Source organism: Oncorhynchus clarkii, chromosome 12, assembly GCF_045791955.1.
Source record: "Oncorhynchus clarkii lewisi isolate Uvic-CL-2024 chromosome 12, UVic_Ocla_1.0, whole genome shotgun sequence".
NCBI classification, from domain to species: Eukaryota; Metazoa; Chordata; class Actinopteri; order Salmoniformes; family Salmonidae; genus Oncorhynchus; species Oncorhynchus clarkii.
Window position 1 is genome coordinate 51,985,910 of NC_092158.1, and position 72,089 is coordinate 52,057,998.

The 72,089-nt window shown below is 41.9% G+C and overlaps 2 protein-coding genes across 2 annotated transcripts; one reads left to right on the plus strand and one right to left on the minus strand.

Annotated features, from left to right (window-relative positions):
- The first annotated feature begins 5,275 nt into the window (after positions 1 to 5,275).
- Positions 5,276 to 9,977, plus strand: LOC139420791 (interferon regulatory factor 1-like). Its single transcript, XM_071171064.1, has 8 exons — positions 5,276 to 5,509; positions 6,883 to 6,974; positions 7,219 to 7,318; positions 7,491 to 7,702; positions 8,137 to 8,371; positions 8,492 to 8,526; positions 8,685 to 8,814; positions 9,292 to 9,977. The coding sequence occupies exons 2-8, from the start codon at positions 6,888 to 6,890 to the stop codon at positions 9,429 to 9,431; spliced, it is 939 nt and encodes a 312-aa protein (XP_071027165.1). The 5' UTR covers positions 5,276 to 5,509; positions 6,883 to 6,887; the 3' UTR covers positions 9,432 to 9,977.
- A 23,916-nt stretch (positions 9,978 to 33,893) lies between these two features.
- Positions 33,894 to 57,532, minus strand: LOC139422069 (solute carrier family 22 member 4-like). Its single transcript, XM_071173215.1, has 10 exons — positions 57,140 to 57,532; positions 47,700 to 47,803; positions 47,443 to 47,597; positions 47,187 to 47,358; positions 46,886 to 47,012; positions 37,751 to 37,851; positions 37,422 to 37,636; positions 37,153 to 37,335; positions 36,879 to 37,014; positions 33,894 to 36,788 (listed from the first exon to the last, which is right to left on the minus strand). The coding sequence occupies exons 1-10, from the start codon at positions 57,530 to 57,532 to the stop codon at positions 36,719 to 36,721; spliced, it is 1,656 nt and encodes a 551-aa protein (XP_071029316.1). The 3' UTR covers positions 33,894 to 36,718.
- Positions 57,533 to 72,089: the final 14,557 nt, after the last annotated feature.

Genomic DNA, 72,089 nt, shown 5'->3' on the forward strand with positions numbered 1-72,089 from the left:
CAGAATCAACCTCTGCGGGACACCTTTCATAATATCCAGGAAACCTGATTTAACACAGTCAGCAGATACACATCGAGTTATATCTGTCAAGTAATTTTTAAATCAGTTACAGCCCGGTCTAAGCCAATTGAGGAAAGCCTCTGAATTAGAGGTGCGTGATCAACAGTATTGAAAGTCAAGGACAGGATAATGAAAGGGTATGCCTTTTATCTATACAGTTAATCACATCATTTATAACTAGGGATGCAGCAGACATAGTGCCTGGTCTACAATCTGACTGATGTACATTTAGAATAGATTTCAAAGATAAGAAAGATCTTAGCTGAGAATTGATTAAGGATTGTAATATTTTAGCCAGACGAGAAAGTTTATAAATAGGATGATAATTATTTAGGTCAGAAGAGTCACCACCTTTGTGAAGGGAGAGTACATGGGCAGATTTCCAAACCTTAGGGATAGTACCAGATATAATCGTCAGGTTAAAAATATGGGTTAATGATTCAGCAATCAGGGGGGCAGAGAGCTGCAGCAAAAATGGATCAAGCATATCAGTCCCAGTGGATTTTTTTTTTACATCAATCTTAAGCAAGGCATCTTGTACAATACAGACGTCAATTATTGAAATTAAATGTAAATAGAAGTTGAGTCAGCTCGAGGCTGGCAGAGGAAATATCAGTCGATTGACTGACCAGGGTCAATTAAACCACAGTTTCTCTCAAATAAAAAGCCTCCCGGGATAAAATGATGATTAAAATGATCACTTATTGCATTATTTTAAGTTATGATGCCAGAGTCAGACAGAACTTGCTAAGGCAGAGAAGAAGAGGAATTTGCACACTTCAGTGCATTTTCTGTTTTTCAAAATTTAGAAGGATCACCAGCAGAGTCAGAGATATACAGTGGGGAGAACAAGTATTTGATACACTGCTGATTTTGCAGGTTTTCCTACTTACAAAGCATGTAGAGGTCTGTCATTTTTATCATAGGTACACTTCAACTGTGAGAGACGGAATCTAAAGCAAAAATCCTGAAAATCACATTGTATGATTTTTAAGTAATTAATTTGCATTTGATTGCATAACATAAGTATTTGATCACCTACCAACCAGCAAGAATTCCGGCTCTCACAGACCTGTCAGTTTTAAGGTAAGCAAACCCTCGGCCCAGATGTTTGTCCGCCGCTGTCGTCATACCTGGAAGAGAGCCTGGGTTGGCTCTTCTCAAGACCACCTGCTTGATTCTGACCCGACCACACACCTCTGTCTTAAAATCAATGCATATACTCTTAAATTGATTTGAGGCCAATGATAGCCAATCCAGATTCAAATCCCCTAAAATGACCAACTCCGAGGACAGAAAATGTGTTAAACACTTGGAAATAGCACCAATAACATCCATCATGGCAGCAGGGGGTAGGTAAATCCCAGCAATAAATAAATGTGTATTCTGGTTTATGGACACATTTACAACCAAGAGCTAACATTTATTGGGTACTCAAAAATGCAAAGATGTGGATGCCGTCAAAAGTTTGGAAACACCTACTCATTCAAGGGATTTTCTTAATTTTTATATTTTCTACATTGTAGAATAATAGTGAAGACATCAAAACTATGAAATAACACATAAGGAATCATGTAGTAACCAAACAAGTGTTAAACAAACCGATATATACTTGAGATTCTTCAAAGTAGCCATTCTTTGGCTTGATGACAGATTTGCACACTCATGGCATTCTCTCAACCAGCTTCATGAGGTAGTCACTTTTGAATGCATTTCAATTAACAGCTGTGACTTGTTAAAAGTTATTTTGTGGAATGTCTTTCCTTCTTAAATGTGTTTGAACCAATCAGTTGTGTTTTAACAAGGTAGGGGTTGTAATGTATACAGAAAATAGCCCTATTTACCACAGCATTCTGCAGTGATACGCCATCCCATCTGGTTTGAGCTAAGTGGGACTATCATTTGTTTTTCAACAGGACAATGACCCAAAACACACCTCCAGGCTGTGTAAGGGCTATTTGACCAAGGAGAGTGATGGAGTGCTGCATCAGATGACCTGGCCTCCACAATCACCCCACTTCAACCCAATTGAGATTTTTTGGGATGCTATGACCGCAGAGTGAAGAAAAAGCAGCCAGCAAATGCTCAGCATATGTGGGAGCTCCTTCAAGACTGCTGGAAAAGCATTCCAGATGAAGCTGGTTGAGAGAATGCCAAGAGTGTGCAAAGCTGTCATCAAGGCAAAAGGTGGCTACTTTGAAGAATAAAAAATGTGTTGATTTGTTTAACACTTTTGTGTTATTTCATAGTTTTCATGTCTTCACTAATATTATACAATGTAGAAAAGAGTAAAAATAAAGAAAACCCTTGAATGAGGAGGTGTGTCAAAACGTTTGACTGGTACTGCATACGGCCACTACACCCCCTTTCTGTAATCTGTCACATCTAAATACATTATAATAATTTACTTCAACGTCTTTATCAGATACATAACATTTTAACCATGTTTCTGAAAGAACCAGAATGTCAGGACACGAGTCCTGTACCCAAACATCAATTGTGTCCATTTTGAAATGCTTCTACACCTGCATTGCTTGCTGTTTGGGGTTTTAGGCTCGGCTTCTGTACAGCACTTTGAGATATCAGCTGATGTACGAAGGGCTATATAAATAAATTTGATTATTATTATATATATTTTTTGAAACAATAGTTTGCGCATTTAGGTGCATTAGCCTAAGCCCCCAGCTCAGTTCCCATAAGAGCTAACAGGCATAGGGTTATCTGCAGCTATTTGTTGAGTGAACTGGGACTTTGCCAAGGTCCCTGGTCAACCACATGAGAGCAGAGCAGACTGAACACTTTACAGACCTCCCTCAAGTCGCTGGATGCAGTGGCTAGAGCGGGAACTGGGAGAGCAGTGTTGGCAGATTTCAGTCCACCCTGATGAAGCACCTGCCAAATGAGTGGATCTGCTGCAGGGGATCAGAGTGGCTGCCAATGCTCCATTCTGGGTGTGCCCAGGAGACCTTGGTGTAGCTCTTGTTGCATGGTTGGGTCTGCCATAGTGTGCAGGAGTGTCCCAGGCATGTCCTGGTGATGGGAGTAGGGAGGCTAACCAAAACTAACCAGCAACATCGTTTAAGGTGGGGACTACCTCTTTGCACAGGTATACATTGTTTTAAAGACAGTTCAGGCTGAAGATGGGATGGTGGGCCAGGTGTAGATTTGGGCACATCACACAGTCTGAGACAGGCTGGCATTTATCCTCTGGATGGTGTCAGGGTGGAAATCTCTGGAGCAGGGTAGATATTACTTCTTTTTTTTTGTTCTCCACTGAAGACAGACAGACAGGCAGGACAGACAGGGACAATACAGTATATGTACTCACTCTAGTAGTATGACCTCTGTAGGAAGAGCTTTAGATGCCCATTTGAGGGAATTTCTCCTTGCAAACAGACTATTTATTATTCTCAGTTCCTTCATCTCCAAAGCATGGCATGGAGGCTACTTTTTCCTCATCAGTTTAAGATTCAGACATTTATTATATTATACATCTGATCTGTTCAGACATGTCATGTGAGTTTTTGGTTTATAAAGACCCAGGGGCGTCAGTGTAGATTTCTGATACATATTCTGTGACTGATTTAAAAGTCAGTCACTTTAAAAAAAAAAAAAACATTTTGAAGCATTTTTAAGTAATCAAAATAAGCACACAAAGAACAAAAAAAGCTTCATAATTCATAAAGGTCATGTTAACTGACTGATGTTATTTCATAGAACAAAAAATCTAAAATATAAGTCTGTGTTGACCTCAGACCATACATTCGGTGTTTATTACCAAACCCTACTCTTTCTCCATTAATTTCCCCCATTGGAATGGCTGAAGGAACCAGAGGTGTTCAATTAAAGACGTGAAGAAGTTTGCTGTCTATATTTCCTCTTCAGACAGATTTGTGGTGAGTTGCAATTTGAGAAGTAGTGAAATGAAAGCACTATACAAATGCAAGGGATGTCTTACAAAGCATCCAGGTTGGGATTTAGCAACCATGTAAAACGTATTGAAGTACTAGGCTACCCATTGCATGTGAGAAGCCTCCTGGATAAGATATACCAAATAGTTAATTATACACACATTGGGTTGGTGGTAATCCAAATTATTTGTATAAAGGACAAATAATATTGACCACCATTAAAAGAGAGATATCCTTTTTTTCTATTGGGAAAACCCTGGGCTTTTTGAACGGAGCAAAAACTCCGCAGCAGGAAAATACCCTGCTTTTCCTCATTGGACTGAGACACACCCACACACTGTATTACACAACTCCCCCGCGCGCTCCGAGCTCAAACACAACAGTCATTTTATGGAAAAGACGGGTGACGTGTTCCTGCTTGACGAAGGGTTTCCTGGCGGATTAACCTCTGCACTGTAAATCAGAACACTGTTAAATACGCGTTTCTGTATTTATGCAATATGAGACAATTGAGATTAAAGCAGATCACTCCAAGTCCTTATAATAAAGTGCATGGCAGTTTCATGCTGTTAACATTCGAACATTGGCGATTCTTGAATAGTAATACATAACATGATTGCTTAACTTTGTAGCAGTTGGCAATTGGTATAAGTGCTTTCTTTTGTAAACAAGCAGCTCGTGTCAGCAATGATTTACATGAAGTCTGACTGGAGTCTGTGGCACCCTGTACCAACTGAACAAGTCAACACTTCCCCTGTCGGTGCTTTTAATACCTACACCATTTCCCGGAAAAGCGCGCCTTCTCAGTTCGATTGCGATTTATTTAAAAGGGCTTGCCTATGCCTGGGCTTTTGATGCTTGGCGGGACATAATTGCACCAATAATAGAATAGAAATACAACCCAGTGGTTGTATTTGGCATAGTTATGCAATTAAATAATGGAATCGTTTTCTCTAATATAATTAAATTAAATTATAGGAATACGTGTGGGAGGATTACTTAACTGATAAGATAGCCTGTTTACTATGCATCATCTCTATATATTCTATAAACACAAGTTAAATTAATAAACTATCAATAGTCATGCAGAATTTAAAATTTTCACTAAAAAACAATAAGAAATAAAAAGCCTAGATATTGTAAATTATACTTCGTTATACTGCTACGATCAACATGCATAGCTACTTTATTGGGTCTGTTCACGCCTTATCATGACTATCATAGCTTCGCTCACAACGGCATGATTTCTCGGAAATCAGGTTGCCTGTAGTTTGAGCGCGCCGTCCTTGTTGTGACATTCGGCGCAGATGCGGACTGCTGCCAAAACTGTATGCATGCTACTAAGTGGGGAAGTCCCAGCATCTCTGTATAAAAACCATTGTTCCTTCAGCAGAGTGTACACACTGTCAATGAAGACCAGAGTGGATATTACAAGGAATAACAGAGGAACAACTTCTCGCTCCATCTTTGCAAAAGAGAATACCTGCTTTTAGGCTATATTTCTAATCAATCGGATTAAGCGAAATCATATTGCAGCTGTAAGTGATTTTCTTTTCTTATTGCATCCACTACTAGGCCACATATAAACTGTGCTCATAGCTCTCTTTGTACATATTTATAGACAATATAGTTTGTATTTATAGTAGGCCTGTAGGCATTTAAAAAAAAATAGGGACTCGCATTTGTTTTTACGTGTGTGCAGCAGCGTGCATCTTGTCACTGGGCATAGTCCACATATTTTGACAGATAATATTACACTGACACGAACGCGCCTTGAAGCAAAGGGTTGTGGCGGTACGGTCAACCTGTTGGTGAATTAACCTAGCCGAAGTAATGCAAGTAGCTAATACAAAATTGCAGTAGTATATTATGACTTTTCAAGAGTTCTAGTTAAAATATAAATAATTGCACGTTTTAGTAGGTCTAGGTGTAACACTGTTTGTAACGTATCTAGGCACTGTAATGCATTGGTTTAAATCCGTTCGCTTGCTCAGTGCACGATCAGAGTGTGCATGTTATTTGTTGAATATGTCCATCGTGTTCTTTTTAAGCACTTCTAAAGAACCTGCTCCATTTAACCTGGGATTCACTAGATATAACCAAACTCTTTATCTGCTTGAATAAGACAACGAAAAATACTTTTAAAGACGTTCAATGTAGTCCTATTAAATGCACATGACAGAAATACTAGTACTGCTTTCTTTCACTGATTTGGATAGTCCAGTAATTTGACAGTCGTTGACAATGGTCATGGCTACATCACACTTCCTGGTCATGACGAGACTAGGCATCCGATAGTGGGCGCTAGAGCTGCATATCGTCTAGAATTGATGTGCATTCCCGATACTACACTCGTGCTTCTCCTGGACCGGCTCGCACTTAAAGCATCCTCCATTCAGACTGTAAAGGCACAATTACCCTCCTTAACTATCTTTAATGGCGAACCCCCGAAAAATATGTGTACTGTCTTAATAAAACACAAATTGCCACCACCATTTTTCGTAATTTCGGGCAATTTAGGATGTTGTACACCGTTCGCTGAACGCGTTGTTCAACGTCCTAAATTGTTCGAAAGCACGAAATGTTAATGGAAAATTGTGTTTTATTAAGACAGTACACATATTTTCTGGCAGCTCGCCATTAATGATAGCTACGGAAATAAATTATGCCTTTGCAGCCTGAATGGAGGATGCTTTATGTATGAGCTGGTCCAAGTGGGATAGGAGTGTTTACTGGGAATGCACATTAATCTCAGACTATAGTCTGCCAAGGCTAGGTCATGAGCTTCACTGGACTAAACATCTGCACTAACTGAGAAGGGCAGTGGGAGGGCCTGAGTAACATGCGTGCACATCTACCTCACATTCCATGTGGCTAAAACTGAGCTAATCTATTCTCCTTCCTCTCCCAGGAACCATGCCTGTGTCTAGGATGAGAATGAGACCTTGGTTGGAGGAAAAGATTGAGTCCAACACCATCAGTGGATTGGTGTGGGTGGACAAGGTAAGACTCATCAGACTCATCTAATGCATTTGTATGTACAAAGGAAACAAATACTCCCTGAAACATTGCAGTGGCGGACACTCATTGTAAGAAGAGAACTTAGTCCAGACATTGACAGCTCCAAGCATATTAAGCACTATTACCCATGAGAAGGACTACTCAAAACCAAGCATGTAGAGGAGAAGCTGAGGTGAGAGATAGGAGGCTCTCATTTGAAACCCATTGCTTTGTGGTTTTTGTCCAGGACAATAAGATTTTCTCCATCCCATGGAAGCATGCTGCACGTCATGGATGGGACTTGAACAAGGACGCATGTCTGTTCAAGCAATGGGCCATGCACACAGGTGAGCAAATAACACATACCTAGACTACCTACTATAGCCCCTCTCATAATAACATTTAATTTTACCGAAGATGCATCATATGCTCTGCGCAATATGCACTTCAGCACCGTAAGGTTTTTCAATATACTTACTGCATCGTAATAACAATGATGTCACTTGTCTGTGGATGCAGGGAAATTCATACAAGGCGAGACTAAACCGGACCCTAAGACATGGAAGGCTAATTTCCGCTGTGCAATGAACTCCCTTCCTGACATAGAGGAAGTGAAAGACAAAAGCATCAACAGAGGGAGTGGAGCGGTGCGTGTCTACAAGATGAAGAACGTCCACTCCAAGCCAAATAACAAGAGGTCAAAAGCAAACACTGTAAAGAAAAATAACAAGGTAAGGTTATATTCCTTTTTTAACTGCAACCCGCTTTAGAATCCCTTCAACCCACTTTAGAATCCCTACAACCCACTTTAGAATCCCTTCAACCCACTTTAGAATCCCTTCAACCCGCTTTAGAATCCCTTCAACCCGCTTTAGAATCCCTTCAACCCACTTTAGAATCCCTACAACCCACTTTAGAATCCCTACAACCCACTTTAAAATCCCTTCAACCCACTTTAGAATCCCTTCAACCCGCTTTAGAATCCCTTCAACCCACTTCAGAACCCCTTCAACCCACTTTAGAATCCCTATCATCATTGTAGTAATGTATTCCCTCTGCTATATAAAGACCTGTGCATGTCTATTTCGGCTGGCTGTATCCAAGCCAGTGTCAACAGAGATGAACATTATAATCTTACTTCATGTTTTGCTATTGTCTCTTCTAGGGGTCACAGATCAAGACAGAGGGAATGTCGTACAGCGAAACCATTTGCCCCGAGGACCTCAATACCAACACACACCCGCAGGAGGACAGTATGACACAGGAAAGCATAGTAGACAGCACAGACAACCTAGATGATTTCACATTTGCCCCAGAGTGTTCCACCAGTGTGGAAATAGGCCCAGACAGCACCAACAACTTCTACACATCTTTCCAAGTGTCACCAGACCACCCCACAGGTAAGATTAACCTTGCTAGATATTTGGGTTTGACTAAACTCTTTGTGTTTGAGTGTGGGCTGCGAATGTAATTGAGGTTTGCACAATGCTCATGCCAATTGCCCTTCTTCAACTTTACAGACTATGAAGACAGTCACCAAGAAACCCTTATTGAGGTAAGTTTGTCTCTACCACTACAAGTTCAGTGTGCTTTTTTAATTATCAGGAATAATCCATGTTTGCCAGATATTCTGTATTGAATACTAGAAATTCTAACACAGTTAAACCTAGCAAAAATTCAACCAGGCTCATCACCTGTGTTTTGCCCATTTAGATGACACAGCTTTGGGAGCAAGGCAGTGTAAACGACAAGGGGTTCCTGAGCAATGAAGTAGACACCTCAGAGTCCTTCGACACTGCAGAGTCTTACCACAGTCCAGAGAGCCAATGGAGTGATAACTCAGGTAAATAAATTATGCTAGATGGAATCAGGCTGTTAATTATACTGTAGTATTCAACGGCAGGATTTCGTCCTGTCTCCATGCATTGTCTTTGTAAAACATTTGTTAGTCAAAATGAAAGACTACAAACAAGGAAAATGAATAGGAAAACTCTGGATTCTGTAGGCCATTGTAAACATATTTGTTAAACAAATCTGTCACATGTAAAACACTGAGACGATTGAGGACAGTGCTTCAATCAATAATATTTCCTTCTCATGTGCATAAGGTGTGAAACATGATAATGCATATATGGTAAATAGATGGCAGACATAGAAGTGAATGATTTGACCAGAGCCTAAGCTTCAGTTTTTACCATTGCATCCAAAATCATCTAACAAGGCCGCTGTCAATATTGCAAAACATAAGACGAAGTCTGTGCCATCTTTCAGCTGTGATTCTCTTGCATTACTGACCTCCTTTGTTTTGTTCGTCTGACAGGGGCGGAAATAGAGCTGCGGCTGTACACAGAACTCATCTCAGGACTACCGATCATTGACGACATCCACCCTTACACCGACTACTGGTCACTGAACAACAACACATCCAGTTATCCCCAACAGATCACATGCCCACTCTGAGGCCCGCTCTCTCAGACCCTGAACAGAACCAAAAGACTTCATTCCCGACTTTTTCTTGAAGTCATGACCTCAAGCTACACCATCTTTGGCATTTGACGAATGCTGCTCTGTGACAGTTGGAGGATCTCTAAAACCTTTGGTAGCATTTTTGAAAGGAAGTATGTCTGGTACTCTCTACTGTGTTTCCACTCTTTGTTAAAATCGTGCTCATAGCTGTATTGTACTCAGTATGAATAGCTCATTTACAAGATCCACAGTTGATATGATGGCAGCTAGCCCGTTGCCAAAACATCACATCAACTCTCCGCTTGGATGAGCAACATCAGGTTTTTCTGTTTCACTGTGACAAAATGTTCCGTTATGTACACACTATATGGTATACAGCACTATATTCCCGGACGATAATCATTCATAACGAACTATTTTGAGAAAATGTCTGTTCATTTGGTGAAAGGTGTTAAAGATGTCATTTTGTGTATATTTGTATATATATATTTTATATCATTGTTTTTTTTGTTTGTACAAATTAAATGAAATGCCAACCTATTGTGAGTTGTGTGTATACTGTATAGTTAATATATTGTATACTATACTTAATATCTAAAAATATTTCTATCTGACATGACATACTTTTAGAGAGGTTTTGATGAGGGGAGAACAGCCTATATAACCGGATGAGTTAGCTATCTAAGACATGGGGAGCTGACGGTGTCCAATGCATCACTGCACAACAGGCAACAGCCTGTGATGCAAGTCTATAGTAACATTGTAAATTACAATGTAATAATTGTAGAATAACACTTTATTGGAAACAGATTGGTTTTGAAGGGAGTCTTATTGCCATTCTTCAAAGTGGCAAGGCTTTTAACAGAGCATAAACGTTTTTTTTTTTAATGGTGAAGGGGATTTAACACAGCATTGTGTGTAAATCACATGATTATTCCCAGCTGTTGTAAACTACACTACTATATAAATTAGAGAGGAATTACTTTCTCAGACTCAAGCATATAAAACACTGTTGAATACCGATGCACATTTTTTCATGTCAGGTTTGTAAACGTTTCTCGGAAACGGGTCAAACTACTTTTGCAACTGCTTTCCACAGAAGCTATAAGGGCACAGGGCGAGACCCAGAGGCAGACACGGGAGGCAGATGGTTAGAGTCTCTGATATTTATTATAATCCAAGGGGCAGGCAAGAGAATGGTCGTGGACAGGCAAAAGATCATAACAAGGTCAGAGTCCAGTAGGTACAGAGTGGCAGGCAGGTTCGAGGTCAGGGCAGGCAGTATGTCAGGCAGGTGGGTTCAGAGTCAAGGCAGATAAACAGGTGGGTGGAGACAATCCATGTTTTATAATTGTTCTCATTTCTTATTTCGGTAGTTTGACAAATCATCGCAGTGTACTTAATACAAGGTATACATTTTATTGTCCATTGTATTATACAGTCGTGGCCAAAAGTTTTGTGAATGACACAAATATTAATATCCACAAAGTTTGCTGCTTCAGTGTCTTTAGATATTTTTGTCAGATGTTACTATGGAATACTGAAGTATAATTATAAGCATATAATTATAAGCATTTCATAAGTGTTTATTGACAATTACATGAAGTTGATGCAAGGAGTCAATATTTGCAGTGTTGACCCTTCTTTTTCAAGACCGTTGCAATCTGCCTTAGCATGCTGTCAATTAACTTCTGGGCCACATCCTGACTGATGGCTGGCCATTCTTGCATAATCAATGCTTGGAGTTGGTCAGAATTTGTGGGGTTTTGTTTGTCCACCCGCCTCTTATGGATTGACCACAATTTCTCAATGGGATTAAGGTTTGGGGAGTTTCCTGGTCATGGACCCAAAATATCAATGTTTTTTTCTTCCCCGAGCCTCTTAGTTATCACTTTTGCCTTATGGCAAGGTGCTCCATCATGCTGGCAAGGTGCTCCATCATGCTGGAAAAGGAATTGTTCATCACCAAACTGTTCCTGGATGGTTGGGAGAAATTTCTCTCGGAGGTTGGTACCATTCTTTATTCATGGCTGTGGTATTAAGTAAAATTGTGAGTGAGCCCACTCCCTTGGCTGAGAAGCAACCGCTCTCCTTGAAGTTCTTGATGATCCGATAAATGGCTGATTTAGGTGCAATCTTATTGGCAGCAATATCCTTGCCTGTGAAGCCCTTTTTGTGGAAAGCAATGATGACGGCACGCACGTGTTTCCTTGCAAGTAACCATGTTGACAGAGGAAGAACAATGATTCCAAGCACCATCCTCCTTTTGAAGCTTCCAGTCTGTTATTCGAACTCAATCAGCATGACAAAGTGATCTCCAGCCTTGTCCTCGTCAACACTCACACCTGTGTTAACGAGAGAATCAGCTGGTACTTTTGTGGCAGTGCTGAAATGCAGTGGAAATGTTTTTGGGGGATTCAGTTCATTTGCATGGCAAAAAGGGACTTTGCAATTAATTGCAATTCATCTGATCACTCTTCATAACATTCTGAAGTATATGCAAATTGCCATCATACAAACTGACGCAGCAGACTTTGTGAAAATTAATATTTGTGTCATTCTCAAAACTTTTGGCCACGACTGTATTGAACCATCTTGTTCTACATTCTAAAACTGGAGCTGAAAGAACTGTGCTGAATTTGAGCTAGTCTAGAAATACAGAATCATAATAATATTTAGATATAGAGTATAGTTGTTTAAACATTTCATTTTTTATTCAAATACTTGTGCAATAATGCTAATGGAGTTTGAGATATTTTCCTCATATCTAGTGACCTGTCCAGAATACTTGACAAGGATGGAATTGGTACAGAGAAATCACCACACTTTCTCCAGGCAACTGTTAGCACGGCAACAGGAGCCTTATCCATACATCAAATCAAATCAACTGTTATTTCTCACATGCTTCCTGGACAACAGATGTAGACTAACAGTGCAATGCTTACTTACCGGTCCTTTTCCAACAATGCAGAGCTAAAGATAAGGTCCCAAATAATCAAAATAAATGAAATAGTGACACAAGAATAAAACAAGGAGTAGAAAATAACATGGTTATATACAGGGAGTACCAGTACAGTAATTATATACAGTGCATTCGGAAAGTATTCAGATCCCTTGACTTAATCTACAATTTGTTACGTTAAAGCCTTATTCTAAAATGTTAAATTGTTTTTTCCCCTCATCAATCTACACACAATACCCCATGATGTAAAATAAAAAATATTTTTTTAGAATTATTTGCTAATGTATATAAAAAATAAAAAACTTAAATATTACATTTACATAAGTATTCAGACCCTTTACTCAGTACTTGTTGAAGCACATTTGGCAGCATTTACAGCCTTGAGTCTTCTTGGGTATGAGGCAACAAGCTTGGCAAACCTGTATTTGGGGAGTTTCTCTAATTCTTCTCTGCAAATCCTCTCAAGCTCTGTCAGGTTGGATTAGGAGCGTTGCCGCAGATCTATCTTCAAGTCTCTCTAGAGATGTTCGATCGGGTTCAATTCCGGGTGTCTGGCTGGGCCACAAGGATATTCAAAGACTTTTCCCGAAGCCACTCCTGCGTTGTCTTGGCTGTGTGCTTAGGGTCATTGTCCTGTTGGAAGGTGAACCTTCACCTCAGTCTGGCATCCTGAGCACTCTGGAGCAGGTTTTCATTAAGGGTATCTCTGTACTTTGCTCCATTCATCTTTGCCTCAAACCTGACTAGTCTCCCAGTCCCTGCAGCTGAAAAACATACCAAAGCATGGTGCTAGGTTTCCTCCAGACATGATGCTTGGCATTCATGCCAAAGAGTTCAATCTTGGTTTCATTAGACCAGAGAATCTTGTTTTCTCACAGGCTGTCATCTGTATTTTACTGAGAAGTGGCTTCAGCCTGGCCACTCTACCATAAAGGCCTGATTGGTGGAGTGCTGCAGAGATGGTTGTCCTTCTGGAATGTTCTCCCATCTCCACAGAGGAACTCTGGAGCTCTGTCAGAGTGATCCCTGACCATCCCTGACCAAGGCCCTTCTCCCCCGATTGCTCAGTTTGGCCGGGCGGCCAGCTCTAGGAAGTGTCTTGGTGGTTCCAAACTGCTTCCATTTAAGAATGATGAAGGCAACTGTGTTCTTGGGGACCTTCAAGGCTGCAGAAATGTTTTGGTACCCTTCCCCAAATCTGTGCCTTGACGCCATCCTGTCGCAGAGCTCTATGGACAAATTCTTCGACCTCATGCATTAGTTTTTGCTCTGACATGCACTTGTCAACTGTGGGACCTTATATAGACAGGTGTGTGCCTTTCCAAATAATACCCAACCAATTGAATTTATCACAGGTGGAGTCCAATCAAGTTCTAGAAACATCAATGGATGGATGATCAATGGAAACAGGATGCAGCTGAGCTCAATTTCGAGTCTCATAGCAAAGGGTATTTCTAAAAACCTGTTTTCACTTTGTCATTATGGGGTATTGTGTGTACAATAATGAGGAACATGTTTAATTGAATCCATTTTAGAATAAGGCTGCAACATAACAAAATGTGGAAAAAGGTCAAGGGATCTGAATACTTTCTGAATGCACGGTATGTTAAAGCAGCTTTACATAGACAGGATCACAGTATTGTTTTCAATCATTAAATTAGCAATTTCAAAAATTGGTTTCTCCATTGAATCCTATGGGAAATATTGATATCAAATTCTAGGCATTTTTGTTAAAACGGCTGTCCAAACATGCAGTGGAGTTGGTGTCGAAACTATACTTTTACAGTTTTTTTCACAGTCCATACGGTTTCCCTTCATAACGTCATAATTTGACCTGACTTATACTTATAAATGGGGCCCTGAGTTTTTCCTGGTCATTTGAGTTTATTATATGGCTTCAAGCTCCATGCATGTTCAGCTGCTTCTCAATAAGTTGGGTCTTAGTTTCTAAATGTTCATGTGGCTTAGCTGATTCATGTCGGAAAAATCACAACTCCACCACTGTCTTTGAGAGGGAGATGCATTCCTATGGTTCAGTTTTCCCTTGAGGACAAGTCTCCCACACAGTTTGTTTCAGCTTGTAGACTTTTTTTCTGCATGGAAAGATATAAAAATAAGGAACCCCTCAGCATTAGTAAATTGGTATGGAAACCAGTGTATGCAGTTTAGGATGGGCATCTCCAATATAGCCATGGCAAAGCAAGGAGGAAGTATGTATCCCTTTGATTTTACAAGACAACATTGCATTTTGGATTGTTAGACATTATACAACGGCTGGGTCGAATCTTGAATGCTGATTGGTTAAAACCGCATTCCAGCTGGTGTCTAATTGACAAGTTGCCACTGGCTAAATCTATGACATTATAATGCCTATTTACAGTGCCTTGCGAAAGTATTCGGCCCCCTTGAACTTTGCAACCTTTTGCCACATTTCAGGCTTCAAACATAAAGATATAAAACTGTATTTTTTTGTGAAGAATCAACAACAAGTGGGACACAATCATGAAGTGGAACGACATTTATTGGATATTTCAAACTTTTTTAACAAATCAAAAACTGAAAAATTGTGCGTGCAAAATTATTCAGCCCCTTTACTTACAGTGCAGCAAACTCTCTCCAGAAGTTCAGTGAGGATCTCTGAAGGATCCAATGTTGACCTAAATGACTAATGATGATAAATACAATCCACCTGTGTGTAATCAAGTCTCTGTATAAATGCACCTGCACTGTGATAGTCTCAGAGGTCCGTTAAAAGCGCAGAGAGCATCATGAAGAACAAGGAACACACCAGGCAGGTCCGAGATACTGTTGTGAAGAAGTTTAAAGCCGGATTTGGATACAAAAAGATTTCCCAAGCTTTAAAAATCCCAAGGAGCACTGTGCAAGCGATAATATTGAAATGGAAGGAGTATCAGACCACTGCAAATCTACCAAGACCTGGCCGTCCCTCTAAACTTTCAGCTCATACAAGGAGAAGACTGATCAGAGATGCAGCCAAGAGGCCCATGATCACTCTGGATGAACTGAAGAGATCTACAGCTGAGGTGGGAGACTGTCCGTTGGACAACAATCAGTCGTATATTGCACAAATCTGGCCTTTATGGAAGAGTGGCAAGAAGAAAGCCATTTCTTAAAGATATCCATAAAAAGTGTAGTTTAAAGTTTGCCACAAGCCACCTGGGAGACACACCAAACATGTGGAAGAAGGTGCTCTGGTCAGATGAAACCAAAATTGAACTTTTTGGCAACAATGCAAAACGTTATGTTTGGCGTAAAAGCAACACAGCTGAACACACCATCCCCACTGTCAAACATGGTGGTGGCAGCATCATGGTTTGGGCCTGCTTTTCTTCAGCAGGGACAGGGAAGATGGTTAAAATTGATGGAAAGATGGATGGAGCCAAATACAGGACCATTCTGGATGAAAACCTGATGGAGTCTGCAAAAGACCTGAGACTGGGACGGAGATTTGTCTTCCAACAAGACAATGATCCAAAACATAAAGCAAAATCTACAATGGAATGGTTCAAAAATAACATATCCAGGTGTTAGAATGGCCAAGTCAAAGTCCAGACCTGAATCCAATCGAGAATCTGTGGAAAGAACTGAAAACTGCTGTTCACAAATGCTCTCCATCCAACCTCACTGAGCTCGAGCTGTTTTGCAAGGAGGAATGGGAAAAAATGTCAGTCTCTCGATGTGCAAAACTGATAGAGACATACCCCAAGCGACTTACAGCTGTAATCGCAGCAAAAGGTGGCGCTACAAAGTATTAACTTAAGAGGGCTGAATCATTTTGCACGCCCAATTTCTCAGTTTTTGATTTGTTAAAAAAGTTTGAAATATCCAATAAATGTCGTTCCACTTCATGATTGTGTCCCACTTGTTGTTGATTCTTCACAAAAAAAATACAGTTTTATATCTTTATGTTTGAAGCCTGAAATGTGGCAAAAGGTCGCAAAGTTCAAGGGGTCCGAATACTTTCGCAAGGCACTGTACTCTGTTCTATTTGACTGCGCAATCCACTGTCTCATCAGCCCAGCCAAGCAATTTATAAACTTGATCTCGACTATAAAAAGCATCTGGACATTATCTGACATTTCTTTTAGACTAACATTTAGCTGCCAACAGCAGAGATTTGTATAAACCTTGTTGTCTGTCTCTCCGACTCTCGAAGCCTATGTTTGGAGGATATGTTGGCACGGTTTGCCAGCCCTCAACTTCGTTTAGGGCTTAACAACACCCGTGCCAATATTGTATATTGATAGGTTTGGTTTCTGAGCTTGAACTATTATGAATCATTTGTTTTTAAAGAGACATGAGGGGTGCCATAAGGAAGCTGGGGAGGGGCTGAGTGCAGGGAAAACGGTCACGTGTGGCAGTACTGATAAGGGCCGGCAGGTAGCCTCGTGTTTAGGGCATTGGGCCAGTAATCAAAAGGTAGATAGATCAAATCACCGAGCTGACAAGGTCGTTCTGCCCATAAACAAGGCAGTTAACCCACTGTTCCCTGGCTGCCATTGTAAATAAGAATGTGTTATTAACTGACTGGCCTCGTTAAATAAAGGTTCAATTAAGAAAAAGGGGAGGAACCGTTTAAGTCCCGTATCACTCAGCCCCCTGCCTAGCAATTAAAATGCAATGTTTAGTGATAAGGAGGAGACTCCATCCAAAGTGGGGAATGTATACTACCACAGGTGAAACTTTGTCTGATGCAGCTGTATAGGCCCTCTGGGAAGAATAAACTTGGCGTAAGCTTTCATAGAGTCCGTTGAGTTAGTACTCTGAAAATGAAAATGTGAACAATATGCTCCAAACACCGGCTTCTATGGCATTATCACTTAATTATCATCTGTATACATAACCTTTACACGGCTTCATTTTTTTATTTCAAGCATGTGTATTACAATAGACTTCATCCATGATCCATCCTGCCCATGCAAAGAACTAGTAAGCTCTGTCACAGTAGCTCATACGTAACCACAAACACACAAAGAGAGGGAGGGAGGAAAGGAGGGAGTGTACCAAAACCATGTGACAGATGAAAAACAGAGGTGCTTTCCAATCCACACACACACTGTAGTGTACATATAATGTCTAACTGATACACAGGCTGTCCCATAAGAACAGAATTTCCATGACAAAAAAAAGAGCCCTCTAACCTATGTGACTGTATTTCTCATTAACCAAAGGGGCTATTCGTCATGTCTATTATGAGATCATTTTACTGTTATCATTAAGATGCTATCCAGCAAAGTGGTAGTCTGGTAGTCGGTTTCACCTGCAGTATCAGGTACAGATAAACAGTATCTTAGTTGACAATTACAGTACCCGACCTGAAGACGTATTGTCAGGAATAAAAGTATACACCTTCATATTTTGTTGAAGACATACACTTTACCACTTTAAAGTGATGATTTATTGCTTCTGAACAAGCAGAAGTTGAACATGAGTTGTTTTGACGGTTGTGAAATGAGACGGGCAACACAACCTCACCACAACACAGCAGCATGGGTAACTTCCCTTATCACGTGGAGAGAAAAGTCTGTTTGGTATTTCCAAAAACTTTCAGCCCTAATGACCCAGCATGGCTGTACATACTGACTCTCCACCCAGGGGTGAGTTTACGCTGCAACTCTGGTCTTCTGCACACATTACCCAGAGAGAATATAAATGATCTATGACTGTAAGAGCATAATGTGTTGACGTAAATGTTTTAGTAGGTCTAGTACTGTAATATTGACTCCTACTGTCACATCTCAAGCACACAAAGCATGTGACAGAAAGGGTGAGAGCTGAAATATTAACCATCCATGCCACTCATTAACAAACAAAACATATAGTCCTTATTGGGGGGGGGGGGGGGGGGGGGGGGGGGGGGGTCAAAGATATCAGGGTGAAGACTCTCAATGACACAGGTAAAACAAACATAGCGAGCGACAGAAAGGGTGAGAAGTGTGTTCGTGTGTGTGTGTACGTGTGTATGTGCAGGTTCTGAATTGAATGAGCAAATATCTAATCTCAGAACGGGAACAAAACTGAGGGTGAGGTTGTTATTTGAACAATATCAACAATGGGATTTTGAATTGTATTTCAAAGTGATGAATTATCATTTGTTCTCGCTCAATCAAAGCCAAGGGTTACCAAGGAAACAACAACTCAGATGTTTGATGATCATCAGAGATGATCAGAGATAACCAGATGGTACGTTTTTCTGCTCACCTGGGAAAAGAGCGAGGAGGAGGAAGGGGGATATGGCAATGTCCAATGCCTTTCATTTAAATTAAGTCAATTTTACTGGAAAGGCAGACTCGACAAACACACATTGGCTTTATCACCTGTCTTTGCACCAGATAGTGTGAAAAAGCCAACAGGATTGATAATAACCACAGGCTTTTCCGAATGACAGGATGTCAATGGGCAGAGATAAAGAAGAGTAGAGAGCATTAGGACGAATTTAGGGCAGTGATTCTGAATACCAATGCTCAGCAATGGGGAATGCATTTATGAGTCACAGTCAAGACTCAGCTGATATGCATGCCTTTTGAACATATGTAGATGTGTTCCTATTAAACTCAGTTCTGTGTATGCAAACTCTGCTATTATAGGTGAATTATTACACTATGGCCTATAATCAAATTGGATGGACATGTAGCAACGGAAGTGCCATAATCATTGTGGCATGGTGGTGATATTACTGTCGATGAGATGTTGCATGATCTTGTTGAACATAACACCATCACCACCACTTTAAACCCATCTCTTTAAATCCCTTCCTTTACCACTAAATCCCTCCTCAAACGCACCTGCTCAAACGCACCTGCTCAAACGAATAGTCAAACTAATGACATGTGATGTGTCAAGGCAAAATGATTGAAATGAATGCAAGGAATCACAACAAGGGCCAAACAAAACAACATAATAGAGCCCGGCTGGGGTAGGTTGATTTTCAGGTTTAGTTTCTGTGTTTACTGTGTCTTTAGACTTGACTTTGATGCTTTTGTTTGGCTTCTCTGGAAACCCTTCTCCGGGCAGGCACACACACCTACCCACTGGCAGCTACTCCTCCCAATGATGACTCAGGGTACTAATGCACTACAACACAACAATGCACCCACGACACACAAGTATGAATACTGACTAACAGAATGATCTGACTGATCTGATGTGGCACGGTTGTATGTGCGTCCCAACTGGCACCCTATTTAGGGCACTACTTTTGACCAGGGCCCTATGGCTGAGGAGGAAGAGATCCCTGAGTGACTCAGGCTCTAAGCCTCCCTATGTCTGTCTGCTGATTTACTAGAAATACCAGAGCTTCTCCGAAACACACAGAGACCAGGAATGCCTGGCATGACATCTACCATGTAGTGGAAGGGTGTGGGTTGATAAAAAAACAAACAACAGATAAATCAAGGTACATTGCATCTGTTGGAATATTGTTATTTAGCTAGATAGCTCATGGTTAGCTATACTACACTACACTAAATGACCAAAAGGGGACACCCCTTCAAATTTGTGGATTCGGCTATTTCAGCCACACCCGTTGCTGACAGGTGTATAAAATCGAGCACATAGTCATGCAATCTCCATAGACAAACATTGGCAGTAGAATGGCCTGTACTGAAGAGCTCAGTGACTTTCCACATGGCACCGTCATAGGATGCCACCTTTCCAAGAAGTCAGTTCGTCAAATTTCTGCCCTGCTAGAGCTGCCCCGGTGAACTTTAAGTGCTGTTATTGTGACGTGGAAACGTCTAGGAGAAACAACGGCTCTGGCGCGAAATGGTAGGCCACACAAGCTCACAGAATGGGACCACAGAGTGCTAAAGTGCCTGTCCTCGGTTGCAACACTCACTACCAAGTTCCAAACTGCCTCTGGAAGCAACGTCAGCACAATAACTGTTTGTCGGGAGCTTAATGAAATTAGTTTCCGTGGCTGAGCAGCCGCACACAAGGTTAAGATCACCATGCGCAATGCCAAGTGTCGGCTTGTGTGGTGTAAAGCTCGCCAGCATTGGACTCCTGAGCAATGGAAACACTTTCTCTGGAGTGATGAATCACGCTTCACCATTTGGCAGTCCGATGGACAAATCTGGTTTTGGTGGATGCCAGGAGAACGCTACCTGCCCGATGGCATAGTGCCAACTGTAATGTTTGGTGGAGGAGGAATAATGGCCTGGACTGTTTTTCATGGTTCGGGCTAGGCGCCTTAATTCCAGTGAAGGGGTTTGATTCTGTGCTTCCAACTTTGTGGCAACAGGCCCTTTCCTGTTTTAGCATGACAATGCCCCCATGCACAAAGTGAGGTCCATACAGAAATGGTTTGTCGAGATCGGTGGGAAAGAACTTGACTTGACAGAGTCCTGACCTCAACCCATCAAATACCTTTGGGATGAATTGTAATGCCGACTGTGAGCCTGGCCTAATTGCCCAACACCAGTGCCCGACCTCACTACTGTCCTTGCAGCTGAATTGAAACAAGTCTGCGCACTAATGTTCCAACATCTAGTGGAACGCCTTCCCAGAAAATGTTTTACACAAATTTGGTTATATCCATGTTAGTCAGCATTTCTCATTTGACAAGATAATCCATCCACCTAACAGGTGTTGCATATCAAAAAGTTGATTAAATAGCATAGTTACACAGGTGCACCTTGTGCCGGGGACAATAAAAGGCCATTCCGGTTTCAACTGTACCGGGCAGATGGGAGACAGTGTGTATGAATTTGTGTGGGCGAGCGGTATGGTGATGTCAATGTTGTGAACAGAGTGCCCCATGGTGGCGGTGGAGTTATGGTATATGGGCAGGCATAAGCTATGGACAACGAACACAATAGTATTTTATCGATGGCAATTTGAATGCAAAGAGATAGGGTGACGAGATCATGAGGCCCATTGTCGTGCCATTCATCCACCACCATCCCTCATGTTTCAGCATGATAATGCACAGCCCCATGTCGCAAGGGATCTGTACACAATTCCTGGAAGCAGAAACGTCCCAGTTCTTACATGGCCTACATACTCACCAGACATGTCACCCATTGAGCATGTTTGTGTGGCTCTGGATTGCCATGTACGACAGCGTTATCCAGTTCCCGCCAATATCCAGGGACTTCTCACAGAAGAGGAGTGGGACAACATTCCACAGGCCATGAGGTCGAAGAATTGTCTGTAGCTCTCCGAGACAGGATTGTGTTGAGGCACAAATCTGGGGAAGGGTATCAAAAAATGCCTGCAGCATTGAAGGTCCCCAAGAACACAGTGGCCTCCATCATTCTTAAATGGAAAAGGTTTGGAACCACCAAGACTCTTCCTAGAGCTGGCCGCCTGTCCAAACTGAGCAATCGGGGGAGAAGGGCCTTGGTCAGGCAGTTGACCAAGTACCCGATGGTCACTCTGACAGAGCTCCAGAGATGTGGAGATAGGCGAACATTCCAGAAGGACAACCATCTCTGCAGCACTCCACCAATCAGGCCTTTATGGTAGAGTGGCCAGACGGAAGCCACTCCTCAGTAAAAGGCACATGACAGCCCACTTGGAGGATGCCAAAGGCACCTTAAAGACTGATAAACGAGATTCTCTGGTCTGATTAAACCAAGATTGAACTCTTTGGCCTGAATGCCAAGAGTCATGTCTGGAGGAAACCTGGTGCCATCCCTTTGGTAAAGCATGATGGTGGGAGCATCATGCTGTGGGGATGTTTTTCTGCAGCACGGACTGGGAGACTAGTCAGGATCGTAAAAAAAATAAACGGAGCAAAGTACAGAGAGATCCTTGATGAAAACCTGCCAGAGCGCTCAGGACCTCAGACTGGGTTGAAGATTCACCTTCCAACAGGACAATGACCCTAAGCACACAGTCAAGACAACACAGGAGTGGCTTCGGGACAAGTCTTTGAATGTCCTTAAGTGGCCCAGCCAGAGTCCGGACTTTAACCAGATCGAACATCTCTGGAGAGACCGGAAAATAGCTGTGCAGCGACGCTCTCCATCCAACCTGACAGAGCTTGAGAGGATCTGCAGAGAATAATGGCAGAAACTCCCCACTTACAGGTGTGCCAAGCTCGTAGTGTCATACACGAGAAGACTCAAGGCTGTAATCACTGCCAAAGGTGCTTAAACAAAGTACTGCGTAAAGGGTCTGAATACTTACGTAAATGTGATATTTCAGTTTTTTATTTGACACATTTGCTAAAATGTATAAAAACCTGTTTTTGCTTTGTCATGATGGGTTATTGAGTATAGATTGATGAGGGGAAAAAACAATCGTGTTCGTGAGGGTCTCCCCTTTCCATAGAGTGGTCATAATAGTTTTTAGGCTGTTCGAACGCTGTAGACGTTTTCGTGAGAAGACCCATTTTTAGGATGTCTCATGGTCTGACACACACCTCTGCCGCTCGGCCATCTTCCACCACAGAGAAGGAAGGGCGACATAGGCGGATGCGATGGATTGAGATGCAGCCTATGCAAAATACGTAATATCTTTTTTTTTTAATTAGGTTTCTTAGATGGGCGCACATGTGCTTCAAGAGACTTTTAAGAATGAAAAAAAATGGATGAATAAGATAATTGGCTACAGAAGTGCCATTTTTTTTTACCAATCTTTATAGCTTTTTTTTTTGGTCTAACATGCTTAAGTGTTGAAACATCAGAATCACGTGCAGAAACCAGAATGAAGAGTTACAGTAGGAGCAGTGAAAGACAAAACCACAAATAAACTATTTTTGTATAAGCAAGATATCATACAAGGTATTCAAATTACAACCTTGAACTTTTCTTCACTCTCCCTCTGACTTGATAAATCGAAGGTTGAACTGAGAGGTAATAAAATACAATCGTCATACAGGATGCTGCTATAAAACAATCTCAGTGGACAAGCTCAGACATCTAAAGTTGTTGTTGTCTGTAGCAGGCTGTGACTGCTGCTCTGAGCTGCAGGTCCGATTTCTTGTAAATCACGTGACTTTTCCTAGGGCTGCAGTGTGGGCCTCTGCCCAGGGAGTGTCGTGACTGAGAAGAGGAATGTCACCACTGAGAAGAAGAGAGAAGCATTTACAGGAAACTATGGGCCCTGTCATGGGTCCACATCCATTACCTGTGCACACATGTTGAAATTGTCCAGGGCCTGGACAAATTGAGATGCCAAAAGTATCTTAAGGCTAAGTTCATCGTTAGAACCAACCACACCAATTGATATAATAAACCAAAGTCAGATAATTACTGCAATGACTGCGATTTACACTATACACAACATTGACAAATACCAGGTTACATAAGAACTAGGCTACATACCGGTGGCTGACTTGACACACGTACCAGAGAAATGCCCTTATCTCTGCATCAGCAGCATTAAAACTGATTTTTTTGAAAGATTTGATCCTTAATGTGAATCTTAATGGGCATTTAAGCACTGTAGTTTGTTTTCTGTAGGTTAATTGTTTGAGGTGAATACTTGTTGACATCAGGATTACACCAGTACTAGGCATCGCATTATTTGGAATTCTGGCTCATAATCAGTGGTGTAAAGTAGTTAAGTAAAAATACTTTAAAGTACTATATAAGTAGTTTTTGGGGGTATTTGTACTTTACTTTTTACAATTGAGATTTTTGACATTTTTTACTTCACTAGAATTCGTAAAGAAAATGATGTACTTTTTAGTCAACATATTTTCCATAAGGAATTTTTAATTATTCGTACTTTTACTTTTGATAGTTAAGTATATTTTAGCAACTACATTTACTTTTGATTGTTAAGTATATTTAAAACACAATACTTGTAGACTTCTACTCAAGTCTTTTTTTTTTACTCCAGTTTTACTTCACTTTTATTTGAGTCATTTTCTATTAATGTATCTTTACTTTTACTCAAGTATGACAATTTGATACTTTTTCCACCACTGCTCACAAGTCTGCGTGCATTGCGTTTTCTGACCAAGTTGGTCACAATTTCCTTGATCACTATCACTGTCATACAATTGAGAGAGAAAACATCTTGCTTGGCAGCATTCCACATCCAAAACACTATAAAAAACACATCTGTTCTGGCTCTGTCATGAAAATAGCATGAGAGATCATCACCCTAACTTTGATACATTCAATAGGCCTTTATTTGGGATTCAGCATGTTTAATACTAGAGAATGACCTGCATGCACAAAGGCCTACCAGTGCATTGAAGACAAGCGTGTCACTTCTAACTACCTTTAGGCTTAGTGACAAAACTCTTCACAATCATGCAAATACCTCACACATTGTTTCACATTGACAGTACTGTCATAGTAAAAACCATATGACACCTGGTTAAAAGATTAGTTTTTACCTTTATTGTTATAAACTGTGAGAGTAACGAGAGTTTCCTCGTCCCTGCATGAACCCGTTTTAGGGCAATCAATGTTTTTGCAGTATACTCTTGGCGACATCTTGTGGTCTTTTATCAAACTTTTGAAGTGTGAAGTGATGCATTTTTTTGTGCCAATAAAGCTCGTGTTGTGGTATCAATCACAAGTCACAAGGAAAGAAAGAGAAGAAGTGATGTAATCAATTCTTTTGAAATGTATAAAATGGCACCCGACACATTTCACTTAAACCCTACCAGTGACAATTTGCCTAGGGCTCGAATATACACAAACTCTGACACCAAAGAGACATTAAAGAACAGAAATACAAATGTTATTTTAAGATATTCGCATTTATCTGCAAATTGTACACACACAGGCACAGAGGCACGGACACACGTACGTAAGCACAGACACCCCCCCACACACACATCTATACATTCTAAAACAGAGGTCCATCAAAATTCATCAGTTATAAACAGCCGGACTGAATCTATGCTGCTTACGTGGTACAGCAATTCAAGGTATGGGTGGACGAGTTTCAAAAAAAGCATAGAAGCCTACGAGTCAAGGGCATTTAATTTTTCTTTACAGTCCCTCACTTCCACTTTCTCACATAGCATTGGGGGTAACAGATTATATGAAACCATGGAGCAAGTCAGTAAATGCTTTATTACCAATACACACATTTGAGTGTATTTAGTATTACATTCTTACACGAACAACAGAAATACACAACTATGTGTTGACCAATCTTCTGTGAAAACATTGCTTTGGCAATCCCCAAGGCCTAAGTAATAGTTGTATCATATCCTTGGACATCTTCATGCAAACTCACCTTCAATGCAGTGAGAAGATCATATTCCATAGTAAAACGGATTTCAATGAATACATCCATTAATATACAGAAAATATCCTTAACATAAATAAAGATTGAGGGACACAAGGATAGCAGGCTTGCGCTGTGTTTTCATGGCAGTCAGTTTTACTTTCACTTTTTGTTGTGATCGGTTGGGGGGAGGGCCCTGGCATGGAAACGCTTTGCTTCTATAAAACCAGCTGTATATTTGATCCGCACAGGAAATGTAGATGTAAGGATTTTAGTGATGATATTGCAAATTCAGTGCCTTCGGAAAGTAGTCAGACCCCTTGACTTTTTTACAGCCTTATTCTAAAATGGATTAAATCGTTTTTTTTGCCCTCCATCATCAATCTACACACAATACAATTTTAGAATAAGGCTGTAACCTTACAAAATGTGGATCACATGATGAAAAAGCAAAAACAGGTTTTTAGAAATTTTATCAAATGTATAAAAAAACCTGAAACATCACATTTACATAGGTATTCAGACCATACACTCTGTACTTTGTTTAAGCACATTTGGCAGTGATTACAGCCTCAAGTCTTTTTGGGTATGACACTACATGCTTGGCACATCTATATTTGGTGAGTTTCTGACATTCTTCTCTGCAGATCCTCTCAAGTTCAGTCAGGTTAGATTAGGAGCGTCGCTGCACAGCTGTTGAATCCAGGTTCAAGTCCCAGCTCTGGCTGGGCCACTCAAGGACATGCAGAGACTTGTCCCGGAGCCACTCCTGTGTTGTCTTGGCTGTGTGCTTAGGGTCGTTGTCGTGTTGGAAGGTGAACCTTCACCCCAGTCTGAGGTCCTGAGAGCTCTGGAGCAGGTTTTCATCAACGATCTCTCTGTACTCATTTCCTCTTTGCCTCGATCCTGACTAGTCTCCTAGTCCCTGCTGCGGAAAAACATCCCTACAGCATAATGCTGCCACCACCATGCTTCACCATAGGTATGGTGCCAGGTTTCCTCCAGATGTGACACTTGGCATTCAGGCCAAAGAGTTCAATCTTGGTTTAATCAGACCAGACAATCTTGTTTCTATTGGTCTGAGAGCCTTTAGGTGCCTTTTGGCAAACTCCAAGTGGACTGTCATGTGTCTTTTACTGATGAGCGGCTTCCGTCTGGCCACTCTAACATAAAGGCCTGATTGGTGGAGTGCTGCAGAGATGGTTGTCCTTCTGGAAAGTTCTCCCATCTTCACAGAGGAACTCTAAAGCTCTGTCAGAGTGACCATCGGGTTCTTGGTTACCTCTCTGACCAAGGCCCTTCTCCCCCGATTGCTCAGTTTGGCTGGGCGGCCAGCTCTAGGAAGGGTCTTGGTCGTTCCAAACTTCCTCCATTTAAGAATGATAGAGGCCACTGTGTTCTTGGGGACCTTCAATGATTCAGACATTTTTTGGTACCCTTCCCCAGATCTGTGCCTCGAACCACAATCCCATCTTGGACAATTCCTTCGACCTCATGGCTTGGTTTTCGCTCTGACATTCACCGTCAACTGTGGGAACTTAGATAGACAGGTGTGTGACTTTTCAAATCATGTCCAATCAATTGAATTTGCCACAGACGGACTCCAATCAAGTTGTAGGAACATCTCAAGGATGATGGGACGGTAGCCTAGTGGCGGCAGGTAGCCTAGTGGTCAGAGCGTTGGGCCAGTAACCGAAAGGTGAAAAGGTAAAAATCTGTTGTTCTGCCCCTGAACAAGGCAGTAAATCCCCTGTTCCCCGGTAGGCCGTCATCGTAAATACAAAATTTGTTCTTAACTGACTTGCCAAGTTAAGTAAAGGTTAAATACAAATAAATGGATGATCAATGGAAGTCTCATAGCAAAGGGTCTGAATACTTATGTAAATAAGGTATTTCTGTTTTTCATTTTTAATGCATTTGCAAAAGTTTATAAAACCTATTTTCACTTTGTCACTATGGGGTATTGTGTGTGGATTGCTAAGGAGTTGTATTTATTTAATCCGTTTTAGAATAAGGCTGTAATGTCACAAAATGTTGAAAAAGTCAAGGGGTCTGAATACTTTCCAAAGGCACTGTATATGCACTGAGTGTACAAAACATTAGGAACACCTGCTCTTTCCATGACATAGACTGACCAGGTGAATCCAGGTGAAAGCTATGATCTCTTATTGATGTCACCTGTTAAATCCACTTCAATCAGTGTAGTTGAAGGGGAGAAGACAGGTTCCACCGCCCTCTCTCCCTCTCCCTCTTTCCACCGCCCTCTCTCCCTCTTTCCACCTCCCTCTCTCTCCCTCTTTCCACCTCACTCTCTCTCCCTCTTTCCACCTCACTCTCTCTCCCTCTTTCCACCTCCCTCTCTCTCCCTCTTTCCAAGAATGATTTTTAAGCCTTGAGACAACTGAGACTTGGATTGTGTATGTGTGACAATCAAATTAAATTTTATTTGTCACATGCGCCAAATTCCACAGTGAAATGCTTACTTATGAGCCCCAAACTGACAGTGCAGTTTTAAAAAATATGGATAAGAATAAGAGATAAAAGTATCAAGTAATTAAAGAGCAGCAGTAAAAAATAACAGTATCTACAGTGCGGTGCCTGTACAGAGTCAATGTGCTGGGGCCCCAGTTAGTTGAGGTAGTATGTACATGTAGGTAGAGTTAATTAAAGTGAGTCTTATGGCTTGGAGGTAAAAGCTGTTTAGAAGCCTCTTGGACCTAGACTTGGCGCTCCTGTACCGTTTGCCATGTGTTAGCAGGGAGTATAGTCTATGACTAGGGAGGCTGGAGTCTATGACAGTTTTTAGGGCCTTCCTCTGACACCGCCTGGTATAGAGGTCCTGGATGGCAGGAAGCTTGGCCCCAGTGATGTACTGAGCTGTTCGCACTAGCCTCTGTAGTGCCGAGCAGTTGCCATATCAGGCAGTGATGCAACCATGCTCTCGATGGTGCAGCTGTAGAACCTTTTGAGGATCTGAGTACCCATGCCAAATCTTTTCAGTCTCCTGATGGGGAATATGTTTTGTCGTGTCGCATCATGACTGTCATGGTGCGCTTGGACCGTGTTAGTTTGTTGGTGATGTGGATGCCAAGGAACTTGAAGCTCTCAACCTGCTCCACTGCAGCCCCATCGATGAGAATGGGGGCATGCTCGGTCCTCTTTTTCCTGTAGTCCACAATCATCTTCTTTGTCTTGATCACGTTGAGGGAGAGGTTGTTGTCCTGGCACCACATGGCCAGGTCTCTGACCTCCTCCCTATAGGCTGTCTCATTGTTGTCGGTGATCAGGCCTACCACTGTTGTGTCATCGGCAAATTTAATGAGGGTGTTGGAGTCGTGCCTGGCCGTGCAGTCATGAGTGAACAGGGGGGGGCTGGGCACAGGGGGGGGGGGGGGGGGGCTGGGCACGCACCCCTGAGTGGCCCCTGTGTTGAGGATCAGCGTGGCGGATGTGTTGTTACCTACCCTTTTACTGATGGGGTGGCCGGTCAGGAAGCCCAGGATCCAGTTGCAGAGGAAGGTGTTTAGTCCCAGGGTCCTTAGCTCATTGATGAGCCTTGAGGGCACTATGGTGTTGAATGCTGAGTTGTAGTCAATGAATAGCATTCTCACATAGGTGTTCCTTTTGTCCAGGTGGGAAAGGGCAGTGTGGAGTGCATCTGTGGATCTGTTGGGGCGACATGCAAATTGGAGTGGGTCTAGGGCTTCTGGGATGATGGTGTAGATGTGAGACATGACCAGCCTTTCAAAGTACTTCATGGCTACAGACGTGAGTGCTACAGGTCGGTAGTCATTTAGGCAGGTTACCTTAGTGTTCTTGGGCACAGGCACTATGATGGTCTGCTTAAAACATGTTGGTATCACAGATGGTCAGCGCATGCTCTCAGTACACGTCCGGGTAATCCATCTGGCACTACGGCCTTGTGAATGTTGACCTGTCTAAAGATCTTACTCACATCGGCTGCAGAGAGAGTGTTCATACAGTCTTCCGGTATAGCTGGTGCTCTCATGCCTGTTTTAGTGTTATTTGCCTCGAAGCGAGCATAGAAGTAGTTTAGCTCGTCCGGTAGGCTCGTGTCACTGGGTGGCGCTCGGCTGTTCTTCTCTTTGTTGTCTGTAATGTTTTGCAGGCCCTGCTACATCCGACGAGCGTCAGAGCCGGTGTAGTACGATTCGATATTAGTCCTGTATTGACGCTTTGCCTGTTTGATGGTTCGTCGGAGGGCATAGCTGGATTTGTTATAAGCTTCTGGGTTAGAGTCCTAGCCTTTAGCTCAGTGCGGATGCTGCCTGTAATCCATGGCTTCTGGTTGGGGTATGTACGTACGGTCAATGTGGGAATTACGTAATCGAAGCCAATTACAGATGTGGTGTACTCCTCAATGCCATTGGAGGAATCCTGGAACATATTCCAGTCTGTGCTTGCAAAACAGTCCTGTATCTGATCACTTTTTTATTAATCTAGTCACTGGTGCTTCCTGCTTTAATTTTTTGCTTGTAAGCCGGAATCAGGAGGATGAAATGATGGTCAGATTTGCTAAATGGAGGGCAAGGCAGAGCTTTGTATGCATCTCTGTGTGTGGAGTATAGGTGGTCCAGAGTTATTTTCCCTTTGGTTGCACATTTAACATGCTGATAGAAATTTGGCAAAGCTGATTTAAGTTTCTCATTCAATGCTATCTTAGTGCCAGCCTCTGAATGCAGTGGTATGTAAACAGCTACAAAGAATATAGATGAAAACTCTCTCGGTAGGTAACGGGGTCTGCAGCTTATCATGAGGAACTCTACCTCAGACGAGCAATAGCTTTAGACTTCCTTAGATATCGTGCACCAGCTGTTGTTTACAAAAATACATAGACCGCCGCCCCTTGTCTTACCAGACGCCGCTGTTCTATCCTGCCGGTACATCGTAAGATGTTACAGTTTTTAATGTCCTGTTGGTAGTTTAATCTTCCCAATAATTTGTCCTTTTTATTGTCCAAAGATTGCATGTTTGCTAGCAGAATTGAGGGGAGTGGGGTTTTATTCAATTGCCCTCCGGCCTCTCTTTCTCCGCCTCCTCTTCACACAGATCACTGGGGTCGGGGCCTGTTCCCGAGGGAGCCGTATATCCTCCGCCTTGGGCTCGTCAGAGTCATGAAAGAAGAAAAAGGATTCTACAAGCCCGTGGTGAGTAATCGCAGTCCTGTATTCTAGAAGTTCTTTTAGGTCGTAAGAGGCGGTAGCGGCAATATTATGTACAAAAATAGTAAAGAAATAAGTTACAAACAATGCATATAAACAAACAAAAAAACACAATCGGTTGGGGGGTGCTCCGGTGCCATTTTACAGTGCCCATTCAGAGGGAGAATGGGGTTTGGTAGTTGTTGCCAGCCACACCAATTTGAGTGTGTCAAGAACTGCAACACTGCTGGGTTGCCTGTGTGTGTCAAGAATGGTCTACCACCTAAAGGACATCCAGTCAACCACAACAGTCATAAGCAATGGAGTCAACATGGGCCAGCATCTCTGTGGAACGCTTTCGACACCTTGTAGTCCATACCCCGACAAATTGAGGCTGCTTTGAGGGCAAAAGGGGGTGCAACTCAATAGTAGGAAGATTTTCCTAGTGTTTTGTACACTCAGTGTATATGAACAATGAACAAATATACACTCAGTGTATATGACATATGAGATATAAATAAAAACATGTTCATTAAAAACCTTTATTATGTACAGTGTCTTGTGGGAAGTAACAATGTGAGTCAGTTAAAGTCTTTGTTATTTTTCTACAATGCGATTGTTACTTGTATTTGCAGTTACTTACAGTAACTATTTACAGTTCTTCTTACTTCCGAACCCATTGCAAAATGAGAGACGTATAAGTGTAGCACATTATACAACATACAGTGGGGAGAACAAGTATTTGATACACTGCCGATTTTTCAGGTTTTCCTAATTTTTTTATCATATGTACACTTCAACTGTGAGAGAAGGAATCTGTAACAAAAATCCAGAAAATCACATTGTATGATTTTTAAGTAATTCATTTGCATGACATAAGTATTTGATCACCTACCAACCAGTAAGAATTCCGGCTCTCACAGACCTGTTAGTTTTTATTTAAGAAGCCCTCCTGTTCTCCACTCATTACCTGTATTAACTGCACCTGTTTGAACTCGTTACCTGTATAAAAGACATATGTCCACTCACTCAATTAAACAGACTCCAACCTCTCCACAATGGTCAAGACCAGAGAGCTGTGTAAGGACATCAGGGATAAAATTGTAGACCTGCACAAGGCTGGGATGGGCTACAGGACAATAGGCAAGCAGCTTGGTGAGAAGGCAACAACTGTTGGCGCAATTATTAGAAAATGGAAGAAGTTCAAGATGACGGTCAATCACCCTCGGTCTGGGGCTCCATGCAAGATCTCACCTCGTGGGGCATCAATGATCATGAGGAAGGTGAGGGATCAGCCCAGAACTACACGGCAGGACCTGGTCAATGACCTGAAGAGAGCTGGGACCACAGTCTCAAAGAAAACTATTAGTAACACACTACGCCGTCATGGATTAAAATCCTGCAACGCACGCAAGGTCCCCCTGCTCAAGCCAGTGCATGTCCAGGCCCGTCTGAAGTTTGCCAATGACCATCTGGATGATCCAGAGGAGGAATGGGAGAAGGTCATGTGGTCTGATGAGACAAAAATAGAGCTTTTTGGTCTAAACTCCACTCGCCGTGTTTGGAGGAAGAAGAAGGATGAGTACAACCCTAAGAACACCATCCCAACCGTGAAGCATGGAGGTGGAAACATCATTCTTTGGGGATGATTTTCTGCAAAGGGGACAGGACGACTGCACCGTATTGAGGGGAGGATGGATGGGGCCATGTATCGTGAGATCTTGGCCAACAACCTCCTTCCCTCAGTAAGAGCATTGAAGATGGGTCGTGGCTGGGTCTTCCAGCATGACAACGACCCAAAACACACAGCCAGGGCAACTAAGGAGTGGCTCCGTAAGAAGAATTTCAATGTCCTGGAGTGGCCTAGCCAGTCTCCAGACCTGAACCCAATAGAAAATCTTTGGAGGGAGCTGAATGTCTGTATTGCCCAGCGACAGCCCCGAAACCTGAAGGATCTGGAGAAAGTCTGTATGGAGGAGTGGGCCAAAATCCCTCTGCAGTGTGTACAAACCTGGTCAAGAACTACAGGAAACGTATGATCTCTGTAATTGCAAACAAAGGTTTCTGTACCAAATATTAAGTTCTGCTTTTCGGATGTATCAAATACTTATGTCATGCAATAAAATGCAAATGAATTACTTAAAAATCATACAATGTGATTTTCTGGATTTTTGTTTTAGATTCCGTCTCTCACAGTTGAAGTGTACCTATGATAAAAAATTACAGACCTCTACATGCTTTGTGAGTGGGAAAACCTGCAAAATCGGCAGTGTATCAAATACTTGTTCTCCCCACTGTATACTTGCAGCCTAAAACTCGTACTACTGTTATTATAATTCTAATACTATTCCTAATGATAATTGCTGTAATTATGTTACTAATAAACATTGTTGTTTTCATTATTGTTGCTATTATCATTATGCCATCATAAGAACAAGCTATGAAACGTTACCATATGCTATTAACTATTATAACACCTATGAAATACATGAATTACCCTCTAAGCTTCTGCATCTGTGGTATTGTCTCAGGGAGAACCTTTCCAAAACTCTCTGGTAGAACGAAACAACGTAGGCTGGATAACACAGCCAGACTCCCAATCAAAACATATGGCAGTTACTTGTAATAATTACCTGGTAAAAGAGGGCAAGATTATGTACATCCACTTTATTAACAGTCCAATGTTGATTGTGTATCCCCTAGACTAGAGATGACAATTTAACATTACCTGCTGGGATAATCTGAAGAGATTAACAGAACCGCCAAGAAACAGAGTGGATGACTGGCAGAATCTTCGATAGCAACATTTCAGCAGTAACATAGCGATTATGTAGGCTGGCACTTCTACAGCTGCAGACAGGAAGAAGTCGATATAGGAATTCCCATGCAGGTTATTGGTATTGAATAGCAGTGCATAGTAGGCCATGATGATGATATCTAGAAAAAGCCCAAACAAAATACTGAGCATTAGTCATCTCAATAGGTTCTAATTGATGTCTAAGTAACCTGCAACAATCTTTATGCATAGAATTCAATACAATCTGCTCTACGGAAAACAAATATGATTATAAAAGTGCATATTTCAATTCAAATAAGACTGATTGTCATTTAACTTAAACACATGACGTAACCTCAACACCAACAATAAGGCACAGGAGAAGTGTTCAATTTGAAACTAAATGTATTTGTCACAACAGGTGTGGACCTACAGTGAAATACTTTGACGGGCCCTCCCCAACAATGCAGAGAGAAAGAAAATAGAGCAATAGAAAAGTAAAACACAAAAAGGAGTAACAATATATGCCATCTACCAGACGATTTTATCCAATAGAAACACAATGAGTAAGGTTAACTTGGCTATATATACTGAACAAATATCTAAATGCAACATGCAACAATTTCAAAGATTTTACTGAGTTCATGTATGGAAATCAGTCAATTGAAATAAATTAATGAGGCCCTAATCTATGGATTTTACATGACTGTGAATACAGATATGCACCTCTTGGTCACAGATAACTTTTAAAAAGGTAGGTGTGTGTATCAGAAAACCAGTCAGTATGTGGTGTGACCACCATATGCCTAATGCAGCTCGACACATCTCCTTCACATAGAGTTGATCAAGCTGTTGATTGTGGCATGTGTAATGTTGTCCCACTCCTCTTCAATGGCTGTGCGAAATTCCTGGATATTGGCAGGAACTGGAACACGCTATTGTACACATCGATAAGAGCAACCCAAACACGCTCAATGGGTGACATGTCTGGTGAGTATGCAGGCCAGAAAAGGACTGGGACACTTTCAGCTTCCAGGAATTGTGTACAGAGCCTTGAAACATGTGGCCGTGCATTATCATGCTGAAACTTGAGGTGATGGCGGCGGATGAATGGCACGACAATGGGACTCAGGATCTTGTCATGGTATCTCTGTGCCATCGATAAAATACAAGTATAGTGTTCATTGTCCGTACAGTAGCTTAAGCCTGCACATACCATAACCCTACCATGGAGCACTCTGTTCACAACGTTTACATCAGCAAACCGCTCGCCCAGGCGACACCATACACTTGGTCTGTGGTTGTGAGGCTGGTTGGACGTACTGCCAAATTCTCTAAAACAACATTGGAGGAGGCTAATGGTAGAGAATACAATATAAAAGTATTTAGCAACAGCTCTGGTGGACGTTCCTGCAGTCAGCATGACAATTGTATGCTCCCTCAAAACTTGAGACATCTGTGGCATTGTGTTGTGTGACAAAACGGCACATTTTTAGAGTGGCCTGTTGTTGTCCCCAGCACAAGGTGCACCTGTGTAATTATCATGCTGTTTAATCAGCATGTTGATATGACAAAAGAGAACTGCTCACTATCCAGGATGTAAACAGATTTGTGTATACAATTTGATAGAAATAAGCTTTTTTTATTTTACAGTATACAGTGCATTCGGAAAGTATTCAGACTTTTTTCACATTTCGTTACATTACAGCCTTACTATAAAATTGATTAAATGCATTTTGTTTCAAGTCCATCTACACACAATATCCCATAATGGGAAATTTTTGCTAATTTATATAAAATAAAATAAACTGAAATACCTTATTACATACATATTTAGACCCTTTGCTATGAGACTTTAAATTGAGCTCAGGTGCATCCTGCTTCTATTGATCATCCTTGAGATGTTTCTGTAACTTGATTGGAGTCCACCTGTGGTAAATTTAATTGATTGGACATGATTTGGAAAGGCACATACCTGTCTATATAAGGTCCCTCAGTTGACAGTGCATGTCAGAGCAAAAACCAAGGAACTGGAACTGTCCATATAGCTTGGAACCACCAAGACTTCCTAGAGCTGGCCGCCTGGCAAAACTTAGAAACCAGGAAAGAAGGGCCTTGGTCAAGGAGGTGACCAAGAACCTGATGGCCACTCTGACAGAGCTTCAGTTCCTCTGTGGAGATGGGAGAAACTTCCAGAAGGACAATCATCTCTACAGCATTCCACCAATCAGGTTTTAATGGTAGAGTGGCCAGAGGGAAGCCACTCCTCAGTAAAAGGCACATGACAGCCCACTTGGAGTTTGCCAAAAGGCACCTAAAGAACTCTCAGACCAAACAAGATTCTCTGGTCTGATGAAACCAAGATTGAGCTCTTTGGCCTGAATGCCAAAAGTCACGTCTGGAGGATACCTGGCACCATTCCTATGGTGAAGCATAGTGGTGGCACCATCATGTTGTGGGGATGTTTTTCAGCGGCAGGGACTGGAAGACTAGTCAGGATTAAAGGGAAAGATGAACAGAGTAAATTACAGACAGATTCTTGATGATAACCTTTGCCAGGGCGCTCAGGACCTCAGACTGGGGCGAAGGTTCACCTTCCAACAGGACAATGACCCTAAGCACAGGGCCAAGATAACGCAGGAGTGGCTTCTGGACAAGTCTCGGAATGACCTTGAGTGGCCCAGCCAGAGCTCGGATTTGAACCCGATCGAACATCTCTGGAGAGACCTGAAAATAGCCGTGCAGCGACGCTCAACCTGACAGATCTTGAGAAGATCTGCAGAGAAGAATGGGAGAAACTCCCCAAATACAGGTGTGCCAAGATTGTAGTATCCTACCCAAGAAGACTCCCGGCTGTAATCGCTGCCAAAGGTACTTCAACATAGTACTGTGTAAAGGTTCTGAATACTTATGTAGATATCATATTTCAGTATATGTTGATATCTTTTTCCACAAAAAAACAACTGTTTTTGCTTTGTCATTATGGGGTGTTGTGTGTAGATTGATGAGAGAAAAAAAACAATTTAATCAATTTTAGAACAAGGCTGTAATGTAGCAAAATGTGGAAAAGTCAAGGGTCTGAATACTTTCCGAATGCACAGTACAATTTCATAAAAGTAAAAGATAGCTAATAATTACAAACCAGAATACCGTTTTGTAGTTTTTAACACACCACAAGACAAAACAATTGTATAGTAGAAGATTCGCAAATCACAATTTAGACTCCTTCCCGAAACTCAGATTTGCTGTCAATGTTTTTGGTATCTTGGTCTGTGTTGCATCGACACCTGTAGAACAGACCAAAACACGTATTTGAAACAATTCTTAATTCATATACATACGGATGGACATAAAGAAGGACGGACAGTTTAACTCACCCTTTGATTTGTTGCATCTGTGAGATGGTTTCTGGCAACACCCTCCCATATGTCTCAGGTAAAATGAAGCAGCACAGACCCCCAAATATTGCCAGGCTACCAATAAATATGTATGGGAGGTACTTGTAGTAATTTCCTGCAAATAACAAAATCAAGACGTTTTCAGTACCAAGGGAGGGGTCTGAATATCAGCAAAGCAAATTCACAGTGCGAGACATTGTCAATCTTGTTCATCTCCACTGAACAAAGAAAGGGACCGTGAGTCAGGTTTTACCGAGGTAGATGATGAAGGGGGAGAGGATGGTGACTATGCGTGCTGCCATGGAGCACGTCCCCATAGCCATGTTCCTAACCACGGTGGGGAAGAGCTCCGACGTGACGGCGTACACCACACAGAATGCTGCGGTGATGGCAAACTTCCCCACCATCTCCAGAAAGACGGCCACTTCTGGGAGATCTGAAACATAGAGAGACAGCCAGGTGTAAACTGGGTGATAAATATATGTAAATGAGACTCCCCATGAGACTGTCAATTAATTTTACCTGTTGGGACAATGTTAATGAAGAGAATAACAGTGCCACCTAGGAAGAGAGTGGAGGACTGGCATAAGTGTCTGGAACAGTATCTGAGAAGCACCAGGACGATGAAATAGGCGGGCACTTCTACAACTCCAGACAGGAAGCAGTTGATATAGGGATTTCCATTGAGGTTGTTTGTGTTCAAAATCAGGGCAAAGTAACCACAGGAGATTATCATCCTGCAGAGAAGGGAAATCAAAGATACAGAGCCTATTGAGCAGGATAAACAGGCACAAACAAAGTCGTATTCAGAGCCATTGATATTGTTTAGGACTTCAGCTGCTAGGACTTACCACAGAAGGGAACACAGAACTGTGATTGAGAGCATGTTGCTGCTCCTCATGACATCCAGAATGTTGTGTTTCATGTCCTTCATGGCCAGAGCATCTTCTACCTGGTGATATGTGGGTAAGTCATCATCAGGATACATCATTTTTAAAAGCAAAATGCATAATGGTTGACATTTGTTGAGTAAATTCATACCCAGCCATCCCCTGTGTCTCAAGATGTCTTGAGTCATCTTAAAACACATTTCTAAGACTTGTCTTGAGACATGGACTGTGTCTCATTACACACCATGATATTTTGTGCCATGTCATCACGAAGACATGCAATGCAAAGCGCTTGACAACATTTTAACACACACACACACACACACACACACACACACAGTTGAAGTCAGAAGTTTACTTACACTTTAGCCAAATACATTAAAACTCAGTTTTTCACAATTCCTGACATTTAATCCTAGTAAAAATTATTTGTTTCAGTAGAGAGAATGATTTATTTATGATTTTACTTTTCACATTCCCAGTGGGTCAGAAGTTTACATGCACTCAATTAGTATTTGGTAGCATTGCCTTTAAATTGTTTAATTTGGGTAAAACATTTTGGGTAGCCTTCCACATGCTTCCCACAATATTGGCCCATTCTTCCTGACAGAGCTGGTGTCACTGAGTCAGGTTTGTAGGCCTCCTTGCTCGCACACGCTTTTTCAGTTCTGCCCAAAAATGTTCTATAGGATTGAGGTCAGGGCTTTGTGTTGGCCACTCCAATACCTTGACTTTGTTGTCCTTAAGCCATTTTGCCACAACTTTGGAAGCATGCTTGGGGTCATTGTCCATTTGGAAGACCCATTTGCGAACAAGCTTTAACTGATGTCTTGAGATGTTGCTTCAATATATCCACATAATTGTCCTCCCTCATGATGCCATCTATTTTGTGAAGTGCACCAGTCCCTCCTGCAGCAAAGCACCCCTCAACATGATGCTGCCACCTCTGTGCTTCACGGTTTGGATGGTGTTCTTCGGCTTGCAAGCCTTCCCCTTTTTCCTCCAAACATAACGATGGTCATTATGGCCAAACAATAGTCTGGCTTTTTGATGGCGGTTATGGAGCAGTGGCTTCTTCTTTGCTGAGCGGCCTTTCAGGTAAAGTCGATATAGGACTCGTTTTAATGTGGATATAGATACTTTTGTACCTGTTTCCTCCAGCATCTTCACAGGGTCCTTTGCTGTTGTTCTGGGATTGATTTACACTTTTTGCACCAAAGTACGTTCATCTCTTGGAGACAAAACGCATCCCATGGTGTTTATACTTGCGTACTATTGTTTGTACAGATGAACATGGTACCTTCAGGCATTTAGAAATAGCTCCCAAGGATGAACCAGAGATTGCAGGTCTACAATCTTTTTCTAAGGTCTTGGCTGATTTCTTTTGATTTTCCCATGATGTCAAGCAAAGAGGCACTGAGTTTGAAGGTAGGTCTTGAAATGCATCCACAGGTCCACCTCCAATTGACTCAAATTATGTCAATTAGCCTATCAGAAGCTTCTAAAGCCATCGCATAATTTTCTGGAATTTTCCAAGCTATTTAAAGGCACAGACAACTTAGTATATGCAAACTTCTGACCCACTGGACTTGTGATACAGTAATAAGATACAGTAATAAGAGAAATAATCTGTCTGTTAACAATTGTTTCCCTACCGGCCAAACCCTCCCTAACCCGGACGACACTAGGCCAATTGTGCGCCGCCCCACGGGCCTCCCGGTCAATGCCACTTACGACAGAGCCTGGGCGCGAACCCAGAATCTCTGGTGGCACAGCTGGCGCTGCAGTACTGCGCCCTTAAACACTGCGCCACCCGGGAGGCCTGCATTGCTGTTCTTGAAACAACCTGATACCCCTGGCACCTACCACCTTACCCCGTTCAAAGGCACTTAAATCTTTAAAAAATTATATATATATTTTTTTATTTCACCTTTATTTAACCAGGTAGAACAGTTGAGAACAAGTTCTCATTTACAACTGCAACTTGGCCAATATAAAGCAAAGCAGTGCAACAAAAACAACAACACAGAGTTACACATGGGATAAACAAATTTACAGTCAAAAACACAATAGAAAATATATGTACGATGTGTGCAAATGTAGTAAGGTTAGGGAGGTAAGGCAATAAATAGGCCATAGTGGGGAAATAATTACAATTTAGCATTAACACTGGAGTGATAGATGTGCAGATGATGATGTGCAAGTAGAGATACTGGGTGCAACAAAAAAAACAATATGGGGATGAGGTAGTTGGGTGTGCTATTTACAGATGGGCTGTGTACGGGTACAGTGATCGGTAAGCTGCTCTGACAGCTGATGCTTAAAGTTAGCGAGGGAGATGTAAGTCTCCAGCTTCAGTGATTTTTCAATTCGTTCCAGTCATTGGCAGCAGAGAACTGGAAGGAAAGACGGCCAAAGGAGGTGTTGGCTTTGGGGATGACCATTGTACTATACCTGCTGGAGCGCGTGCTACAGGTGGGTGTTGCTATGGTGACGGGTGAGCTGAGATAAGGCGGGGCTTTACCAAGCAAAGACTTATAGATGACCTGGAGCCAGTCGGTTTGGCGACGAATATGTAGCAAGGGCCAACCAACGAGAGCATACACGTCGCAGTGGTGGGTAGTATATGGGGCTTTGGTGACAAAACGGATGGCACTGTGATAGACTATATCCAATTTTCTGAGTAGAGTGTTGGAGGCTATTTTGTAAATGACATCGCCAAAGTCAAGGATCGGTAGGATAGTCAGTTTTACAAGGGTGTGTTTGGCAGAATGAATGAAGGAGGCTTTGTTGCAAAATAGGAAGCTGATTCTAGATTTAATTTTGGATTGGAGATGCTTAATATGAGTCTGGAAGGAGAGTTTACAGTCTAACCAGACACCTAGGTATTTGTAGTTGTCAGAACCGTCCAGAGTAGTGATGCTAGGCGGGCGGGCAGGTGTGGGCAACAATCGGTTGAAGAGCATGCATTTAGTTTTACTTGCATTTAAGAGCAGTTGGAGACCACAGAAGGAGTGTTGTATGGCATTGAAGCCCGTTTGAAGGTTTGTTAACACAGTGTCCAAGGAAGGGCAAGATGCATACAGAATGGTGTCGTCTGCGTAGAGGTGGATCAGAGAATCACCAACAGCAAGAGCGACATTGATATATACAGAGAAAAGAGTAGGTCCAAGAATTGAACACTGTGGCACCCCCATAGAGACTGCCAGAGGTCCGGACAACAGGCCCTCCAATTTGCCACACTGAACTCTCTCTGAGAAAGAGTTGGTGAACCAGGCGAGGCAGTCATTTTGGGTTACCCATTCACCTTCTGAATGGCACAAATACACAATCCATGTCTCAATTGTCACAAGGCTTAAAAATCCTTCTTAAACCCGTCTCCTCCCCTTCATCTACACTGAATGAAGTGGATTTAACAAGTCTTTAATATGGGATCATAGCTTTCACGTGGATTCACCTTGTCATTGTCTATGTCATGGAAAGAGTAGCGGTTCTTAATGTTTTGTACAATCAGTATGTATCTATTTTTATAATGATAATAACAAGATGACACATTTTTATTAAAACAAATAAAGTTATGAAAAACCCCTGATTGAGAGTTTGTATATTGATATTCAATAGAGCAGTGTTTCCCAAACTAGGTTCTCGGGACCCCAAGGGACCCCAAGGGGTGTACATTTTGGTGTTTGTCCCAGCACTACACAGCTGATTCCAATAATCAACTAAGCACTGATGAGAAGCCTATTTTATGACGTTTCCACTGGATCAGAACATGACATTTTTCCCCTTCACGCTGAGTGGCTATCAAAAGGCAGAGAGCTGGAAAGATTGTTCTAATACATTGAGGAATTATTGTAATTCTCAATGGTTATAAAAATGGATGTAAAAACATCTAGAGTGATGTAAAAACCAGGGGCACAACATTAGTTTTAGATGTGGGGGGGGACATACAATTTTACCTGACCACTCAGAGGCGTCTGTATGGTCCAAAAGCACTGCGATGCCTTGTTTTGTATCACATTCAAATGATACAACTGTTGGGGACAGAAATGCAATTTCAGATTGTGGGGAGGACATGTCACCCCTGCCCCCAGTGAAAGTTGCGCCCCTGGTAAAAACACACTTTGTTTGCTTGCTGTTTAAGGCGAAGAAAACATTACTTTGAGAAGCTCCACAGGTCATTAGAGGTGGTGCGTTAAACCAATCAGAAATACTATCAGATCCCCAAATTGGTACATGTATATGCCTAAATTTGCCCGCGGGCCAGGTACTGTAGCTTATAGGCCTAGTTCAATGCGTCTGTGTTTCTCAACATTGATAGGAACGCTCCAAACAAAGACAATGACTAAATTGACAGAACTCGTAAATGGAATTAAATAAACCCAAAACTTTCTCACAAGTGTAGCATAGTTTTTGCACTCCGCAAACAATGTGTCCACTCCGACAATGAGAACAGGAAGACTGGAATAATAATATTGAACGCATTAAAACTAAACCGTAACCATAACCAAAGTAACAAACATTGTAGACTTGAAATTATATGAATTAACTGTGAATGTACTACTGGTGATATATGTAATGGGGAATTGATAGACACTAAAAGTCAAATGCAAACAATTAACACAATGCAGGGAAACAATGAATGTGCACAGATTGGCGGGAGAGCGCACATTCTGGAGGGAGAAGTGCATTGTGCATCTGGATGTATGGTCAATGTGACGTCTGCATTGGCCATGCTGCATTTAGGGTGAAATGGCCTCATTAGAAGTCAGGGCAAGAATTGAAAATCAGAGGCAAGGTTGACTTATTGCTGTCCATCAATGATTCCCAACCAAATGTAATGGGCTTGAGCAATTTTTTACAAAAACAATGGATATACAGTATGATTGTTTATTTTTTGACGTAAACTGAAGCGGCAACTATGACAGGAGAAGGCTTGAAGGGCCCAAGCAAGACTATACATACAGGCCAAGTTTGGTAGGCACATGCCCTGAAGATGAACTCATTCAAATGGAAGAAATGTGAACCTTTTAATCATTACTTGATCTCAACTTGCCCTGATGACAGAAGCTTGTTTTAACACCCTCACAGGAGATTGGCCCCAAAGAGGACCTTGGTCAGCTGACGTTGAGTGCAGAAAATGGTTTGCAAATCCCCTATGTAGGGTATGTGCTGGCAGAGGTAAAGGTGGGGACCTTGGTTGTTGAGGAACAGAGAAATTGTGATTTCAAGAAATGAAATTCATAACCCTGGAAATCTACCCATATTAGGAAGGAATGTTATTGGATTATGTTGGGATGCTCTGGTACCTCTCATTTGTCAAACAGAACCAACCATGGTGAACATTGTCCAAATGAGCCAGGACCCTGAGCACTGGGAGGAGCTACAAGAACGAGATCCCTCCCTCAGATGTCAACATCCATATGTTGCCCAAGGGGCAAGACCTTCCGATGGAGAAAATAACTGGGAGACTGCAGCTGTGCGCCGCCTCCTATTGGAGAGGGCTAGTCTAGAGCTCAAAGATGGGGTACTCACTCGTCGGGTTTTGGACCCAGAAAAGCATCAGTATGCAGCCAAATCCATGGGAGGAATGGCCATGTTGGAATGGCCAAGATTCACACAGAAAAGGAAAGGGCAGTCGAGGTGGATGTAACATCTTAACCTGAACATGTGTGCAATAAAACTTTTCATAAAGGACCTGGTGAGTCTACCCCCTGAAAAATCTACCTCTGCCTGTGGAAAAGTGGGGAAGGATGCCCAGAGGAAGACTAAGCCAGTGTGCTCTGAAGGGAAATATGGTCAAATCCAAACCATGTCTTATCAATGGCTGATGCTATGGAACAGAGGAAGGTACTCCAGAGCATGCCCCCGACAAGAGACCCCGGTGGAGAACCAGGGGCAGACTGATGTCCAATACCCCAGACGGTCACCAAGGAGGAACATGGGAAGACACCCCTCCCAACTCCAATAGTGAGAAAAATAAATGGGCCTAAAGTAGTTGCAAAGTGCACCCGAGGACAGGTGGCGAAAAGTGGAGGAGAGTCATGATATGCCTAAATAAAATATTTTGAATTCTACCAGGAAATGGCTTGCTCTCACTCTTTTTTTGTGTGTGCGCATTTTGTGTGATTTGTGTTTCTGTTGGGCAGAGGAAGAATGCGCTCGAAGTCAAACGAATGGGGGCAAGAAAAGGGAACCAATGAAAGATAACTGGGGTAGCAGTAGATATAAACGTTGACCAGCTGAGGGCAAAGATTCCCTGTGTATGTGATGCTCGTCGTTTGATGTGACACAGACAGGGTGGCGAGAGTGGGGAAACAGAAGAGTCAATGTCTGTTCTTAAGTTGATTCTTTGCCTGACAAGGTGAAGTTAGGACATAAGTTATCCTATATGAGCGTATGTGCCGAATACATTACGATGTTACAGGTGTCAAGCGTATGGGCATGTGGCAGCAGTGTGTAGGAGGGAGGGTCCAAGGTGTGAGAAATGTGCAGAAGGGCATGAGACAAAGGAATGTGTGGTATTGGGGAAAGTAGTGGAATGTGTTAATTGTAGGGGTGCCCATGGAGCTGGGGATCAGAAATGTCTCGTGCAAGAGAGGCAGGTTGAGGTTTCCAGGGTTAGAGTAGAGCAGAAGTTGTCATATGCTGAGGCAGTGAAGAAAGTAGAGGAAGGTGGGTTTAAGGGGGAGGATCTCAGAAACTGGAAAAGGGGCGGAGCTCTGGCCACATTGATGGAAAACACAGACTGGAGTAACAGGGACGTTCACAGTTTAACTCTTTTCCATTGGACTGGATTTTAGTGAACGGATTTCTCATTTTAATGAGTAGACTGGTTTATTCTAACCATATGTTCAAAGTTAAATGTGTGGCATTGTACGGCACATCATTTATTTGTGCTACAGGCCTAACCCACAGGGGGTGTTTCTGGAATGGACAGAGCAGAAGGAAAACCATGAATGGATTTCCCCACCCCCTAAACTGGAGAAATACCTTTTTTTTTATTTTTGTGGAATAAAATTTCACTTTCGGCCATTAGTGTGTGGCCTAAATTTGTACCTACCTCTGTTCCCCCAAAAAAATCTATACTGTTTGTTGAAGCTCTGCCTCCTTTTTGTTGGTCACTGATGTGGTTCCCAACTGGCCACTCTGATTGAACCTGAATCTTTAGAGTCCTGGTGCGCAAACTTTCCACCAGGTGGCGGTGTCGGTTACTTTATGACACATTTACGGGTCACGACAGAGGAGTTTTGGTTCCTGACTCAAAGGGAATACCCTGCCGTCTCCTTGTGAGCATTAAAAGTCCTGGTACCCTTCGTCAGCTCATACAGTATCTGTGTGAAGCTGGGTTCAGTGCTCTCGTCTGCATTAAAACCAAATATCAATCCAGGTTGGATGTGACTGCAGAGATGAGGTGCACACTGACGACCACGCCCCCTTACTTTGACAAGCTCCAACCCGACATGCATCAAACGCACCCATCTCATTAGTGGTGGTGAGATATGAGACATTATGTCAGACTAATTTGCAATTGACTGTCTTAGCCCCACATTAAAAGTATGTGATAGTGAGTTGAGAAGACAGAAATACTGTTTTCTCAATTGACTGCCATAGCCCCCCCCAAAAAAATATAACTTAATGTCTTAATGTCTTATTTCTAAGATGTCTTATATATTTAAGACATTTTGATTTAACTAACCTTTACATTGACAGGGAGTCAATGCTGAGACCAAGGTCTCTATTCCAGATAAGCCCTGTATAGCACCGCAATACACATAAAAATACAATGTACACATGAAACTACACATTCATATACACAAAATACACGTAATTGCACACAATACACAAAAAGCAAAACACAATCATAAAAAAACACATTCTTCAAGATAAAAGGTCCTCCAACAGCTTTCTGAAATGCCCTAGAGGCACCAATTCCAAAAATGTTTACGAACGTTGGAGATCATTCCACACATGATTGTCACGTTCGTCATAATGATGAGACCAAGGCGCAACATGAGTAGAGTTCCACATAATTTTTATAAACTGAAACTCACCTAACATAACAACAAACAACCAAACATGAAGCTATACAAATAGTGCAGACAGGCAACTATGCATAGACAAGATCACACAACACAAATGAGGAAAATGGCTACCTAAATATGATCCCCAATCAGAGACAACGATAAACAGCTGTCTCTGATTGGGAACCATATCAGGCCAACATAGGCATACAAAAACCCCTAGACATACAAAATCTAGAGTACCCACCCTAGTCACACCCTGACCTAACCAAAATATATAGAAAACAGAGATATCTAAGGTCAGGGCGTGACAATGATGCATTTTTTTTTTACTAAGAGCAGATATACCAAACTCATTGGAAATCGAAGGGGGGGGATCTCCAGAGTTAGTCATCCCTGAGACCGGGTCTGGTATCCTGTACAGAACGTCTTTAAGTTAACAATGAAGAAAGTTAAGGCAGAAGTTTATGCAGGAGGGCTTTATCAACAAAAACAGTTTAATGCATCAGTCTATGAGACTTCAAAGAGGGCCAGCCAACATATCACTCGTAATAAAGCGCAGTGCACTATGATACACTGCGTACAATGTCTTCAATACAGTGGCAGCTGCATTCGTACGTCTCAAGACATGTCTTAGAGATGGTGATGAATGGGAAGGTTGCCCCTGCTTTCTATTACCTGCATATCCTTTATCTCCATTAGCACAGAGTCCACCATCTATCTCACGTTTGTTATTCTGCAGTGATTCACTGCATTGGTTAAAACACGTCAGAAACCTTTAACTAGAGTATTCTGATGAATTACCTGGATTACGCCATAAAGCAGGAAGGAGTGCATTAGCCTCTCAAATGATTTACCATTGGTTGATCTACTTCATTCAGGTTATGTATTGCAGCAAAAAGGACTTTGACTTCAACTGAATTGGTACCTAAAATATATATTTTACATCAGATTCAAAGACATAAACACTTTTGTAATTCTTCTGTGGATGTTTTTTTTTTAATCCATATCCTTAGGAAGTTTATTTTATGAAATGACGTAAGCTAAACTGTAGCTAAGTAAGCTAGCTCACCTCTGAGGGAGTGAAGATGACCTCTGGGGCTTCAACTCTGTTCCTCCTGGCAGCGTCTCTCAGTATGGCCTCAGCCTCCTCAACTCTTCCCTGAGAGAGCAGCCATCTGGGAGACTCTGGGATGACCCTATACCAATTCATACACAGTCATAAAAAAACTAAACGGAAGCCCTTTGTGCAGTCAGGCTAATGAAGTATGCAATAAGTAATGTACCTTGCTGAAAGAAGAGGCCACAGATCATTGACTAAGTAGAAGGTTTTGCGGGAAAACATTTTTTTTGTGGGGATAAATTGTGCTTACCACCATAGAGGCATGTATATGAGTCCAGAGCCTGCCATGGGCACCAGCAACCACCTCCACTCACGGATGAAGTATGCCACAGGTGACATTAACATGTAGCCAATCGCAGAGCTCAGGAACACTCCAAGAGAGGAGAATACCACTCGAACTCCAGGGCTCAGTATTTCTGTCCCTAGGACCAGATATGCAAGTTCAGTAAATTGACCAAATGTACAAGAGATACTGTAGTTACAAGGAATGCTTATTTTCAACCTACCTAGAACATACGCTATGACATAGTTGGAGACGGATCCAGCGCCAACAAAGAAGAAAATAATACTGAATGCCTCCCAGTTTGGGGAGAATATTTGTGCGAATGTGGCCACAATCTGGATTATTACAGTAGTGAAGAGTGCTGGCTTTCTTCCAAACCTATTGATGAAAAAGAATGCAAGGTCACTTCTCACATGATTCTCCATTAGCACTGAGGGTCACAGTATGAGAGTATACAGTATGACAGGATACAGTACTGACCTGTCGGACATCTGGCCAGAGATGAATGTTCCCACAAGCGCACCAAAGTAGTGAATTGATGTGGTCAAAGGAACTTTGTACGCGTTATCACACACCACATCCCACTGCAAAATACACATATTTCCTCATTTACACAAATGTATTTTCTCTACCCTTTACAAAAAGTGAAACTGCAGTTACTGTGCAGTAACTGTTATTCTGAATTCCAGTAACTGTTGTATGATGTAACTGCAAAAATAATCACAGTAGAATTGCAAAATGATGACAAGACAACATAGTAACACATCAGTTAGTTTCTGGATGCAGTAATTACAGTACAACTGCAACATACACTGCCTGTCACGTTGTATAAATGATTGGGAGACAGGCGCAGGAATTCGTAATAGGGGGGTTTAATAATCCACCCAAAATATACAACATGCCACGAAAGGCACGGGACGAAGCCCAAAACAAACGCGTATACAAAACACATCGACGTAACCCAAACAGAAGAGCGAGGTAAAAACTCTACTAAATACACGGAACGAGACTCGCAATACACTACACAGGGCGAGACCTGTAATAACAAGTGCACAATACATGCAGCACGAAAGCCGAAATAACAAAGCACAGGTACTCACAGACCAACGGACATGGGTACAATAACCGACAAGACAATGGTGAACAGAGGGCACAGATATATAATTACTAATAGGGGGAATTTGAATCAGGTGTGTGTAATGAGACAGTTCAGTAATGCCTAGAGGCTGGTGACGTAGACCTCCGAAACTGGTGCTTGAAATGAGCAGCAGTACCGGGGGAATCTGTGACAGTACCCTCCCAGACACTGATGGAGCTGATGGTGAAAATCCCTGGTCAGCCAAGTGCCCAGGATGTCCACCTCAGGAACCCAGCACCACTCCTCTGGGCTATACCCCTCCCCTGACGCGCTGCACCAGCAGTAGGACGACACTGGCCTCGAGGACGACCACAGGAACGCATGGCGAGTTGATCAGGGCCAGTTGCAGCTACTGAAGTTGCGTCGTCGGACGGGCCAGTTGCAGCTGCCGAAGTTGTGTCAACATCAGAGGGCCAGTTGCAGCTGCCGAAGTTGTGTCAGCATCAGAGGGCCAGTTGCAGCTGCCGAAGTTGTGTCAGCATCAGAGGGCCAGTTGCAGCTGCCGAAGTTGTGTCAGCATCAGAGGGCCAGTTGCAGCTGCCAAAGTTGTGTCAGCATCAGAGGGCCAGTTGCAGCTGCCGAAGTTGTGTCAGCATCAGAGGGCCAGTTGCAGCTGCCGAAGTTGCGGCACCACCGGACGGATCAGTTGCAGCTGCCGAAATTGCGGCGGCGTCGGACGGGCCAGTTGCAGCGGAATGTCACGGATTCCCCCGGTACTGCTGCCCATTCTATGCACTAGTTCCGGAGGTCTACGTCACCGGCCCCGTGGGTGACCACATGGTCGTGGTGCGGGTTGGTCAGGGCGCCGATGGTGAAAATCCCTGGTCAGTGAAGTGTCCAGGATGTCCACCATCCTGGACACCTGCCGGAACCCAGCACTGTTCCTCTGGGCCATACCCTCCCCTGACGCGCTGCACCAGCAGCGGGACGACACCGTTCTCGAGGACGACCACAGGAACGTGGTGCGGGTTGGTCAGGGCCAGTTGCAGCTGCCGAAGTTGCAGCGGCATCGGATGTGCCAGTTACAGCTGCCGAAGTTGTCAGATTGGCCAGTTCCAGCTGTCTCCATTTAGGGTCGGTTATTCTGTCACGTTGTATAAATGATTGGAGACAGGCGCAGGAATTCGTAATAGTTTTTTTGGGGGGGAAACTGACTAATTGACTTGAAAACGTTTTAGTACATTTATAACTTTATAAGTGGCCTAGCAGTTGTCATTAACGTGTTATGGGTTAGATGGAATGATCTTTGCTCCCGAGTGGAGCAGCGGTCTAAGGCAGTGCATCTCAGTGCTCGAGGCGTCACGACAGACCCCATGGTTTGAATCCAGGCTGTATCACATCCGGCCGTTATTGGAAGTCCCATAGGGCGGCGCACAATTGGCCCAGCGCTATCCGGGTTTGGCCGGTGTAGGTCGTCATTGTAAGTAAGAATTTGTTCTTAACTCACTTGCCTAGTTAAATAAAGGTTACATTTAAAAAAAAGTCAGAGGCCAGGAACAAAGGTGGCCTGTCTCTGAAACATGATGTTTCCGTAAGGGTGAGATAGTAGACATGTTATAGAGCTAATACTATAGATTGTGAACTATTACACTATAACACTGTCTGATAGCTTCACTGTTATATATCATTATATTCTCTCTATATTTGAGAGAGCGGTAGGAGCGGTGAAGGATGCTATATTAACAACATGGAACTGGACAACGGCGCAAATGAAGGGTATCTTAAAGTATGCATCATGGGCAGTGTTAGTGGTAGCAGGGTTGACCTTGTTAGCATTGCTGGGATATCACCTTCTGAAGGCGTTGATGTTGAAACGTGTATGCAGTGCTGATTTACCTCAATATGAGGTCCAGTTGATTCAGGCCATCGCACATGTACTGTATATCGGGTGGCCATGGAGGGAGAAGGAGGAGACGGGGGCTGAGTTAGGATGATATGGCGGAGTGGGAACCCCTTTTGTAAACCTGCAGCCTGAAGAGGAAGTCTGGGTACAAGCGTGGGGTGTATAGAGCCTTCATTTTTGTGGACCCCAGCGGAACAGTATCCCAAAGGTATAGAGTCAGGCTAAGGGAGTGCGGGAATCGTCCTGTTATCAAACTTCTTACTTACTTACTAATACTTGTCATGTTTTGTGTTTTTATTTTATTTTGCTTTACAAGTCTTTTGTTATCACTCTCTTAGGAAGAGAAAGTCAAAAGCTCCAGCTGAAATATCATGATCAGTTGTATAAAAGGAGGGGAATAAGAGTGTACATAGTGTGATAAGTCATAGGTTATAAGTCTCGGCGGTGTAAACATACAAATACACTGAGAATATGGTTTATTTTCTCAAAGTTTTGAAGTTTATATATAGTTGAACAGTATGGAGTTACTATTAAAAAGGGAGGGACTGCTGGGTTCTAGCTTGAAATTTAGTAATTCTTGTTATCATACTAGAAGGTATTGATTACTTTTACTGAGTGAGACAAGGGGGAGTGCAGAATGTTTTAACTTCTGTCTCATGGCTTCTAAGGAGGGAGGTAAAGGACAACAGTCTGGTTTCAGTCACTGATAAGGTAGGACATTTGTAGATTAGGGAGAGGTGAGGAATTCAGCCCGAGGTCAGGTCAGATGAAGTGAGAAGGAACAGTTCTATTTCACACACATACAGTATACCTCCACGCCCATGAAGGTCCTAGCATTAGGCAGGGCCATGACTACACCAGTGAGAGGAACCAATTCAGTTCCTGACCAGCAACAGAGATGTATTGGCTGTCTAGATGTGCAAGGAGTTGACTCCGCCTAGTAGGAGTGTATAAATATATGTAATTGTGTAAACATGTCTTTGTCTTTGCAGCTGTATGACCCAGTGGATGAATAAAGTTGGTTTGAGATGTTCCTAGTCGTCCGTTTGAGTTTTTACTCTGTTGGTTCAGAACCTAACAACGGATAATCATGAATTAATTGTGAATAATGTTAAGTGCGAAGGTTACAGAAGGATAAATATCATACACTCCCACCAAATGCTAACCTCCCCTGGTAATAGGTATGATCTTTGTGCCTCTGTAACTTTCTCATTCATCATTATTCACGATTTATTCATAATTATCCATAATCATGGTAGCATCCACATTCATGTAGAAGTGTTCAGAAACATATTATAATCTTATTTACAATAAATGTGAATCTGAAACACAATCAAAACGAACTGCAAATGCCTCCAACAAGTGTGTAGAGTCATAAGCGGGATGTTGTCATTGTGTGATAGGAAAATTTAAAGCTGGTCTATGCTGGTCAGATGCTGGTCAAGCTGGTCTAGCTGGTCAAACTTCTCTGACCAGCATGGTCTAGCTGGTTTTTGCTGGTGACCAGACTTTGTTGTGATTTTGCTGGCGACCAGCATTCGCTGTGTTTTGGACAAGCTAAAGCAAAACCAGCATCAAGTTTTGGTGTGCAGTTCACAAACTATTTGTTATTTTTGAACGACTCTGGTTACTGACTCGAGAGTTGTGATACGTTTTTTTCCAAGTGACTTGTTTATTTTTGATGTTCGTTTGACCTGACCGCAATGAATTTATGCAGCAGGATTTATAGATGCTCCTCATGCTCACCGGCTCCGGAGTTGTGCTCCAGCCAGCAAATGTCTATCATGCGTGCAGAAAGTACAGCATGTTGCAGCTAACATAGAGAAGAAAAAGATACATTTAGAACTGATAATTTATCGTATGGTACAAGAATGTACGCAATTAATAGATTATTTAATGTTATCAATGTTGCTTTGTAGAAGCTACAGCTTTGTAGAAACATACACTGCCAGCCGTTTGGGGGGGTTGCTGCAGTTGTGGCCGCAACTAGACCTGGTTTCAAAGGTATCAATGAATAATCATATTTGTATACACTCTTAGAAAAAAGGGTTCCATAAGGGTTCTTCGGCTGTCCCCATAGGAGAACCCAGTTGGTTCCAGGTAGAACCCTTTTGCGACATGAACTGACATGTTGTCCACCCAATCAAAGGATCAGAGAATGAATCTAGTACTGAAAGCATAATGTCACGATTGTCTTAATAACATTCGGAACAAGGCGCAGCATGATATGGGTTCCACATCTTTTTGTTTGTGAAACGCACAAAAACAATAAAGAGCAAATGACATGTGAAGCTATGGAGTGCTCACAGGCAACTACACATAAACATGATGCCACAAAAAAAACAGTGGGGAAATGGCTGCCTGAATATGATCCCCAATCAGAGACAACGCTAAACATCTGCCTCTGATTGGGAACCATACCAGGCCAACATAGAAATAAAACAACCTAGATCACCCACCCTAGTCACACCCCGACCTAACCAAAATAGAGAATAAAAAGGCTCTCTATGGTCAGGGCGTGACACATAAGCTACAGCTAGCACTGCAGTGCATAACATGTGGTGAGTAGTTGACTCAAAGAGAAAGAAAATAGTTGAACATTTTTTAGCAAATTGATTTCTTCCTAAATGAAGGAGAAGCAAAGAGAAATAGAGAGAGATTGACATTTTTTTTCAATTTCAGTTTCACTTACTTAGTAGGCAAATGCACCTAACTAGTTTAGCCTACTGAAACACCCTGCTCAAACAGAGGGATGCTATGTTAGCTAGCTGGCTATGACTATCCAACACAACACTGGAACTCTTCCTAGTCAAGCTAAGCTTGTGGTTTGACTAATTTGTTGCCACCGGGGCCCGCCAGTGTAACTGCTTACTGACTGTACACTGCAACATTCGTGCATCATTTTAGCGGGTTTACTAATGTGTTAGTTCTATTAGCTATGCTGACTATGACGTTACTTTAGCTAATATGGTGAAAACGATGTAGACTGTGTGTAGTGGTTTGGCTTGGAAAGTGTTTTTTTGCCTGGTGACATACAGCTGATGTGTTGTGCACTGAAATCCACAAGTGAAGAGAAAATGTGAAAGGAGGAGAGTGCATAACATAGATGAGAGAAGGAATACAACGTGGCTGCTATGAAACTGTGAACTGTGTTTACGATTGACCCCTGTATTCATTCCGACAATTCTGTTGAAAAATGTTTCTTAAACAGAAGCAAACGGAACAAAACAGGGATTAACATACCTGAATTTGTCCAGTAGAAACTATTGTTTGCAACTGTTGGACTGATGCAGGCAAGATGCAGGCAAGAGTATGCAAGGCGGTATTGAATGTTACTGTCTGTCACATCAAATTTGTCTCTCGTCCCGTGGGCACCTACATACAAACTTTCATTCATAGGCTAGGTTATAGCAACCTCATCATGGATATAGGGAAAATTTGAGTATCATGTAGTAGCCTAAACCTATCGCTGTTACATTAAACTGGGTGAATGGAATATGAATGACAGTCATCCAATATGCTGTAATAAAAATAAGGCCATGCTCATGGAAAGAAATCGTCCTCCCTCATCTGAAATGGCACTGACCACTACTGCTGCCATATTAAATCATTTAGCTGCTGTTAGCTTAGCTGACAAGCATCTCTTTAATAAACAACATTACATTTCTCCCTTGTGCTCACCAGAGATGTGGTACACTGTAAACAAGACTAGCTGTTAGGTTGATAACTTTTTCTTTTTTTTTGTTGTCAGTGCAACCTGTTATTTCGACTGGTTCATTGAATGAGTTTGGCTGTGGATGTGTTCTGTGTGATGCTTGGATGATGAAGTTTACCAAAACAAATTACAATAAAAGTTGAATTTTACGAATAAAGTTGTGAAGACCTTTATTTCCCATCAGTACAAAACATTGTTAAGATGCTTTTCAGACAACAATGCTGACTAGACGAGTTTGTTACATCATATGTTCTGTTGCTACTGTTCCAATCACATATTTGTGATGGTACGCTGCAGGGACCACTCAACAATGATCACAAATATGTGATCGTACTCGTCAAAGGGTTAAGCCCTAGTCAACCAGGTGAGGGGGGTTAGAGAGAATATGAACTCGTTCTCTCATTGTCAACTGCAATTATTTTCAGCAAACTTAATATTGCCTGCTAACCTGGATTTAAATATACAGGTTAAAAAATATATACTTCTGTGTATTGATTTTAAGAAAGGCATTGGTGTTTATGGTTAGGTACACGTTGGAGCAATGACAGACCTTTTTCGCGAATGCGCACTGCATCGATTATATGCAATGAGGGACACGCTAGATAAACTAGTAATATCATCAACTGTGTGTAGTTACAGTGCCTTGCGAAAGTATTCGGCCCCCTTGAACTTTGCGACCTTTTGCCACATTTCAGGCTTCAAACATAAAGATATTAAACGGTATTTTTTTGTGAAGAATCAACAAGTGGGACACAATCATGAAGTGGAACAACATTTATTGGATATTTCAAACTTTTTTAACAAATCAAAAACTGAAAAATTGGCCGTGCAAAATTATTCAGCCCCCTTAAGTTAATACTTTGTAGCGCCACCTTTTGCTGCGATTACAGCTGTAAGTCGCTTGGGGTATGTCTCTATCAGTTTTGCACATCGAGAGACTGAATTTTTTTCCCATTCCTCCTTGCAAAACAGCTCGAGCTCAGTGAGGTTGGATGGAGAGCATTTGTGAACAGCAGTTTTCAGTTCTTTCCACAGATTCTCGATTGGATTCAGGTCTGGACTTTGACTTGGCCATTCTAACACCTGGATATGTTTATTTTTGAACCATTCCATTGTAGATTTTGCTTTATGTTTTGGATCATTGTCTTGTTGGAAGACAAATCTCCGTCCCAGTCTCAGGTCTTTTGCAGACTCCATCAGGTTTTCTTCCAGAATGGTCCTGTATTTGGCTCCATCCATCTTCCCATCAATTTTAACCATCTTCCCTGTCCCTGCTGAAGAAAAGCAGGCCCAAACCATGATGCTGCCACCACCATGTTTGACAGTGGGGATGGTGTGTTCAACTGTGTTGCTTTTACGCCAAACATAACGTTTTGCATTGTTGCCAAAAAGTTCAATTTTGGTTTCATCTGACCAGAGCACCTTCTTCCACATGTTTGGTGTGTCTCCCAGGTGGCTTGTGGCAAACTTTAAACAACACTTTGTATGGATATCTTTAAGAAATGGCTTTCTTCTTGCCACTCTTCCATAAAGGCCAGATTTGTGCAATATACGACTGATTGTTGTCCTATGGACAGAGTCTCCCACCTCAGCTGTAGATATCTGCAGTTCATCCAGAGTGATCATGGGCCTCTTGGCTGCATCTCTGATCAGTCTTCTCCTTGTATGAGCTGAAAGTTTAGAGGGACGGCCAGGTCTTGGTAGATTTGCAGTGGTCTGATACTCCTTCCATTTCAATATTATCGTTTGCACAGTGCTCCTTGGGATGTTTAAAGCTTGGGAAATCTTTTTGTATCCAAATCCGGCTTAAAGGGGCTGAATAATTTTGCACGCCCAATTTTTCAGTTTTTGATTTTTAAAAAGTTTGAAATATCCAATAAATGTCGTTCCACTTCATGATTGTGTCCCACTTGTTGTTGATTCTTCACAAAAAAATAAAGTTTTATATCTTTATGTTTGAAGCCTGAAATGTGGCAAAAGGTCGCAAAGTTCAAGGGGCCCGAATACTTTCGCAAGGCACTGTATATCTAGTGATTATGATTGATTACGTTTAACGCTAGCTAGCAACTTACCTTGGCTTCTTACTGCATTCACGTGAAAAGCGTGCTCCTCGTGAGGCAGGTGGTTGGAGCGTTGGACTAGTTAACTGTAAGGTTGCAAGATTGAATCCCCCGAGCTGACAAGGTAAAAATCTGTCGTTCTGCCCCTGAATGAGGCAGTTAGCCCACCAAGGCAGGTAACCCACTGTCATTGAAAATAGAATGTGTTCTTAACTGACTTGCCTAGTTAAATAAAGTTTAAATAAAGGTGTCAATTATTTTTATTTTTTTTAATCGGTCAAATCGGTGTCCAAAAATACCCATTTCCGATTGTTATGAAAACTTGAAATCGGCCCTAATTAATCGGCCATTCTGATTAATCGGTCGACCGATAAAAACAGTATTTCTGTTACATGTATTTGAAATACATATTTAAAATTACACCTGATTATTTTGTCATTGTATTTCACTGACCTGAACTATAATCCAATGTATTTGAAACAAGATACTATCGAGACCTGTAATTTGTATTTTGAAAATACATAATCATTTTCTATACCATTTTCTTTTTGTGATTCACCATTTTGTGACCCCTTTTCACCCTGCATTGGTATCAGAAGTCTGATGGCACTAGGATGTGATAAGAGTCAATGATAATACCCAGCGTGCAATTGTACATTTTTACATTTACATTTTGGTCACAGCAGAATGTCACCATGTCATTGGTTTTAGGGTTAAAGAGTTGGATGGGAAAAAATACAATTCCCTTATGTTGATGATTTTTGCAAATCCAATCAGTTTTCCACATTGATACAACATCATCACATTGATTTTATTTGTTGAAATGACGTGTGCCAGTTTTTAGCCCAGTGGGTCTTATGCAGTGTGACTAACAGTCAGTGCATTCAACTACGGTAGTCATACAAGCACATTTCACAGTCATAGTAAATAAAAAACATTTATTTTTATTTTTTACTGTTACTGAGAATGTTGAATGCGTGGCACTTGCAAATGTATTTTGTGTTTTTCGAAATGACAAAATACCTCAGGGTTAGGGTTAAGCCTAACCCCAAAATACCTACATTATTTGCTTTTCATTCTCTTTTTATTATCATACACACCATTTTTTAGGTGCTTGGTAATAGTCAATCATGTTTGCAGTGATTTGCAATACATTTTTCTCACCTCCGTGACAAATGTTGACTGGTAGACCTCTTTGCTGTATTTCCAACCGTCCAAGCAACTCTCCAGCTCAATTTCACTCACGTTGATATCCACATTTGGAATGATATTCAGGCGAGAGTAGTTTTCAACTGTCTCCAGTTTGAGTCTTGAGCACGAGCTACGCTGTGACACACCATTCGTTGTCACCATGGGGATGGTCACATTTCTCCACAAGTCACTGACATTATAATCCTCAGGAATAAAGCACTCATGTGGCGGGGTATCGCCTACAAACACTATATAAATACCAGTAAATCCATTGGGCAGGATGCTGATGGCCAATGCCAAGAAGATTGTCCGCTGAAAGGGTCCCCATGTTCCCAAGAAAGCTGTAATTCCATCGTAATCTCTCATATTGGTGCTGTGTTCAGTTAACCTTTATTTGTAGTCAAGAAACTTCTTTACTTAAAGAAAACTGCCTGAACCATATATCTGCTCCGGAGGTTGTTGTAGTGTTGTTGGATAGCATCTGTCCCCATCTGACATCGACATCAAACATCAGAGCTCTCTCCTTTTATGGGCCATCCCCTCACTTGGAGGCATTAAGATAACATACAGTATTAACGCATCTTGAATTACTCCACTCCGTAGTGCTAATGTATTGGAAGGCCATTAAAAGGGAAGGTTAATCATTACAATTCCCTCTCTGTTCAAGTGTGGTTCACAGAATCCTGGCCAACAGTGAATCAGAGGACAATACCTGTAACTAGATAGCTGTATGGTTATGCCTTTGACGAATTGTTTTGTACCCTCTGAAATGGGCTGAAATGACCAATTAGAATGTACGGACTGGAAAAAAATGAACTATGTGCTGGAGCTCAAATTGGTTAAACCTATAAAACAAGAAAAACAGCAGGACTAACATATGTCACAAAGTACCGACTACACCACCTGGTGGAGGGTCCAGTTAGCCTTAGCAGTGACCAGTTGGGAACCACTGTAACCATAAAACACAGTGGCAAGATTCCAACAAAAAGGATGGACATTTATTTTGGAAATGTATCAAAATTATGGTATATTGGAAATTTAGCAAAATTATGTAGGTCATCCACTAAAGGGTTTAGGGTGGAAATCAATTCCACAAAAAGGGAACATTTGTGTTTCTCCTGTTTTAGGGGATGCGGGATCTCAGGCAGCCTGCCCATCAGCTCCACTCCACGTTTTACTCGGGTTCTGTCCACTCCTCTGAGTGGGCCTGATAGTGACCAGTCAACCGAGAAAAAGTGCTTGAAAAAAATGTGCTTCTTAAACAATGATGGGGTGGTACATATAGTTAGGCCTGATGTCCCGTGAAATGTTGGTTTTTAAGGCCATTTTTAATGGGTCAAAGGTCAAATATGGTGAAAATGGACATAATGGAAATACTAATAGATTTAGGTTAAATAACCTGAATTTCTAAACAAAAACGGAGTGGATTATCAAAAATAAACACGTAGACTATGGAATGGATGCATTAATAGTTACTTTACATACAGTTATTATGCTTTAGAGACAGGCAAATATAAAGTAAATAGGAAAATGCAGATGTGTAAATTAACCAAATACAAAATGTACAGTACCAGTCAAAAGTTGACACACCTAGTCATTCAAGGATTTTTCTTTAGTTTTACTATTTTCTACATTGTAGAATAATAATGAATGCATCAAAACAATTAAATAACACATATGTAATCATGTAGTAACCAAAAAAGTCCAAATATATTTAATATTATAGATTCTTCAAAGTAGCCACCCTTTGCCTTGATGACAGCTTTGCACACTCTTGGCATTCTCTCAACCAGCTTAATGAGGTAGTCACCTGGAATGCATTTCAATTAACAGGTGTGCCTTGTTAAAAGTACATTTTTGAGCCAATCAGTTGTGTTGTGACAAGGTAGGGGTGGTATACAGAAGATAGTGCTGTTTGGTAAAACACCAAGCCCATAATGACAAGAATAAGCAAAGAGAAATGACAGTCCATCATTGCTTTAAGATATGAAGGTCAGTCAAACTTTGAAAGTTTCTTCAAGTGCAGTCGCAAAAAGCATCAAGCGCTATGATGAAACTGCCACAGGAAAGAAAGACCCAGAGTTACCTCTGCTGCAGAGGATACGTTCATTAGAGTTAACTGCACCTCAGATTGCAGCCCAAATAATTGCAAGTAACAGACACATCTCAACATCAACTGTTCAGAGGAGACTGCGTGAATCAGGCATTCGGGGTCAAATTGCTGCAAAGAAACCACTACTAAAGGACACCAATAATAATAAGAGACTTGCTTGGGCCAAGAAAGACGAGCAATGGACATTAGACCGGTGAAATCTGTCCTTTGGTCTGATGAGTCCAAATGTGAGATTTTTGGTTCCAACCGTCGTGTCTTTGTAAGACGCAGAGTAGGTGAATGGATAATCTCAGCATGTGTGGTTCCCACCGTGAAGCATGGAGGAGGCGGTGTGATGGTGTGGGGGTGCTTTGCTGGTAACACTGTCTGTGATTTATTTAGAATTCAAGGCACACTTAACCAGCATGGCTTCCACAGCATTCTGCAGCGATACGCCATCCCATCTGGTTTGCACTTAGTGGGACTATCATTTATTTTTCAACAGGACAATGACTCAAACCACACCTCAAGGCGGTGTGTGGCCTATTTGACCAAGGAGAGTGATGGAGTGCTGCATCAGATGACCTGGCTTCCACAATCACCTACCCTCAACCCAAATGAGATTGTTTGGGATGAGATAGACCGCAGAGTGAAGGAAAAGCAGCCAACAAGTGCTCAGCATATGTGGGAACTCCTTCAAAACTTCAAAATAATTCCTCATGAAGGTGGTTGAGAGAATGCAAATAGTGTGCAAAGCTGTCATCAAGGCAAAGGGTGGCTACTTTGAAGAATCTAAAATATAACACTTTTCTGGTTACGACATAAGTGTTATTCAACAGCTGACATTTCAGCAAACTGATAGTTTGGCTGTCAGAATCTGTAAAGTCCGCTTTACCATTCTTGGGTAGCGGAATGACTTTGTCTTCCCTCCAGGCCTGAGGAAAGCATTTTCCTTAAGGCTCAGATTAAATATATGACCGTTAAGAGTGGCTTAAGAGTGGTTATCTACAGCAGTACCTTTCTGTGTAGCTTTCCATCTAAGTTGTCAATGCCAGGATGTTTGTCATTTTTGATCGATACCAATAATTTTCCCATCTCTCCCACACTGACTTTGAAAAATTCAAACTTACAATGAAAAATGAAAAAAACGAATCAATTTCAGAATAAGGCTGTAACTTAACAAAATGTGGAAAAAGTCAAGGGGTCTGAATACTTTCTGAATGCCCTGTACTACTAGAGTCTTCCTCAGGCACCATTTAGTGGCCTACCTTCCCACTTCCCTCATCTCACCTGTGAGTCAGAGATACACATTTTATCTGTGATTATCAACAAATACCACCAAAGAACTGGAGCATTGTAGTACTTACAAAATCAAATGCCTGTGCTAAGATCTGAATAGCAGTTTGGAGGTTGTGTGGGTATGTGCAATTACGTTGTGAAATGAATGCAATCAAGCTTTTAGTGTATGTGAGCAGCAGTACAGACTACATATTCCTTTGTTACGGTATCAATCTAGCTACTTGTACTCGGAAATGCTACTAAATTAATACTTTACTCATTGTTATTTTTTTAATGTCGTGGCATTACTACTATGCACACAATAAAATATAAACGTGAGATAAAAAGACTGATATATTTCGTGAAAATTGACAAAACCATATCCAAATGTTTGTTTACTATATCGACACACAATATAAAAATGTAAATATTTGGCCATACATAATACATTTGTCTTGGATTAAGTGTTTTTATCCTGGCTTCAGAGGGTGGCTAAATTCCCATAGAATGCTTTAGAAATTATGTGCATTTATTTTTGTGTCATAAATTAAAGTAATCATCTTTAATAACATGCCATCATGGTTTCCGAGTATATAGATACATGATATATAATTTTTTTTGTATTTACACGACTTTTCAAATGTCCTTGTTTTTTGTTTTTTTTTGTCCGTTAAAATAGCATCAAATTGATCAGAAATACAGTGTAGACATTGCTCATGCTGTAAATGACTATTGTAGCTGGAAAAGGCTGATTTTTAATGGAATATATTATTTGTTTTGCACCCAGGGCTCTGGGTCTTGTTGTTCCTGAATGCTCTTTTATGTTTAGATAAGAATTGTATACCTGTCTTGTATACCTATACACCATTCTTGTGTGTGTTTAATAAAAAATATTTGAAATAGAATATCTACATAGGCGTACAGCGGCCAATTATCAACAACCATCACTCCTGTGTTCCAATGGCAAAGTTTACAATTTTAAAAGGCTAATTGATCATTAGAAAACCCTTTTGCAATTATGTTAGCACAGCTGAAAACTGTCGCACTGATTAAAGAAGAAATAAAACTGGCCTTCCTTAGACTAGTTGAGTATCTGGAGCATCAGCATTTGTGGGTTCGATTACAGGCTCAAAATGGCCAGAAACAAATAACTTTCTTCTGAAACTCGTCAGGTTATTCTTGTTCTGAGAAATGAAGCCTATTCCATGCTAGATTGGACCTTCCACAGTCCAATAGAATTAACAACGTTTCACTTCCCTCTGTTCCAGTCCGGGTTTTGCCAGTGGACTGTTGTATGTGCTGCCAAAACTGCCCCTTTTTCCAAGCTCTGCTGCCAGTTTTCATAGAGTCCCGAACCGATTTGGCACACTTTGCTTTCATGGTCTTTAAATACACACCTCAATCTTGTCAAGCATTAAAGGGAATGTACGAATATAGAATTACTGATACTTGCATTTATCACAGAGGAGATGACATTCTCATGAGAGGTTGAGAATTCTGGGAAGCGATGTTCCTGTTTGTACCCTTACAAAAAAGTCCCACAGGGAAAAGTCCCTGATGCTTCTGCAGGACTCCTGCATTAGTATGACTTGTCCTGCAGAATTTTTGAAAATCTTGTACAACCATGACAATCCCTGCTGAAATCATGCAGGACCGAAACCTGCAGGATTTTGATATTTCCTGCATGATTTGGCAATTCCTGCAGGATATGAGAATTCCTGCAGGACTCGACAATTGCTGCACAACCAAGTCAATTCCAGCACAAATCCTGCAGCATTTTGATATTACTAGGGACATATCCAGTAGTCAAACTACTGAAGGAGGAGATAAAGGTGGGTGCACATCATTTTATATAAGGCTAGCTAGTTTTTTTTTATGAAAAAAGTGTCTTGAACTCTCCTTTACAATTTATAACAAGAAGATGAATGATCATGTGACATATTGTTCACCATGGCAACGGTCAGCCTGGCTCAAAGCCATACAAAACATAGCCTACTGTATGTATTTCTGAGCACCTCCAAGACGTATTATACCTACTAATAGGCTAGTGGTAAGGCCCCCCAATTTTTTTTGACACCCCTACCGGAGTCAGAACATAAAACACAATCATGACTCCTATTTATTAAATTAATGATTGTTTAAAAAATATTTTTGGGGAAAAGTGGTTAAATTGTTAGATATTGTGACACACCCCATCAACTTAAAAAGTGGAGAATAATGCCTGAATGTATATGCTTCTGTTTTTCAACACCAAACCCACCAGTGGTGTGCGTGGCCAAAGAGCTCTATTTTCATGTCATCTGACCATAGCTTCCAGTTCCAATCCAAGTGCTAATGCCATTTATCAAACTCCAGGTGGTGATATGGTCAGATGACATGAAAATAGAGCTCTTGGCCACGCACACCAGTGGTCGATTTGGCGTTGAAAAACAGAAGCATAAGCAGAAAAGTACCTCATACTGTACCTATGGTAAAAGATGGGGGTGCATTGGCTATTTTGATTCCAATGGTCTTGTGGTCCTTGTTAAGGTCAACGGCATCATGAACTTTATCAAGTACTAGGACACTTTAGCCACAAACCTGGTTGTCTCTGCTAGGAGGCTGACACTTGGCTGCAAGTGGCTCTTCCAGCAAGGCAATAACCCCAAGCACATCGTCAAAGAAATGGTTAATAACTGAAAAAGTCTTGCATGGAGGAATGGTCTAAGATGCCTTCCAATGTGTTCTCCAATCTCATAAAACATTTTTGTGCTCAGTGTTGTTATCCTCGCAAGGGGAGGGTGCTGGAGTTCTGAAAAAAAGGGTGGCAATCATTTTGACCCCTGTCTTTTATAGATTTGTTAAATTAAACGTCTTTCTCTGAGCTATTTATTTGACCATGCAATACTGTATAGCTCAGTATTTTTATAGCTCAGTATTTATTTTATATGGTATTTTTGCTCGTGATTGTCAAAGGTGCCAATAATTATTTGGCTATTGTAATTGACACTAAGGAAAACAAGTGGGCTCAGATATATATATATATACAGTGCCTTGCGAAAGTATTCGGCCACCTTGAACTTTGCAACCTTTTGCCACATTTCAGGCTTCAAACATAAAGATATACAAAAAATTTGTGAAGAATCAACAACAAGTGGGACACAATCATGAAGTGGAAAGTGGATATTTCAAACTTTTTTAACAAATCAAAAACTGAAAAATTGGGCGTGCAAAATTATTCAGCCCCCTTAAGTTAATACTTTGTAGCGCCACCTTTTGCTGCGATTACAGCTGTAAGTCGCTTGGGGTATGTCTCTATCAGTTTTGCACATCGAGAGACTGAATTTTTTTCCCATTCCTCCTTGCAAAACAGCTCGAGCTCAGTGAGGTTGGATGGAGAGCATTTGTGAACAGCAGTTTTCAGTTCTTTCCACAGATTCTCGATTGGATTCAGGTCTGGACTTTGACTTGGCCATTCTAACACCTGGATATGTTTATTTTTGAACCATTCCATTGTAGATTTTGCTTTATGTTTTGGATCATTGTCTTGTTGGAAGACAAATCTCCGGCCCAGTCTCAGGTCTTTTGCAGACTCCATCAGGTTTTCCAGAATGGTCCTGTATTTGGCTCCATCCATCTTCCCATCAATTTTAACCATCTTCCCTGTCCCTGCTGAAGAAAAGCAGGCCCAAACCATGATGCTGCCACCACCATGTTTGACAGTGGGGATGGTGTGTTCAGCTGTGTTGCTTTTACGCCAAACATAATGTTTTGCATTGTTGCCAAAAAGTTCAATTTTGGTTTCATCTGACCAGAGCACCTTCTTCCACATGTTTGGTGTGTCTCCCAGGTGGCTTGTGGCAAACTTTAAACAACACTTTTTATGGATATCTTTAAGAAATGGCTTTCTTCCTGCCACTCTTCCATAAAGGCCAGATTTGTGCAATATACGAATGATTGTTGTCCTATGGACAGAGTCTCCCACCTCAGCTGTAGATCTCTGCAGTTCATCCAGAGTGATCATGGGCCTCTTGGCTGCATCTCTGATCAGTCTTCTCCTTGTATGAGCTGAAAGTTTAGAGGGACGGCCAGGTCTTGGTAGATTTGTAGTGGTCTGATACTCCTTCCATTTCAATATTATCGCTTGCACAGTGCTCCTTGGGATGTTTAAAGCTTGGGAAATCTTTTTGTATCCAAATCTGGCTTTAAACTTCTTCACAACAGTATCTCGGACCTGCCTGGTGTGTTCCTTGTTCTTCATGCTGCTCTCTGCGCTTTTAACGGACCTCTGAGACTATCACAGTGCAGGTGCATTTATACGGAGACTTGATTACACACAGGTGGATTGTATTTATCATCATTAGTCATTTAGGTCAACATTGGATCATTCAGAGATCCTCATTGAACTTCTGGAGAGAGTTTGCTGCACTGAAAGTAAAGGGGCTGAATAATTTTGCACACCCAATCTTTCAGTTTTTGATTTGTTAAAAAAGTTTGAAATATCCAATAAATGTCGTTCCACTTCATGATTGTGTCCCACTTGTTGATTCTTCACAAAAAAATACAGTTTTATATCTTTATGTTTGAAGCCTGAAATGTGGCAAAATGTCGCAAAGTTCAAGGGGGCCGAATACTTTCGCAAGGCACTGTATGCAATATCCTCCTTTGGACCGGATCAAATCTGAACCAATCAAAGACATCTCATTTTAAGTACAGTACAGTACAGAGAGTACAGTACAATACACCACAGAAGAGTACAGGACAGTAGAGTATAGTCAAGTGGAGTTTAATTTAGGACAGTACAGTAGAGTTTAGTACAGTGCAGTAAAGCATAGTGTGCCGTACTGTGTACTGAACTCTACTCCACTCCACTCTATTCTGTACTGTATAGTACAGTACAGGACACTGAGTATACAAAACATTAAGAAGCCGGGGACTTTAATGCAGGGAAACTTAAATCGGTCTTACCAAATTTCTATCAGCATGTTAAATGTGCAACTAGAGTGAAAAAAACTATAAACCACCTTTACTCCACACACAGAGACACATACAAAGCTCTCCCTCGCCCTCCCTTTGGCATATCTGACTATAATTCTATCCTCCTGATTCCTGCTTACAAGCAAAAACTAAAGCAGGAAGCACCAGTGACTCGGTCAATAATAACGTGGTCAGATGAAGCACATGCTAAGCTACAGGACTGTTTTGCTAGCACAGACTAGAATATGTTCCGGGATTCTTCCAATGGCATTGAGGAGTACACCACATCAGTCACTGGCTTCAATAAGTCCCCACAGTGACTGTACGTACACACACAAACCAAAAGCCATGGATTACAGGAAACATCCTCCCTGAGCTAAAGGGTAGAGCTGCTGCTTTCAAGGAGCGGGACTCTAACCCGGAAGCTCATAAGAAATTCCGCTATGCCCTGCGACGAACCATCAAACAGGCAAAGCGTTAATACAGGACTAAGATCGAATTGCACTGCACCGGCTCCGGTGCTTGTCAGATGTGGCAGGGCTTGCAAACTATTACAGACTACAAAGAGAAGCACAGCCACGAGCTGCCCAGTGACGCAAGCCTACCAGACAAGCTAAATTACTTCTATGCTCGCTTCAAGGCAAGTAAATCTGAAACATGCATTAGAGCATCAGCTGTTCTGGATGACTGTGTGATCACGCTCTCCGTAGCCTATGTGAGTAAGACCTTTAAACAGGTCAACATTCACAAGGCTGCAGGGCCAGACGGATTACCAGGACGTGTACTCTGAGCATGCGCTGACCAACTGGCAAGTGTCTTAACTGACATTTTCAACCTCTCCTTTTCTGAGTCTGTAACACCAACATGTCTAAATGACTACCGACCCATACCCCTCACATCTGTAGCCATGAAGGGCTGGTCATGGCTCCTTTCAACACCTTTATCCCAGAAACCATAGACCCACTCCAATTTACATACCGCCCCAACAAATCCACAGATGTTTAAATCTCCATTGCACATCACACTGCCCTTTCACACCTGGACAAAATGAACACCTGTGAGAATGCTATTCATTAACTATAGCTCAGTGTTCAACATCATAGTGCCCTCAAAGCTCACCACTAAGCTAAGAACCCTGGGACTAAACACCTCCCTCTGGACTTCCTGACGGGCCACCCCAAGGTGGTAAGGGTAGATAACACCACATCTGCCACGCTGATCCTCAACACTGGGCCGCCTCAGGGCTGCATGCTCAGTCCCCTCCTGTACTCCCTGTTCACTCATGACTGCATGGCCAGGCACCACTCCAACACCATCATTAAGTTTGCCAATGACACAACAGCATTAGGCCTGATCACCGACAACGACGAGACAGCCTAGAGGGAGGAGGTCAGAGACCTGGCCATGTGGTGCCAGGACAACAACCTCTCCCTCAACATGGTCAAGACAAAGGAGATGATTGTGGACTACGGGAAAAGGAGGACCGAGCATGCCCCCATTCTCATCGATGGGGCTGTAGTGGAGCAGGTTGAGACCAAAGATTAGCAGTTAATGAAGATAATTACCAAGTTGGATGACAAAACTGAGGAACTCATTGAAGTCGCTGTTCAAATTAAATGATGAGAGAACCCAGGTGAGAAAGGTGGAAAAATGATCTCTAAGCAAGCGGAGGAAATTTCATCACTTAATCTCTCGCTCTGCACTCAATACCTTACCATGCAAACCATGACAGATAAGTATGAGGCCGAACGGAGCAAGTGCGAGGAACTCCAGAACAGTCACGCGCTACAGCGTGACTACCCAACAAAGCAACCGGAGCTCGGTACACAAAGGAGTGAAAACTACAGAATGTTTCAGACTTTACCTCTCTCAGGTGTCCCTTAGTCTTTTCCTCTTGGCCATTTTTCCTCTTGGCCATTCGACAGAGTAAGCCTCCTCACCAAAAAAACCTAAGCTTGTCACGGTCGTCCTCCTCTTCGTCTGAAGAGGAGAGGCGAGAAGGATCAGAGGATCAATATGCGGCGTGGTAAGTGTCCATGGTAAAATCTTTAATAAAGAAAGACTGAACACTACACAAAAGAGTAACAAAAACAATAAACCAAATTCGACCGTGAAGCTACAAAATGAGACCTGTGCTGACACAAGCCACTAACATAGACAATCACCCACAAACAAACAGTGCAACCCAGGCTACCTAAGTATGATTCTCAATCAGAGACAACTAATGACACCTGCCTCTGATTGAGAACCATACTAGGCCGAAAACATAGAAATGCCCAAAACATAGAAAAACAAACATAGACTGCCCACCCAACTCACGCCCTGACCATACTAAATAAATACAATACAACGGAAATAAAGGTCAGAACGTGACAAAGCTTGGCTTCTCCTCTTGGCCTTTCGGCCCAAAATTCCCCACAGGATGAAGCCAACCCTCTCCACGCTCTTTGCGCAGAACGCCTTGACAAAATCATCGAAAACCTCCGCACCTTTGGCCCCATTCCAGGGAAGCTAAATGACACTGACTTTCTTAGCAGATATAGAGGATGCCTTTGATGGCTACCCGAAAGCTACGGATACTGACAGGCTTTACCTGTTGAAGCAAACGCCAAATAGATACGTGACAAGGTTCATCCGTCTACAACAGCAACACGTGCAAAACATGTATCCCAACTTGGGCCCTACAGCCCACATAGGTTTGCCAATCTCAGAACTTAGAGAGCTAGGGAGCACAGCTTTTGAGGCATCAAAAGTGAGCCACGCTAAGCCCTGACATCTCGATTGTCAATATTGAGCAGGAGCACTCACTCCAGGTAGAGGGTGCGGCATCAAGAATAGGAGCGGTGAGTGATGACTGTCAAAAACGGTATCTACCATGAAACCATGACACCACAGCGGTACCACAGCGGTAAAATAACTAACCAAACAGGTACCGCAATAATCGACCTGGCTGCTACGTTCTTGCACCCAACCCACACTGGTAGGTCAGGGCACAAGGGTAACAAGGGTGACAAAGGGTTCAATGACGACCAGATCATAGACCGATGCTCTCTAGAATTTCTGCCAAGAGAAGTACAGAAGCTAAAAAAAATTGAGAAAGAGGAAAAAGATAAGTCACCGTGACTAGTCGTGGAATTGCCAGAGAACAGGTCCTGCAAAATTAACACCATTTGCGAAGCTGTAAATTATGAAATTACCCCTGTTCTCACTCGAAAACCCTATCCAGGGCCTGGTAAATCAAGAAACAAGCCCATGTGGGCTTTAATTATAGACCCAGATACAAATATTGCGACACACAAGGTAAGCAACATCGCAATAGCAGATTCCATTCAAACTCCGATAGAGGACCCACTTGGAAACGAAGTATGCCAGTCTGTCTTGACAATTGACACAGATAACACACCACAACGTTGTGCACACCCACTCCACTTTGTTGGTGATATTACAAGAAAAAACAACTCAAACAGGCAATACCTCAAAACAGTCTTGGAGGACGGCTTAACCTGTGATCCGCTGATTGTTTCAGGCTCGACAATTTCCCTCATATCTCAAACTCAGTGGATAAACTGGGTGGTGGACCCAGCAAAACATTGGTTAAAAACAGAACGATGCGACACTAAACTTTGAGGTTTCAATCAGGCTACCTTGCCTCTCACCAGGCATCTCCTACTAAAACTGAACTTGCAGAGCGTGTCACGTATCCACCCTGTGTTCTAGCATTGACACCAAGCAGATGCTGATTGGGGTAGATTTAATAGACCATTTTGTACCACTAATGGATTGGAAAAACAACCAAGTATGGTCACAAATACCCATGCCACCTCCACTGACACCACCACCTTCATCGAAGGCTACCTGCAATACATTACGCAACGATGAAGGAACGGCGACATCAACAGACAAACCCCTGGTGAACTTGGTCATGAGTCTGCCGTTAGTGACAGATGACAGCGTGACAAGTTTGCACATTCTTCCACTGCAAATCTACCATTCCAGTGTTTTACTTGCTATATTGTATTTACTTTGCCACCATGGCCTTTTTTTTTGCCTTTACCTCCCTTATCTCACCTCATTTGCTCACATCGACTTGTTTCTACTGTATTATTGACTGTATGTTTGTTTTATTCCATGTGTAACTCTGTGTCGTTGTATGTGTCGAACTGCTTTGCTTTATCTTGGCCAGGTCACAATTGTAAATGAGAACTTGTTCTCAACTTGCCTACCTGGTTAAATAAATGTGAAATAAATCAACAACAAAAAATTATCCCAAAGTCCAGAACAGACTATGGGAGGTGCACAGTACTACATTAATCAATTGTTTTTAACCTTTACTTAGCTAGGAAAGTCAGTTAAGAAAAAATCTTATTTACAATGACAGCCTAGGAACAGTGGGTTAACTGCCTTGTGCAGGGGCAAAAAGACAGATTTTTACCTTGTCAGCTCAGGGATTCGATCTTGCAACCTTTCGGTTTCTAGTCAAACGATCCAACCACTAGGCTACCTGCCGCCCCGTAACTGCACAGACCTCTATTCCACATCATGTAACTGATAACAAGCAGTAGAATCAGATTTAAAATGCAGATAAAGATATACCTTATGGAACAGCGGGGCTGTGAAGAGACACGCACAAAGGTACAGACACACGCATACGCACACAAGCCCTAGCACAAAAACTCCACACTCATACGTTCTAATATTGTTGTATGGTGGTATTGTACATTTTCGATTGTAGATATGTAGCGGTTTAATAATATTATATGATGTACTGTTTTGTCTTGTGTTTTATATATGTAATGTAAGTGCCTTAATGTGTTTGGACCCCTGGAAGAGTAGCTGCTGCCTTGGCAAATGCTGTACATATTTTTTCTTCTTCTCGCAACTTCAAAGCACACAGTCTCTCCATATGGTTATTCACGTGCACTATTCATCTGGAATGTGTGAAAGGGAAACAGTTCAACTTGTAGGCCTGCATATAAATCTAGGAACCTGTTTCCACCAACACAACACACCTGTGCCCAGGGTGAATTCATGGCCAAGCGAAAACGCCACAATGTCTCTAATCGCCAAGTGATTCTAGAGCGACAATCAGTGCATGGTGACATGATGTCCTTGTTGGTATGTTTTACAGCTGAACCACAACCATAGATAACAAGACGATGCTTCTTAGAGATGCTGGTGAGTCAGGTGACATTTGTAACAGCACACACTCTCCACTAGATGGCGATCGTGATCCAGAAGTGAGTTGGGAGGGGAGTAGTAGTCAATAGCACAAGAGCATGATGAGACAATGAGCAATGATGACAATCACAATGTAATGTAAGAATGGAATCAAATCAGATCCAACGCCTGCACACTTCTTATGTCATCCTCTGGTAACTGTTTATTTTTCTTTTGAGATCACATTTGGAATGACTTGCCAAATTACAAATAAAGATATCATTGCACCTTTACTGTGAAACGAAGCGATGTTATCTCATCAATACATCACGATGTCTCAACAACGTCCTCCTGGGAAAGTACTAGTTAAGCATTTAGAATGAACCAGGATGGACAATATACTGAGTTATCAGAGGCCTTCTTAAAACCCTACAGCAGGGCTATTCATTTCAGTTCCTGGAGTGCGGAAACGTTTCTGGTTTTGGATTTTTGTATGGTTCTTCAAAGAATCTATACTGAGACGAGAATTGTATTGGATTCACCGTTTGTCTGCTATGTCTCCTAAAGGTCTAAACCAAAGGTTTAATATCAGAGCATTTGTTACATGAATATGTAGATTTGTTCTGCAATCCTAGTATCCACTGGGTCAGTTTGTATACATGTCTATATTGGACTTTCTGTAAATACTACATGTGTTAGTTGTTTTTGAAACAGGTCACTATAATTATATCTACAGCCACCACGTGTTCTGCGCATAATGGTTATATGCGTCGGTATTCCAACAGTTTCTAAAGCATTATATATATTTTTTACTGTTGCCTAGGTCTTAACTTGGACCAAATTGTATGTACACTACATGGCCAAAAGTATGTGGACATCTGCTCGTCGAACATCTCATTCCAGAATCATGGGTATTTGGTCCCCCCTTTGCTGCTGGGAAGGCCACGAGATGTTGGAGCATTGCTGTGGGGACTTGCTTCCATTCAGCCACAAGTGCATTAGTGAGGTCGGGCACTGATGTTGGGCGATTAGGCCTGGCTCAAATGGTCGTTACAATTCATCCCAAAGGTGTTTGATGGGGTTGAGGTCAGGTCTCTGTGCAGGCCAATCAAGTTATTCCACACCCATCTCGACAAATCCTTTCTGTATGGACCTCACTTTGTGCACAGGGCCATTGTCATGCTGAAAAAGGAAAGGGCCTTCCCCAAAATGCTGCCATAAAGTTGGAAGCACAGAATCGTTTAGAATGTATGCTGTAGCGTTAAGATTTCCATTCACTGGAACTAAGAGGCCTAGCCTGAACCCTAAACAGCCCAGACCATTATTTCTCCTCCACCAAATTTTAGTTGCTCTATGCATTCGGCAAGCAGCGTTCTGCTGGCATCCGCCAAACCTTGACTTGACAAATAAAGCAGTGAATTGGGAGCATAAACAGTGTGC

Coding starts and splice junctions, on each gene's coding strand:
- LOC139420791 (XM_071171064.1), top strand. CDS start 6,888: ATGCCTGTGTCTAGGATGAGAATGAGACCTTGGTTGGAGGAAAAGATT. Junction 7,319..7,490: donor GCAATGGGCCATGCACACAG/GTGAGCAAATAA, acceptor CTGTGGATGCAG/GGAAATTCATACAAGGCGAG. Junction 8,527..8,684: donor ACCAAGAAACCCTTATTGAG/GTAAGTTTGTCT, acceptor TTGCCCATTTAG/ATGACACAGCTTTGGGAGCA.
- LOC139422069 (XM_071173215.1), bottom strand. CDS start 57,532: ATGAGAGATTACGATGGAATTACAGCTTTCTTGGGAACATGGGGACCC. Junction 47,359..47,442: donor TGTCATAGCGTATGTTCTAG/GTAGGTTGAAAA, acceptor ATCTGGTCCTAG/GGACAGAAATACTGAGCCCT. Junction 37,637..37,750: donor GTTCTGTGTTCCCTTCTGTG/GTAAGTCCTAGC, acceptor CCTTCTCTGCAG/GATGATAATCTCCTGTGGTT.